Source organism: Eleutherodactylus coqui, chromosome 1 (genome assembly GCF_035609145.1).
Source record: "Eleutherodactylus coqui strain aEleCoq1 chromosome 1, aEleCoq1.hap1, whole genome shotgun sequence".
Classification (NCBI taxonomy): Eukaryota; Metazoa; Chordata; class Amphibia; order Anura; family Eleutherodactylidae; genus Eleutherodactylus; species Eleutherodactylus coqui.
Genome location: NC_089837.1, coordinates 392,203,707 through 392,275,795, shown reverse-complemented (window position 1 = coordinate 392,275,795; position 72,089 = coordinate 392,203,707). Strand labels below are relative to the sequence as shown.

Genomic DNA, 72,089 nt, shown 5'->3' with positions numbered 1-72,089 from the left:
GTTTGTCATTAATGAACTATTTTTTATAATAAAAAGTGACAAACAGTAAAATAACATAGACATATATTGTATTAACAATATGTACAATAAAATGATCACATCAATCAAGATTAAACTGTAAACAGTTAAAATTAAATGAAAAAGCTATGGAATAAATGGTAAAATGTTTCATCGGGTGCTGTTTTATGGAGATTATCTCTCCTAGAAGCATTCTTTCATAACATGTTGCCGTACGGAGGCACAATGTAGCAGGACATAGCATGTGGTACCAAACCGCAGGTACACTGTACCCAATGTCATTATACTGGCTCTCCTACACACATGAGCCCTTAGATTTATTTGTACTTGATCCTTGTAAATGTTCTACAAGTGAAGCATGGCCCTGAAATCCGTGAATACCTTTTATGTCTGAATTGTAAATTCTTTAACCCAAAAACAAATGTCAATCAATAATCTGAAGCAATGCTTGCAGCAGTTGCCAAGTTACATATCAGCAGTACAGATCTTTAAAAGGTTGCAAAGCTCTTAGACTTGCCATGAGGAATGGTTGTGCTTTGCTTGTTGTTTGATTTACATTGATCATTTTACACCCAGTTATACTTGAGCAGTACTGTACATCTATCAACTAAAGCCAGAAAAGACCAGCTGTAAATATAGCCTGAAAACCCAGCTATAAAAATAGCCGTCTCCGATATGAATGAGGATTAGTTTTTGTAAACTTTATACTTCTTATGTTCAATGTAATTTAAAGTACACCCAAAGTATACTGTTTTTTAAAGGGATTATCATTTATGGTACAGATGGATTTGTACCTGATGACTTCGGCAGAACTTAGACTGACAGGTTGAATTATCTTACTGTAGGTTAAGTATCAATAGCAATTTTAAAAGCAGAGATGTAGGAAACGTTAAAATAGCCCATAACATTTTAAGTGCACAGTGCCAGCAAACTTTAACTTGACTTTTCCAATGGCTTTTATTGTACTAAATATCAATTTAAAGTTTGCTGCTACTGTGTTTAACACATTAAGGGTCATGTCAACATTTGCTATATCTTTACATGTTGTTCTCTGACCGGGCAACTAGGCTAGAAGACAGGAGGTGTTGACAAAATAGTAGACAGTTGCTTGCCTTTAAATCTATGTAGTATGCTAATAACTACATTTAAAGTTTTACCTTCACATTAAAGGGGTATTCCATCTTTGGGAACTTCATTCCAAAGTGCTGCAAATATGAAAGTAATGGGAAATGCGGTTACTAAGATGGAAATACTCCTTTACGATAATTGCCCGCAGATTCCAGTAATCACACAAAGAATCAACAATCTAAAGCGTATGAGCAATCCGTCATGGCAATCCATTGTAAGAAGTAAGGGTCAGATGTATTAGATCTTAACATGCCATATCCTTTACTCCTTTGGAGATGGTTATTGGTGGAGTGTCTGGCAGGTGTTTAGTTCCTTTATAGGGGCAGGGGGATAGTAGTTCAGCCAACAGCTAAGCAAAGTATATCGCCAATTTAAAGGGAATTAAATTAAACCAGATAGTGACACATATTCCATTTTCTAATGTATTAACTTTAGATTTTTCTGTTGCACTTTTTCATTCTATTGCCTGTACATGACTATGGGGGCTGCTATCATACCTTTGCTGCAAAGATATGAATTACAGGAGGTTCATTGACCGAATTAACATAAGCTGACCCATTGACTTTCATGGGAGAGTGTTCTAGGTATGCTCTGTGACATATGCAGAAATCATTGTACACTTATGGGAAGTAGAATAGCTGTGGTTATCACCTATTGTAAATGCTGGTTCCTGTGTTATCTATGTTTAGGTGTTACCGTTTATCGTAATCCTGCCTGTGATAGTCATGAAATGACTGCTGAAAAGTTTTTTGTACAGAGCAGGAAGTATCAGACTGTAATTAGGCTTAGTGATCAGTGTGACAACTGCAGAATTTCAAGATTTTTTATAATATAAATTGTGACTTTGAAATTAAAAAAAAATCCCCAAAAACTCTTAAAAACCATGTATAACACAAAAATTGGATTTATACAATACTTCATTTTCTGATCACACATTCCCTTCAAGACCAACATGGTGGTACAGTTTATGCAGTGTAAGCAGCACATATCTGCAAGCTATCATTTCCCTCCCTTTGTCTATGTAAGGCAGCAATAGGATAGAAGGTTTTAGACCCTTGGTGATAATCCAAAGCCATTAGAAATCACTAGAATTGGTAGTAAAGAACCAACTCTGTCAAAGACATCCAGAACAAACAGACATTATATAATATTTTGTATCCCATTTTAGTAGTATTAGATGCATGTTAAAAAGATACGTGTACATTTATGCATGTCTACTTAACGTACTTCATCACTTGATTACGAACTGTAGTAGTAGCAGCAGATTTATACCTCTAAACCTTTGAACAATGAAAACAGGGATAATTCTGGAATGCCATGCAACTGTGGCATTTTTTTACCTTAGACCACGCCCCTTTTATACTAGGTCACATGGTTTTTGTCCTTTTACAATAATAGTGCCCATTAATGTTCGCCTCGCAGTACTAGTTTTTTCACATTTTTCTCACTTTAGGGGAAACATTCCTTCCCAATTCCAAAACTGGGAATCAGAATGCCTCTGATAACCTTTCTGAAGTCAGATAGTGACAATAATTTGTCAGAGTTCAATAGTCTCACTGCTCGCACAGTGAAGAATCCCCTTCTATGTCGGTGTAGAAAACTTTTTTCTTTTAGGCGTAAAGGATGCCCCCTTGTTACAGTCACAGTCCTGGGTATAAATAGATCAAGGTAGATCTCTGTTGGCCCACGATATAGTTATACATAGAATTATTAGGTTGCCCTTCAGCCTTTTTATAACACCAATTTTGATAACATCTCTGAATATTGTAGTTCACCTATTTAATTTATAACTTTAGTTGCTCATCTATGAACCTGCTTAAGTTCTAATATGTCCTTCTTGAGTACTGGTGACCAAAACCGTACACAATAAATCCCTGTATGGTCTAACCAGTGATTTGTAAAGAGGAAGAACAATGTTCTCGTCATGTGACCATATAGATCTCTTGATGCACTCCATGATGCCTTGGCAGCAGCTGCCTGACACAAGCTGCACTAGTTAAGTTTACAGTTAACTAAAATCCACAAGTCCTTTTCCATGTCAGTGTTACCCAGTGTTTTCCCATTTAGTATGTAGTGGTGACATGTATTTTCTCTGTCTACGTGCATAAACTTAGTGTGGAAGTAAGAAGATGGTTACAGCTATTAATGGACTGAGTGCAGTAATGGAGGACCGGTGAGGCGCGGGACATGTGGCATGCTCCCTAGGATGGCAGAACAGTCCCCAAAATCCAGGACTGTCCCGCCAAATTTGGGAGGCATTGCATTATTGAAAGCCAACATTTTTACTAACTCTATTAGTGCAAAAACTGCAACTGAGTTAATAATTAACAACCGACCAATCTTTCAAATAATCTGAAAAAAATATAGTATAGCAATTTCATAAAAGATAATGCCATTCTAATACAGTCACCAATGCAGATATAATTCCTCACTATAAAGCAAATGATGTTCCCAGAGCCTTGCTCCAAGTAAGAGTAAAGCTATTGACTGATAACATTGAATTCCTCTGGGAAATGTTTGTGGAAATACATCATGTTGCAGGAAAGAAATTAGTCCTGAATCATTCCACAAGGTGAAATGAATAAATAATGGAAGATTAAGAACATGAGAGACTTGGGGATGTGGGAGTAAGGCACATGCTGTCAAGAAGAAATGCAGTAGACAGACATAGACCAACGAAATAGGTAAAAGGTCAGCCATGTAGAAAATAACAGATAAAAACAACAATAATAGACAGTGTCAGTCCAACTTTGTATGTATCATAGTACATTGCAAGGACTCCTGCAACCAGAAGGTGAAGAGTCAACCATAATCCACTTAAATGTTCTTCATTAGTTTAGCACTTATATAATGCCTGCTTTAATCCATCATATTTTTCCCATTACATGTAAAAAAATTCACTGACCAGCTGCCATTTTAAAAATGTAGTCTTCATTAAGTATTTCTTTAAAAAGCCAAATAAACAGTACTAAATAAGCAAAAATGTACGGTGTGGCATAGAGGTGAGAAGGGAAAAATAGTCAACCAGCTCTATTGTCAACCTAGTAAATAGCCCTGCCTTCAAAGCAGTGCTTCCGTCCTGAAAAGGACGATTATGCGCCAGAACCATCTCATATCCCATAATAAAGCCCTACTTTGGGTATAAAGACACTGTATTCAATGTTCATGGGTTACCAGCAATTATTTAACATCCATGACCAAAGTTATCCAAGTTTGTTATAAATCATATCACACCATACAAATATTATTGCACACAAGATTTATCAAAATGAATGTACACAAACACAACCAGACCAAGGATCTAAGTCATATATGCACTTATGCATGATTTACCAATATTCAATGTCAATCCTGGTTACATGCCACATATAACTGCCAGCCTTCTTCCAATGCAAAAAAAGACCCAGGTCAATCTTCCTTTCTTCCAATGCATTTCCCTGTTGCCATGCCATGGGTCACAGTTCATCAGTGAGGTTAGAGATGAGCGAACATACTCGGTAAGGGCGATTTTGCAATCGAGCACCGCGATTTTCGAGTACTTCACTACTCGGGTGAAAAGTACTCGGGTGTGCTGTGGGTGAGCGGGGAGGGGGGTTGCAGCGGGGAGTGGGGGGGGGGAGGGAGAGAGAGAGGGCTCCCCCCTGTTCCCCGCTGCTACCCCCTACTCCCCTCTGCAACCCCCCGCCCCACAGCGCACCCGAGTACTTTTCACCCAAGTAGTGAAGTACTCGAAAATCGCGGTGCTCGATTGCGAAATCGCCCTTACCGAGTACGTTCACTCATCTCTAGTTATAAATAAAAAAAACAATTGTGGTGCCCACCCACGGAGGAGTTGGTGACCGGGTCGGCGGTGGCAGTGATTCCACTGCTCCATTGCAGCCCACAAAGTAATTAAAATGGAGTCTATGTTAAATTTGTGACTCCAGCCTGAATACATGTCGAAATCTGGTCCATGCAAAATGATAAGCAAAATGGTTAAATTAAAGGGGTTGTCCCACGGCAGCAAGTGGGTCTATACACTTCTGTATGGCCATATTAATGCACTTTGTAATATACATTGTGCATTAATTATGAGCCATACAGAAGTTATCAAAAGTTTTTCACTTACCTGCTCCGTTGCTGGCGTCCTCGTCTCCATGGTTGCCGTCTAATTTTCGCCGTCTAATGGCCAAATTAGACGCGCTTGTGCAGTCCGGGTCTTCTGCTCTTCTCAATGGGGCTCGGTGTAGCTCCGTGTAGCTCCGCCCCGTCACGTGCCGATTCCAGCCAATCAGGAGGCTGGAATCGGCAATGGACCGCACAGAAGAGCTGCGGTCCACGGAGGTAGAAGATCCCGGCGGCCATCTTCACCGGGTAAGTAAGAAGTCACCGGAGCGCGGGGATTAAGGTAAGCGCTGTCCGGTGTTCTTTTTTAACCCCTGCATCGGGGTTGTCTCACGCCGAACGGGGGGGGGGGTTGAAAAAAGAAAAAAACCCTTTCGGCGCGGGACAACCCCTTTAAGTGCAGATGGTGACATGGTGAGAAGGTTTTCCAGTAGTCATGATAGACCGTGAAAAAAATTTACGTTTTATTTACAGAGATGAATCTTCAGTAACTAACACATTATACAATGGGCATCGCTCTATTTCCTGAGATAGACAAATCTATGCCAGTACAGTAATTACATCTGCACATTCAGAGAACTAAGTCCAGAAGCCACATCTGCACTGTTAGGCTTTTCCCACAATTTCAAGCACAGGAAACTCTACTGTACCCTCGGCTTTTACTCCTGTTCCTCTCTCTTTCTTTGCTCTATATTTCTTCTTCTATCTGTTTCTTCTTGCTATTAATTCCTCTCTTCAGTGTATTTCTTTACACATACAAACTCTTTTTTTCCTTTGCTACTGTTACTGTTAGAGATGGGGTCTCCACTAGGGCACTGGTGCCCAGGTAAGGCGGAACACTCCTCTTGGAGCTGTGGGGGCCTGGTGGCTATGTCTGGGGTTCCCCCGCTCTGGTGGTCGATCGGGGCAGCTGGAAGCACGCCCAGCATCATGCGTGGGTGCGCCTGACCGCTAATCAGCCGTATGGCGCTCTGGTAAGTGCGCGCCTCCGGGGGGAGGTGACCATGTGATTCTCTCTGGTGTCATGTGTTTTCTCCCCGCCCCTCTGGGCGGGGAGTTCTGCTTATATACATGGCTTGGCCAGGGGGCAAGTAGGTAGGGACACAGGAGAGGGCTGATCTAGGAACCTCCTGTCCACCTGTCCCGACCAGCAGTAACAGTTACGCAAACTGTTTCTTTCCTATCTCTCATGCTTTCTCTCTGTCATTTTAATGCAAACTTTCTTTTGTACTCACACTTCCGCTTTCTCACCACATTGTAACTGGCTTTAGCTCTGGTCTTTGCTTCTGCTTTCTTCAATTGCTTTTTTCATCTCCTCCTCTCAACTTCTACTTCCTCTGTTCTCCCTAAATTCTCTCAACCAATCCGTGAGGAGGGGTTATTCTCCAATCACAGAACAGCTATCTGCCTGTTACCTAACTAGCCAACGGGATACAGTGTGAGTTACCAGACAGAATATGCATGAAGAACAAACATTTAACATTTTTGAAGTAGTACGCACACATTTCAGTAAAACAACTACATTGCCTTCTTTAATGGGACACTACACATACATGCATCCTATTCACAGCTCAGATATCATTGCAGTTAATATGTACAGGTATAAATTCATTGTAAACATATAGTATTCAAAGTCACAAAAGCAAAGATAAACTTGTGAGTCTTGTTCTAGTAATCATGATGCCATCAGTATATGCAAGGGGAAGACAGTCCGAATCTGATTTCCTGTACTCCCCATTGACCATCAGGCCCCGTTAGGATGGTGCAGGGTGTGATGTCATAGCAAGAGAAAATCCTTTTCCTATAATCACATGGGTGTGAGCCTGGTAAAACAATTCCTAACTTTATCATTATAGAGTCCTGAGTCCTACCCATATCTCTGATGTGACCTCTGTATAATGTAAAAGAAAGACATTGAAGGAAGATAATCCCACCCCAGTACTCTGCTATGGCAATGCAGTCCAAATCAAAGACTGCATTGTAAGACTCATAGTCTCACAGGATAGGTCATCAACAGTGATTAGCTAGTCATTCGCCCCCTGTCAGTGAGTGGGGTAAGACATGGTCATCAGTGTCAGAAGTTGAGGTGTCATTTAAAGCAATGGGAGTGCTGCCACCTATTATACTTCAGAGTCCAATCCCAGTGTTAGAGGGGGAAGTGCCGGAAGTGTAATAGGAGATGTCAGCTCCAATTCATTTAAACAGAAATGAAGCCCCCTATGACGCCTCCAACATCAATGACAATGTCTGGCCCTGCTGCACTGACAGTGGGCATAAAGATTACCTGAATACTGTGGATCTCGAATGGGGGTCCCGGCAATTTACTATTGATGTCCTATCCTGAATTTGCCAGAAAACTATTTTAATAGCTATTTATATAAAACAAGTAAAGGTTGTTTTCAAACTAAAAATCCATTTTGATTCCTTGTTGAGTGAAATACAATCAATATCATCTCCTCTAATAGTGTTTCTAACTACTTCAAGGACAAAGAATTGGATGATCCTTGGATCACCCTGATGTGTTATCAATACATCTCTTGAGAAGTTTGTTACGGCAATTATCAATGTCTTCCACATGTTCTAAATTACGAGTTTTGAATTTGTGTGTAGTTTTATCTATGTACTATAGTCTGCAAGCACACAGGCAGAAATAATTGATATTGTGTGGAAAAAGGAGTTGAGCTACCTGAGTACAGGTTAGGTTCAGTGGTGGTGAATAGGTCCCTGTCCTAATTAGGTATCCTAATGATGGAGTAGCACAAAAGACATATGCATGGATGTCGGGTGAAGCCAACCCAGTAAACGCACAACCCGTTGGCGTATGAAGAACTAAGTGGATTAAACCAAAAAGCTGGGAATAAGGCCCTACCCTTAAATGAACATGCACATACACAGGTGTTTGCCATTAACATTTCTCATCTTTTTATTCAGTAATGATATAGGAGGACCTTGATTTTCCTGGATAGTAAAATGTCTCTTAAGGGTTGGTTTTCTAATAGTTGATGTCGATGAATAGATTAAATTCATTGAATTTTTTGTCAGGGTAGAAGAAGAAACTGTTATTCAAGTAGTTAAGTTCTGTTTCTGAAAGAACATGCATAAAAAGGATGAAAATTCTTATTGTGTTAATCTGTTCTTTTTTGTGGTTGAATGTTTCCTCTTTCCCTTTTGCTCCTCCTTTTATTTGTAGTTTTCTTTTTTGGCTTAAGGCCTATTTAGATACAACGATTATCGCTCAAAAGCCATCTTTCACGTTTCTGTAGACCGATGAATTTCAGTTCTACATGAAATTCATCATTCGGCAGAACAGCTGATAAGAAGGACCGAATGCTGTGTTCTGCCCGGGAAGTGCTGATTACAGCTGATTACTTTGTCTCAGCTGTCAGCCCCATGGCAGAACAAAAGGAATGTATTCAGGGAACTGCGGGTGGTCCATTTCCTGAATACAGCTCCAGGTGGCTCACACATTAATAATTGGTAGTAATAGGCCACCTTTTGAACGATCATCTTTGTGGTGTAAATGCATCTTTATTGAGGTGAAGAATTTGGTGATTTCCATGGTCTTTTTGCTTATTTTGGATAGTTGCGATGATGTTGCGGTTAACGATGGTGGAAGATCTAAAAAAGATACCGAGTGGTTGAGTAAAGCTGATACAGATAGTTCTGGTGGAGGCCGTGATGGGATGTTTCTTTGTGTATCAATGCTTCTTGGAGTGTAGTTTGGTGTGTTGTAGATCGTAACCAGGGAGTTGTCTAGGGCTAATGAAGGTTAATAGATGGAAAAATCTGCTGATTGGTCCTCCTGTTCAGGCATGTCTGACTCTTGTTTGGTATTGGTATTTCTTCCAGAAGGGTAGATATATATAATTTTTTTTTCTGTTTTTGATATATTTTTATAACATTTCATCTATACTCACTAGATATTTTTCTGCTCATGCACAAAAGTTTTTATGACCAATGACATCAATTTTAATCCATAGATTTCATAGGCTCTGTTATTTTATTCACTACTACTTAAAATTAATCATTTGCATCTTAATATATTTCAAAATATTATGCATCACCTTTTCTGTATGCCAACATCATCACTATTGTGTACTAATATTGTCATTAGTGTTATTATTATTACTATTATCATCTGTATATTTATACTATGCCATTTTATTGTATTTTTCACTAGTATTATATACCTTATTATTTAGATTATTGCCATTTATTATTACCTGTATCATCCCATTTTTTACATATGTTACTCGCCCACAGATGTTAATACTATAATTAAATTGCCAATTCTCCCTCTGTGTACTTTACTGATGTAAAGAAAAAAATGTTTTCCTTTTTTATCTGGTACCTTATTTTCTGTTCCCTCTATATCTCCCTTCCACTATGTGTACTCTTAATCATATCCCCCATGTTTTATATATATAATGTACAGCATGTCCACAGCATTGCATTGTTTAAGTTTGCTTTACCGAATAAAAACTGAGAAATTTTAATGCCCAACACCTGTGTATATGCATGCCAATTTAAGGGTCGCACCTTTCTTCCCGCCTTTTTGGGTTATACCATTCCATTCACATGCAGAAATAGAACGTTCCAGCTTTATTACAGTTAGCAAAATCTCTTGAATAGAAAACTCAATCAACACATCTATCTGCGTAGGTTGTACCTATTCTTATATATTGATAGGCTCTACAGTGTCTACACCTATATATACACTTCTTTCTGTAACTATGCACTTTTTTCTACCAAGGCTTCAAAATGACTATGAATGACCTAGTCCCTTATACTCCTGCCCTTTCTACATGTAAAAAGGTTTGTCCAAAAGAATCTCGGAAAGATTTGGACTTGTGGATAATAAAAGCCAATATTTAGTTACATTCTCCCTAAAATGATGGATGTCCCATCAATAATGCTAGAAATGCAAATTATGTGAGCATTAGCCTTTCTCTTTTGGCCATACTACACCAATAAATGATCCGTCTGGCATTTTCTAGCAGTCTTATATGCCCTATTCAGACAGCTTAAAGGATTGCCCGTGTTATAACACTTGCCTACATGTATAAAACTATCTGTCTTTTTCAGAACTTGCTAACAGGTTTAATATCCCTCAATCAGACTTGCTCAAGTACCATCAAATTAGTCACCTTCTAAAACCATTTCTCCTCCCACAAGAGTTAACGTTAAATTGGACGCCTGGCTCTCGTCGCTTCAAGGCTCCAATAAGGGCCTATCCACCTGTTATATTAAACACACCCCTAGTGGACCCCTTGGAAAATTTACACAGAAAATAGGAAACCGACTTAAAAACCCAGATCTCAGAGGACGAGTGGAGTGAGGCGTATTCCTCAATTAACTCATCTATCTCTGAATGTACCAACCACATGTAATTTTTGTAAAATATTATACAGATGGAACTTAACTCCCTATGCCCGCAATAAGATGGCACCTTGATTTTCCCAAAGGTGTTGGAGATGTGGTTCACCAGATGGGACATTTTTACATTTATAGTGGGAGTGTCATTATGTGTCTAACTTTTGGACCCAAGTCTTGCAACTAATTGCCAATTTTAGTAACAATGTTTGTTAAACATTCATGCAGATCAAATACCCCCTACACTACGCTCTCGTCTTCTCCATATTTCGCCTGTGTGTAGAACTAACATCGCAGAACACTGGAACAGTAGTTCCATTCCTTCTATTACTGACATAATCAAATCAGTTAATAGCAATTGTTGGTTCAAAAGTATGCACACAAGTGCCTTAAAAATAAAAGAAAAATGTAGAAAAGATTGGATAGCCGGGATTCAAAGCTCCTTTTGCTATTTGCCCAACTTAATATTTTAATTGTCTATCTACTTTTTTATGCCCTACCTTAATTTTGCCATAATAATTTATGTTCATATCTACCTCTTTGAATACATTGTTATATATAAGTAACGGTTTAAGTCATAATGCCTATGCGGTTATTAACTCGTATGTCAATGTTTACATTTTCTCTTGCATTTGTTAAAAATTTTCTAAATTACAATAAAAATCTATTGTTCAAAAATAAAAAAAATCGCAGATATTCATGATGCTTTGGAGTTCAGGTCAGAAGACCCAAGGTCAGGCTGGGACATGCGATACGGGCACAAAATCATGTCTGAAATACAGTGATGCGTCACCGATAAAAGTGAACTTCTTATTCTAGAAGGAACATGGTGGGGAAGGTTATCTTGAAGTGGCAATTGCTGGTTGCTTCATAAAGGATTTAAGAGGAAAATTGAGGTTTGCATTACTACTGCTGGAAATCCATAGGTCGCTTGAGTATGTTGTAGGAACAGTTCATCATAATAACTATCAAAGAGATAAAAATACAGTAAATAATGTATGTAATACCGTGCAGGATCTTAAGACTGACTAATCTGTCAAATATTTGCTGCAGGAAAAATGAATCATTTACTTGCATGTCCTGGTAAGTTACTGTGGCAACATGGTGATGCTAAGAGTCTGCAGTCAGCACGACCATTTGAAATCTTCATACAGCTTGCTACTCTACCTGCTGTGGAAATGTAGGCAACAGCATGACTACACAGTGACTGACATGCTGGTATTTCTAGCACCACAGTAGCAGATGCTAATGCCCACCCTAGTTCAAAAAGTTTGATGTAAACTGCTTTGTAGAGCAATTATTACTCCCACATAATGTTACTTTCTGTAAGATTGGCAGTTCTGAAAGGTGTTTTGTACTGATCTTAACAAATAAGCTAATGAGAGTCTTCTCACGGGTCACCATCCCGCAGCTCTCCAAAAAAAGTTTTCTGGCATTCATTTCAGAAAGTTATATGCAAATTCAAAAAGTTTTATATGCTTTTCTATTATTGTTTCAAAAATTCTGAATATTTGGCTTTCCAACATTTAGGATGTCCTAGTTTAAAGAGGCTATATCATCAAAGACAAATCTTTTCAAAATGTGGCCACCAGGGCCATCAGCTGATTGCTGCAGGTCTTGCTGCGAACAACACTGAGGGACAGCAGATTTTGCTAGGGAAAGTCACTGCCAGCAAGACATTGCATTTCAGAAGAATGGCCATCCATGAAATACAAGAACGTACACTAGGGCCGCCCATAGAGATATGGCTAAAAGTAAAGTGGCAGCTATACAGCAAGACAGCTTCCCGATTGGTTACATCTGCTAGTAGTAATATTAGGGTAAAGTTTTAGCTTTACATTCCAACTGCAAGATGGTGCTCAAAACTGATGTATATTACGAGAAATGGCGCTTATGTGTAAGATTTCCAGTTACACAAACTACAGCATTAATATTAACAATTTGTTTTTGCAAAAGAACCACTATACTTTAAAATATTAGATATTGAGAATGATATTTGTCCTGACAATCTACACATTTGTGCAAAAATACCTCTAAATATATGAAAATAGTCAAAATTACAACACAAATACTTGTTAGTCAGTGCTTAAGGACTGGACAGCAGACTCCTTGGTAATCTGTGTGGGAACAGTCTTGCGATTTGCTTCCACGACTTGAAGCAATAGTTGTATTTCTTCTTCGTCATTAGTAAAAAGTCTAAACATTCATGGTCTTTGAGCACAACCTTGTCGTAGACATAAGAACCCGAAACTCTGCCCCAAATAAAGGTTTGTTAAAAGGGAAAAAATAGACAGTGTCTTGCTTTGTAGTTAAGAGTTGAGTTTTTTTGGGCTACCCTAACGTATACAGTCAAGAGTTGCTCATATGTAGCGACTCTCTATCTTATAGAGGGCAATTCTGAACAGTGGACACCTCTATAAAAGGGCATATCGAGATGGATTGTTCTTAGATGTTTAAGGAAAATATACGTAAATAGTCAAGGTCACTAAGTGAAATGTTGGTGATAGGCAAGGAGCTTAAATGAAAACATGATCTTGTTTAGTTTGATCTCGTCTGGGGAAAATAATAGATTCTTATGTTTGTCCTTACTAAAAGCTTTGCCAACAGCTATCCCGTCCGACTTTCCCGAAGGGTCTGTGATGGAAGAGGGAAAAGAGGCACCACTAGATACTTCTGACATTGATTCATTTTCCTATAGAACCAAGGATTGGGTATGCTGAAACCAAACATGCCCGACCCTTGTCACTGAAAGCTGCAGTCATAGGCCTTCATGCACTTTCACAAATAAACTGCTGATATAATATAATGTATATGGGCAGTTTGTAACACATTTGTGTTAGTCAGATGTAGTAGAGCTGCATTTTCTGGTATGACTCACCATTATAGCATTATGTGTTAACAGAAGTAAGCCTACTGCATAATCTTAAGGATGCATTCACACGAGACGGACAAAACTCACACAAAAATACAACTCATTATTTGCAATGGGTGGATTTACATAGACAATTTTTGTTCCCCAGCGATGCTGTGAAATGGGAATATTACAGCATATTCTATTTTTATATGCATCTCATACGAGAATAGAAAATGCAGATATACAGTCTCCTACATATTGCACAGCACACGGACAGGTCGCGTCCAGAATGCCGGACATGACTCACTGTCGTCTGTGTGAATGCACCCTTAGGGCTTATTCATATGAGTGTATAGCGGCCGTCGTTTTCCCGGCGGCTGATATATGCTACCATGAGATGCACGGGCTCAGCGTAAATGCCGTCAGGCAGGGGAAGACAGCTTAGCTCTGCTAAGCTGTCTCCCCCCTCCCTTCCCCTCACCGGCTCACCTCCTCTCTCTTCCCCTCCAAATGTTTGCAATGGGAGGGGGCGGGATGAGGGTGGAGATAAGCTCCCGCCCCTCCCTACCCCTTATCTGCAGCTAAGCTCTGCCCCATCCCACTCCCTCCCATTGCAGACAGCGGCAAGGGGCAGAGAGGAGAAGAGAAAGGGGAGGGAGCTTAGCAGTCCCTCCCGCCTCCCTTCTCCAGCCGTTGTCATTGGCTCCCATAGGAGTCTATGGCAGCGGCTGTAGTCCGACAGGGAAAATAGTTCCAGGACTATCATTCCTGCTTGGTGTAAAAGCGCTCAGCTGGGCGCTTTTACACCATGGGAATACACCTGTGTGATCTAATGTATTGGAATTCAATGCATCAGACCGTAGCGTATATCGGCCGGCCATGAAAACGTCGGCCGATATACGCTGGTGTGAATAAGCCCTTACTCAGATGAGTACAACAATCCACAAAACATGCAGCCCAAAAGAGTTCAATCCTTAATTTAGCTGTGCTACATTTGTATATACTATTTATCTAGGTCGCTATTTTGTAAAGCAGTACAACAGGCTGAGGCAACCAAAGCGGTTCCATGTCATTTTGCATTACAGCAGTATACATTAGAACTGGTAAAATATACAGCTGAGAAGTACATATAGCCTGGATTGGTATGTTCTTATAATACTCATCCAATTTTAATAGTGAAACTGCTATGTTATTCAGCCTCAGCGATAAAAAGAGCCTCGGGATTGTGTATTTTTCTAGTTGCCTCTCTCTTGAACTATCTGTACAGCGACTGTTCTTCAGCAATACTCTGAGGATCTGTTTCCCAGATCTTACTACTTTGTTGTGATGATACATACACACAAAACCAAGTGGGAGACAAATAGCTGCTTTGTTTGTCAATAGGAGACTGCATCCTGCAACTAATGATGAAATACATTGTAACTCACCGTAGATGTATCTAAATGTGCTTGCCTCAAATAGGAGACCGCTAAGAATATGCACAAAATCTCCCTGTGCAGCTCATTTAAGAGTTGTCTCCCACTTTGGAACATATATTGGTGAATAGGAAATGCTTATTGCTCCTTGGAGAGTAAGGAAAATAGCCTGCGCAATCTCTTCCATCATATTACATAAACCTCCTACTAATTGCTAATTGTCATTGCAAGAAGGCCGATGCCTTCAGTATTGCTGTAATGAGCAGCTGAAACCTTATGAGGGGATTTAGGTAAAATTCGTTCTTTAATTAATTCTCCCAAACCAATAATTCATAATCTCCTAATAAAACGTAGCCATATGTTTATGCCGCGGCTCTATGGCATTGGAGACCTACTCTCTTATTTTATGATCTGGCATCTACAGACTATTCTTATTTATTGTTCATTGATGCTACGTGTGAACTACAGAGACCTGGTATTACCCGTTTCAATGTCTAATAAAATAATATATATATATATATATATATATATATATATATATATATATATATATATATATATATATATATATATATGTGTGTGACCTTTAATTAAGGACACACCACACAGTGTTTTCTGATTTTCTCTTAGAAATGACTATTGATTTTCTGGACTCAAGCAGTTAGCCATGGCTTATAGTACTAGGTTCCGGCTCTGGCACCTGCTCTGTAAGTGTGTCTAAATTGATAAAACAGATGCAATAGGAATATATTAACACATATACTAATGGCATATAAAAGACAAATTCAGCCTATGTGAATAATAGCTGCATAAATAACCATATATACCATTTACTGTAATATTGATAATAATGCAGCCACTGTCATTGCTGAATATTTTATATTCAATATATCTGCAGCAGAGAACCAATAGAACCAATTAATATTTTTTGTTGCATTGATTACACAGTAAACAGGGTCTGAAACAGGGATCAGTATATTGCTACACAATATAACTGTGGATCTGGGGGGAAATGTACGATGGAGCATGAGAAAAGAAGCTTGTTCCTGCTACATTTTTTCATACACGGAAACTGTATTGTACATTATGGTTATATAGTTTCCACTGAGCCAGTGATATATATATATATATATATATATATATATATATATATATATATAGATTAGTGATCCTATGGTTTCTTTTAGCCCCTCTCTGACACTTTGGTGTTGATAGACAGAAATAGACTAAATAAGCTAATTGCACAGCCAGTTATAATTGGAAAGTATGAACCAATGTAATCTATAGCACTGAAATTTGCCTCTGTATTTGCGTTTATTGGTTTTATTTTCTACTAGGCAACTACAGATCTAACTTTTGCCCAATAGAAAATAATACCAATGAAAGCAAATATGGAGGCAAATACAGACACATATTTTATTCACTCTCCATAAAGAATAAGGGGTGTATTTTTTATCAAAACAGGCAAAATTAGGGAATGCTGTGTTTTTAAAACATGGCCATAAAATATGCAAGTAGATTCATACATTTTTAGTAGCTCAATATTACAGTCCACAAAATATGGGACAAATATGGATTAACCTCTACCCGATGTAAGGCAGATGTCAGGTGTCATTGTATGGAGCGGTCACGGTCTCTACACACAACAGGTTCAGCTGTCATTGACAGCCAACACCCGGCTACAACTGCTGGGATCGGATATAACTATGATTGTGGTAGTTAACCCTTTGAATGCAGTTTTCCATTGTGACAGCATCATTTACCAGGCACAACAGATAATAATACTAACGTTTTGGAGTATATTGTATAATCTATCAAACGATTACTAGTTAAGGTCCCTTATGGGGACTAAAAAAAATCAAAATACAATTAAAAACATTTTTTATTAAGTATTAGTAAATTTTAAAAAATTGAGGTTTATCCCCCCTTTTCCTAGTCATCACATAAGAAACAAGAATAAAAAATACAGAAAAATGGTATTGCTATGCCCAATTTATTAAAATATAATATTATTTATCTAGTACGGCTATTTCTTACTATTAAGAGCCAGTACAGCTATTTATTACTACAGGTGAACAGTATGGCTTTTCAGCATTCCAGGGAAAAGTACGACTATTCATTACTACTGGGGAACAATATAGCTATTTATTACTACAGGGGGCATTATGACTATTTATTACTACAGGTGGCAGCATGGCTATTTATTACTACTGGGAGATAATATAGCCACTTATTACTATAGGGGGACCGTATGGATATTTATTACTGCAGCGTGATAGTACAGCTAATTGGTGCTGTAGATATGTACTGAGGCTGGTTCTGGTGCTGTATTTATGTACTGAGCTTGGTTGTGTTTCTGTATTCATGTAATGAACTGTTCTAGTACCAATATTTACAATAATATAGGTTTGCAGCATTAGAATTATTTTATTGGACTATAGATTTGTCATGGCCAGGGGTGGGGCTTAGAAAAAGTGATGCAACGTGCTTGGCGTGCTGCCTTATCTTTTCCTCTTCTGTTGCCTATAAAGTTGGATGGCACGGTAATCTACTAAATCTACACTAGTAGTAACCTCTACAAAGAGGAAGGAACCAAACCAATAAGGCCAAGTACCCAGATATGAATCATTATTACAATGTACTAGTTGCTAGGGACAATTAAGAATAGTTTTGTTTCGTCATGCTTCTTCGCCAATGAGTCACATCTATTATGTAATTTATGTCATGAAGACACTCCCCAAGGGCAAGCTGACACATCTAGTCAATAGTCAAAATCCATATATGGAATTTCTGAGACATTTCCACGCAGATCTACAGAAAGAAGTGGCATGTCACTTCTTGGTGGCAATCTGGGTGGAAATGCGTTGGAATCCTACACTCGGATTTTTACCAATAACAAGGTTAACCCTTTCCAATCCACTGTCTGACATCTGAAGACATTATGATTTAAGGCTGTACAGCTCAGATGCTGGAAGACGTCCGTCGGGGTTCTCTTACTGTATATTGCCAGCCTCTCTGCTGTCAGAGCCTATCCAACGTGTCACCTCATGCAGTACTGGCTTTAGCCAGCAGATAGTGCTGTTGTATAACGGCAGAAAAAGAGTAAGCCCCCTAGGAAAACCAAGATTCAAACTGGATTGGAAAGGGTTAAACCCGTGTGATGATATTTAGTAAAAATGCGGCAGAATAACCACGGATCTACAGGTGGATTCCACCTGGAAAATATACCCTATTCGTTCATATGTACTTAAATGTTTTCACAAGAACGTTCTTCTCTTTAGTAATAAGGTCTGAAAAGCTGTAATAAAAGTGAAATCTGCAATGAAACAGCTGACTTTAATGATTCCTTTTATAGATTGAATTACATTCCCATACAATGGGCACACGTTTATATAATGTTATTGTCTTGTTAAACGTTATTAGATAATGAGGAGAAAGATATAGGATTTTCAGTACAATAAAATATTTTATAACCTAAGTAAAATTGATGATACAACAAATGATTCCATAAAGCGCTGGAAGTGGATGGGATGCGCCATTCTGTGCAACGTGATTTTTTACAAGCAATTATTTTTATTGCTATTTTTTCAAAAACACATGTGTTGTGACGGGCAGACAGAGCCATTGTTTGCTAAACACTGGAAACAAGCTGTGTCATCTGGACTGAGGGCAATGGGTTTTGCAATGTGTGGTGATTTGTAGGACCTTACTGCACAAATTCCACTTAGTGCCAAAAGAGAAAAAAGTACAACAACAACGTTACTATTAATGAGAGACAAGTAAACAAATAGACAGAGGAAGGTGAAATGAGGTTACATACATCTAGGGTCAGCTGGGAATAATTAGCTCAGCTGGCAGAGTAGCTGGCTCCATGCTAGATCTGAACGTGCCTCACTAGAAAACATAATTTACCAAGCAAGCTACCTGCATTATACAGATGTACAGCAATGCTGACTACCAGGTCATGGCACACAAAGCAATAATACACAACTTGTATGCATGCAGATTAATTTATATTAGATTCCACAAATCTTTCATAAGGTTTTTACATGGCAGGAAAATTGAATAGATTTCAATAGATGTAATGTAGCGATAAATCCAGACAGAAAAAGTTTTTGTCACATTCTTATTTATTAAAGGGGTTGTCCCGTGAAACAAAGTTGGGGTATACACTTCTGTATGGCCATATTAAAGCACTTTGTAATGTACATTGTGCATTAATTATGAGCCATACAGAAGTTATTCACTTACCTGTTCCGTTGCTAGCGTCCCCGTCTCCATGGTGCCATCTAATTTTCAGCGTCTAATCGCCCGATTAGACGCGCTTGCGCAGTCCGGTCTTCTCCCTTCTGAATGGGGCCGCTCGTGCTGGAGGGCTGTAGCTCCGCCCCGTCACGTGTGCCGATTCCAGCCAATCAGGAGGCTGGAATCGGCAATGGACCGCACAGAAGACCTGCGGTCCACCGAGGGTGAAGATCCCGGCGGCCATCTTCGCAAGGTAAGTAAGAAGTCACCGGAGCGCAGGGATTCGGGTAAGTACTATCCCTTTTTTTTTTTAAACCCCTGCATCGGGTTTGTCTCGCGCCGAACGGGGGGGGCTATTGAAAATAAAAAAAAAACGTTTCGGCGCGGGACAACCCCTTTAACAAATGTTATTGTGTAATACAAAAATACTGAATGCTTATATACAGTTGTGACTTGTAATACAACAATCATTTTATAATAAACTCTCAAAGTTGATGCACATGGCCGTATTATGGCTCTGTTTTGTAATTATTTCTACTAGGACTGTCATAGAGGTGCATGATGCCTGAGATTTTATTTAAATCTGGAAGAAAAAAAATTACGGCATGCTCCATCATAGGCTGTGTATGTGGAAGTATTTGATAGTTTCCCCTAGAAAGAAGCTGTCTCTTTATATATGGCAGCCAGCAGAAGATGTACGGCAGCACATACAGCCCATGCAGCTCTGTACTCTAGAGCCCTATGGCCTCTATGCTCTGCTGTAGAGACTCTGTCTACTCAACTACTTTTTAAGACAGTTGAGAAAAAGGCATACCGACATATTCCAATCAAATATATGTCTTTAATAAAAGTCATTTTTCACATATAGGGGGAAGGGACTTGTTATTTGTATTGTGCCAACTTATTCCACAGCGCTTTCAGGTAATTTGTTTTCATTACCCCCCCCCCCCCCCCAGCAAGATGGGTACTCATTTCACTGACCTCAGAAGAATGGAAGGCTGGGGCAACGTTGAGCCGGCTACCTGAACCATGCAGGTATTGCACCTGCAACCTTCGGGTCATGAGTGAGAGCTTAGTACCTCATTCTGCTTCCTTAACACTCTTTATGATTTACAACTAGAAAGTAGAAAATACGCCTAAAAAATATAACATTTCAATATTCTGACGTATTCTATAAACCTCCCACTTTTTTCATAAATGGGTTTCAGAAAAAAAACAAACACATAGATTTTGCAAGTTGTTACTGGTGAAGGTAATATTTTTAGATTTCAATGAAGCTAAATCTGGCAATAAAATACTATTTAAACTAGATGCAACATTGATACCTAAAGATAATATAGTAACATGGTGATTTAACACTAACACTACAGTGTCTGTAATAGTCAATGAATAAATACTCATGAGATTATGTCTACTATCTTATATCATTGCTAAATATGGCATCTGCTCAAAGTACCATGGAAAACCAAAAACAATTGAAAAATTGACTGGTTTTCCATGTAATAGCCAGTCTTTGTCTTAACTGTTGACCTCATGTAATAGACATCTGGCTTCTACTATCAAAAACCCTTTGAACAGCAGGACACTGTAAACCTTTTTTATTAACATTCTTGGAAATATGAAAATTATATCTCAGGGCTTGAAACTTTTATATTAAATATGAAGTTAAAATCTTGCATGTCCTCTTACCTAACATTAAAGGGGTTGTCCGGGTTATAAAAGGCCATCTCTCACTGGTCCCCCCATGGTGTAAAATAATAAAGCTCCCCGCTCCCCACTAGCCCCCGCCCCCCACCGGCTCCAGTCTCTGTGCTGATCTCACCTTTAGTGGTTGCGGTTAGCCTTAGCCATCTACCATAAAAACTACTGCAGCCAATGACAGCGTTCAGCGATCATCACTAAGTGGTGTGATTGGCTGTGGCAGCAGCTTTATGGGACATCACGGCCAGCCTGTAAACAAATACAGAGGAAACCGGAGCCAGTGGTTGAGGTTGAGTGGGGAGCGGAGAGAGGTATCAGCTGCTTTCTCATTTTACACCACGGGGGACCCGATGAGATGGCCTTTCATAACTTGGAAAACCCCTTTAAGATTTATAGAGAGCTGTATGTATACAGAAATAAATATTAGAACACAATGGAAGGAATTTATCAAGACTAGCGTTTCACATGCCACTCTTAATCTCAATTGTTCTGGAGTAAGATGCATCTAATTTATTAATAGGCGCACAACACTTAACAAATTAGCTGTACCTCTGGCCTTTCTGCCCCGGTCAGATATTCACTACCTATATCCTAGTGTAGATTTACGTTACAACTTACACCAGTATCTGGTGTAAATTAGTGTTAATTTGCCAGGCCATATTCCCTCTCTAAGTTCCTCTCCCTTTTCAGAAAAGTGGCGAATGCAGTGTAAAGTGAAAAAAGGCACAAATGTTTGCCCAAAACAGGCGTACACTAAAATTCGGAAGTGTTTTCCACCACAATTCTGGCGCATAGTTGGCGATAAATTTCCCTATTCTGCAAATCTGAAGAAGAATAACAAATGGTATTAAATAGCCTCTGCCAGCTCTCCTGACATGTCTCTTTTAATAAATAATAGAATTCCCATTATATAAATATTTTGTAACTTCTGCTATTCTTCCTAGAAATGTATGATTATACTGGTAACTGGGAGCTCCTGGCTGGGGGTGTACCCATATGTAGTTGAACACTGACCAATCAGTGCTGACAGACTATGTGGGGCACACCCCTTAAACCCTTTCCAATCCAGTGTCTGACGTCTGAAAACATTGTGATTTAAGGCTGTACAGCACCGATGTTGGAAGACGTCTATCGGGGTTCTCTTACTGTATATTGCCAGCCTCTCTGCTGTCGGAGCCTATCCAACGTGTCACCTCATGCAGTACTGGCTTTAGCCAGCATATAGCGCTATTGTATAACGACAGAAAAAGAGTAAGCCCCCTAGGAAAACCAGGATACAAATTGGATTGGAAAGGGTTAAAAAAGGGGAGTGGTAACACGCAGGTCTTAATTTATTCATACATTTAGGCTGTCTGCACACGGGCAAAAATCCCGCGGCGGGATTTCCCGCGGGATTTCCGCCACTGAAAGCCTGCATAGGAGTGCATTACAATACGCACTCCTATGCAGACGGCCGTGGTTTGGCCGTGCGAAATTTCGCGCGGCAAACAAGCCGCGGCATGTCCTATTTCTGTGCGGGGCTTGTAGAGCCTCGCACAGAAATGTCACTCACCCGGCCGCCGGCTCCGGTCTGCGCATGCGCCGGCTGCCCGGCAGCCGACACATGAAAGAGTCGGGGCCGCCGGGCGCGGGTGAGTACGTGCTCGTCTCTGCAGGCACTCGGGTCGGGTCCCGCGGTCCCGACCCGCTCGTCTGCAGGCGGCCTTACACTTAGTAGATTTTTGTTAAAGGGGTATTCCCATCTGGGACTTTTGTAAAATGTCCATAGAATATGCCTAACTGCAGTAGAAGTGAATGAGCGTTTTGCAAACAGAAACAACGTAGCTTAGCCATGTTTAGCTATTTACATTCTTCCAGCTATCTCCTTTCTAGCAGTGTTTACAATGCTGTCATGTTTGAGCCAGATGGGAAAAGCCCTTTAAGCATAACACACAAAAAACTAAATCAGAGGCAGAATTGTTATTTCATGTGGGATAAAAGTTCACTATGTTGACAAAAGTATTGTGACCCCCACCTATTACTGTGTTGTCAGGCAAAGGGCATATGCACATCAGATGTGTGAGCATTAGGTATAAAGGTGAGTATCACAAGCATATCTCAGTACAGAAAGCATCAGAATGTCATGCAGTGTAGAGTTGAGATTTCCAAGTGGGTACAGTGGTAGGATGTCACCTGAGCAACTAATCATTCTGGGTTAAAGCATTGCTTTTTGACCTTCCAACGTCCACTTTTGGCAATGTTATTTGGAAAAGGAAAATATATGTTGTGTGTGCAATGCAGCCACGTTTAGGGAGACATAGTAAATTGCCAGAATATGGACAATGAAGCCTTGTGCAAGCTGTGAAGGCATCTAACGTACCTTGTGTGCCAAAATATGGAATCAGCAGGTCCAGCAGGTCAATGGAACATCCATTAGCACCCTAACAATTCGTAGGGAACTGCATGAGAAGGATTACTATGTAAGAGTGGCTGCACACAAGCCAAGCAACACAGCAGTAAATGAATGGAGGCACCTGTGATGGTACTTGGAGTGTCATTCTTGGACTGTAAATTAGTGGAAGCAAGTGTTTTGTACAGCTGAATCACTGTGTGCCATCTTCCTATCAGATGACCGAACGTAGGTGTGGTAGTTACATGGAGAGCAGTTTCTACGTGACTGCATTGTCCCAACAGTGAACTTTGGAAGAGGTTCTGCTATGATGTGCGGGGATTTCTGCTGGGAACTACTAGGGCCATTGGTTTTAGTGACATCCACCATCAATGTCAATGGGCACAGTAACACTCTGGACATTCCCGACCCTGTGACAATATTTTGATACAGCATCATGTCTCTACCAACATGACCAAGCACCACGTCATACAGCACGCAGTTGTGAAGCTTGGTTTGGGGAACAGAATGCTCCCAAACCTTATTGGCCAGCCCAAAGTTCGGATCTCCATCCCATCAAGCATCTTTGGGACAAACTGGAGCGCTGTGTCCATGCATGACCAACATGCCCATCATCTCTCGCAACAATATCTGAAGCTTTCCTTAAGAAATGGAGGAAAACCTCTTCTCCCATTTATCTGAATTTGGTGGAAAGCATGTCCAGGAGAGATACTTTATTGACTGAGGCCAAATGCAGCACAACACCATATCAAAGAATGGGAATAAAATGGAATTTCATTGTTTGATTTTTATGATTTTATAAATAAATCATTGCTTGTCGTTCAGTCGCTGATGGTATTTCTACTGAACGATATCATTCAGATTCCCAAAATCCATCAAGAATCAAAAGGATTATTATTCAACATAAAAGAGCCCTAATTTAGCACAAAAACTGGGACATCTAAGAGCGAATGATTATTTTGGCACCTGATGACATTGTCTAGAAAGAGCCATCTGTGTTTTACATTTTTGTCCTTTGGTCAGTAGTACTTCAATGTATACAGTGCAGTCGGTCATTCAGCCGCTACATGAACAAATATTACATGAAAGAACAATGAAAAATCATTCATCCAGTGAAAGCTTTTATGCTTCACAGGTATATGGATTATCAGGCTTTGTCAGACCCCCAGCTGTGATGGCAACCAATCATCAACCTGCAATCTTGCCATGAGAGTGTCGATGGACTTGTAGAGAATGTCATGTGTTCTGGTCACTATTGATGCATCTAAGGCCGGGCTCTCACAAACAGGTCGGATTCCGCGTGTGGATATCCACAGCAGAAGACCTGTGAATGATGAAAATGAATTGTGTATGGTCGCGTATGTATGCTGTTTTCTGCTTGGATGTGCACATATGGACAGTGTGTCATCCATGCAGAAGAAATCTGGTAAGCAGGGAATGACATCAGAAAGTAGCTGAACATCGCATTCATCCACCCAGGTGATATATATCCTCTCTCTCCTTTTCCCAGAATTTCGGCTTTTTTGCATGTGCCCTACTAGCAAGTTGTGAGCATGTCCACGCCAATACTCAATGTTAATTGCGTATGCACTGTGGATCGGTCACATTCATAGAGATCAATGGAGCATAAATGCATGGAATCCACTGTAAAATAGAGCACGCTGCAATTTTGCTTCCACTCGCCGGATCTACAATTCCTACTTGTACGTCTGAGCGAACAGTGACATTCCATGCCTTTCAATGGCCGTGTATTACCACGCATCGCTCACCAACAGCCAACATCAGAGGTCTGATGTGAAGCATCTGCTGCAGCCAATATAGGACACCTGTGCAGCACTTATTTTAGAGTGCTGTGAAAACATGGCACTCTCAGCCATCGTAAAAAGGCAAATGTGCTATTTGTCAGGGCTTAACGGTTAAGGGAGATTTAATTTCATTTAACCCATAGGCTATTGCGTGCCATGTCTTATGGCTTAGATCAAAAACTAAAGCTTTTTCTAGTGTAAGGTTTCTAGTATAAGTCTAGTGCCTTCTTCATTTTTGCTGGAAACTTACTATTTATGGTGTTCTTTCAGACGGGTGCAGATTGCAATTTCTTAATGACTTAATTATCTGTCTATAGACATTATACAGTAGCTGGTATATAAAGATAATCTAATGGACTAGTGGAATGTGCAAAACCTTCCTCTCCAGTTTTATAAATTTCTCCTGAGATGAGCAGCATTATAGGTATGAGGTAGTTGCTTATCCCTAAACTAACATACTCCATTAATCCTTGCCGAGCATGTATCATAATGCAGATACCAACTATTTTAATTGTTAGTCAAAAGCTGTTGTAAAGGGACTCTTGTCAGCTGCTTTGAGCCCTAAGCTAAGCTTATGGGATCAAAGTAGTTGACCTGCTGAGTCCGGGGAAGTAATAAGTCTTATACTTATCTTCCCCGTCAGTCCCCGTTGTCAGCACCAAAACCCACTGCTGAAGGCATTGAGTCGACTACACAGCACTTGCTATGTAGTCTTCCCATTCTACACATAGAATGGCAGACTATTTAGTGCGTGTCTCAATACATTCAGTGGCAGGTTTAAGAGCTGACAACAGGGGAACAGCGGGGAAGGTAAGTAGAAAACTTAGATTCGCAGACTCAGCGAGTCAGATACTTTGATCCCGTAAACATAGCTTCTAGGACTCAAAGTAGCTGACAGATTCCTTTTAAGAATTTACTATATGCATTTGGTAAAACCTCATATTAGCCCATTTTGATGGGTCATCAGAAGAATTAAATAGACCAAATATAAAATACAGGATTGGAGTATGCTTGCACATAATTTACATATTGCAGTTGAAAATGTGACACTTTTTTCAAACTTTTCCAAATTTTTGAGCTTTTAATAAATATACATAAATTATATCGGTCTATTTTTATTAACTAAATGAAGTACAATATGTGGCGAAAAAACAATGTCTGTATTACTTGTATATGCAAAACCTATACCCTCTTCATTCATATGTGTGCTGTACGAAAAAAACTGTTTTTAAATTGACACAATTGCCAAAAAAATGAAAATTGTAATTTTTTCCTTCTGCTTTTCGCAGGACACCCCTAGATGAATACGTTAAGAGGTCTAGTTTTCAAAATATGGTCATTTGTGGGGGTTCTCCATCGTTTAGGCCACTCAAGGGCTCTACACGAGTGCTATTGGGCCTCAAACACCATTAAGCAAAATGTCTAGTCTGAAAACCACCAGCTGCTCCTTTCGATTTGGGCCCGTTGTGCATACGGACATAATATTAGGGCCTCAACGGGTATGTTTCTGAACACGGGACAAACAGGAGGATCCATTTTGGAGTGTAAGTCTTCATTCATATGTGTGCTGTACAAAAAAAACTGTTTTTAAAATGACATAATTGCCAAAAAAAATGAAAATCGTAATTTTTTCCTTCTGCTTTGCTTAGATTCATTCAAAATACGCCATACACCCCTAGATGAATTCGTTAAGGGGTCTAGTTTTCAAAATGCGGTCATATCTGGTGGTTCTCTAGCGTTTTCGCCACACAAGGGCTCTACAAGTGTGCTATGCGGTCTAAAGCACCTTTCAGTTTGGGCCCTGTTGTGCATAGAAACACAAGATTAGGGCCACAATGGGTATGTTTCTGAACATAGGAAAAACAGGGGTATCCATTTTGGGTGCAAATCGTCATTATCATGTGCACTACAGAAAAAAATCCTGTCTTTTAAATGACATATTTGCAAAAATATGACATTTTATTTTTTTCTCCTCTAAATTGCATAAACTCCTGAAAAAAACTGTGGGGTCAAAATACTCATGACCCCCCACAGTGAATATATATGAAGGGGTGTATTTTTTTTTTAAATGCGGTCATTTGTGGAGGTATCTATCATTCTAACACCTATGAGCCTTTGCGATCTTGGCTTGGTGCAGGAAAACAAAATGTTCCTCAAAATGTTAATAATCAATGTTAAATTTGTATGTCTTCTAAATTGTTAGAATAAAGTAAACAGATGGAAATATATATCTCATCAAAAATGTGTACAGTACGTTTCCATATATTTGATATATTGCAGTTGAAAACGTGAAAAAATAAAAAAAAATTCAAAATGTTCCCAAATTTGGCGCTTTTAATAAATATACACAAATTCTATCAGTCTATTCTTATCACCTATATGAAGTACAATATGTGGCAAAGAAAACAATGTCAGAATCACTCGGATATGTAAAACCTTTAGGCCTTAGTCACACGGGCGTTTTTTCGCGCGATTTGCGGATCGCATGACGGATGCGCATCCGCAAATCGCGTGACCGGGGCCCAAAAATCGCCAGGAAAATCTGCTCCTAGCCGCGTTTCATTAGAAACGGGCTGGAGCTGTCCAGCGCATTGAATTCAATGGAGCCGGCAATACAGCCGGCTCCATTGAAAGCAATGCGCTGCGGGCGAGCGCGGGATGAATTGTCGGGAAGGGCTTAAATATATAAGCCCTTCCCTGCAATTCATCCAGAAATGTGTAAAAATAAAAAATATATATATACTCACCTTGTCCCGGCAGACGGAGTTCAGCGCGGCCGGCCTGCAGTGGGTGTGAAGGGGATGTGAGTCAGACCTGCCCCTGATTGGCTCAACGCTGAGCCAATCAGAGGCAGGTCTCACTCACACCCAACATCGTTCTTCTCTGCCACAGCTGTTACAGCTGTGGCAGAGAAGAATGATTTGTCTTCTATATGTTCTCAATGGGGTCGGCGCTGCTGCCGCCGGCCCCATTGTGCGCATATAGAGAAGAGAACAGGAATCGCAGATCGCAGATAGGTGCGATCTGCGATTTCTGTTCTATAATTTATCGGACGAGTGCATAAAAAGCTCTCATGTGTCCGATACCATTGCAAAGCAATGGTATTAAAAAATCGCCGGACGCATGCGCAAATTGCGCAAAAAACGCCCGTCTGACTAAGGCCTTACAGAGTTATTCTATGTTAAAGTGACACGTCAGATTTCCAAAATTTGGCCTGGTCATTAAGGCGCAAACAGGCTTGGTCACTAAGGGGTTAAGAGCTTCTGCGCTCCTATTAATTTTGCAGCTTTGGCAATAGCTGTCTCTGTTTTTATTTCGAGCTTTTCCACTCTCTTACACTCTCACTTTTGACCCGCTCCCCACCATTTATAATGAATTGCTGTCTTTTGTAGTATGCACAGCATGCAGTACAAGTGATTAAATATAAGCTGTTTTAACTTTACACATTTTTCAGCCAGCTTTTTTATTCTATCTCGTCTTTTATTGTAAAGCTGAGAATGCTGTGCTAATTGAAACAATGAGTGGATTAAAAACGCCAAAGAGCTTTATGCTACAGAAACTGCAGGAGGAAATCCACGGCGCTCCATGTCAACACAGAAGGCACTGGCTTATTTAACTCAAAGTGCTTTGTTGTTTGCTAGCGGCTGTTGCTGTTTTCTTACACCCAGGGATAGATTAGGTTAGCTAGGAATGAAGATACATTCACCTTTCTTGTCTTTTTGTCTATAAACGAAATTGTTTTTATCATGAATGATAAAATATGTACATTGTGAAATTCAATGATGTGTAGAATATGGAGTGCCAAGAGCTGTTGTTTGCATTACTTGACGCTTTTTAGAGACTAAAGTAAAAAATAATAATTGTACTTCATGGTAAATATAATTGTCTAATGGCCCAGCATTCTCAGAATCAGAACTTGAAATTAAAAAGAGCAGAGATGTGACTAGCAAGGGCAACTGGCGTCATACTTTGAGGCACCATTTAGGAGTGGGCTTGTCATCTGTGAATACTGACCTTGATGATCTGGCCTAGAGAAATATGCTACAATAATTACCAAGAATCATGCTTTAGACCAATGGCATGACTACTTATTGAAGTTTCATCACCTACGTACATTCCTCTGTACAGCACTGCTGCAACGCTTTGTTCTGTTAGTTAGGCCCACGCACAGTAGCATATTTGGCGCCATGTGCTGTCCATGTTAATTCTTAAGCAGTACACAGGCTCATTATAGCCTATGAGGCTATGCAGATTGACGTTTTTTCATATGGACCAATAATCTGCATGAAAAAATTCATTGCATGTCCTGTTCCTGTATTATAGATGATAAATAGGCCCTCTACCCTTGTAAATCGGACAGCACACGGACAGGTGTTTAGATGCTCTCCGATGCAAGTTGCGCCCAAGCCTCTCGGGTGCAGTCCACACACAAGGTAAGTGTGCACCCAGCCTTAGAGATAAGGAAAGATATCTGGATAATCCCCAGCTGCCAACCATCTGTACACTCACTAGCAGGTGTCCCTTACAAATAGACAATGATTTTTTTAAGAAACTGACTGATTTAAATTTTTTTTATTGCCAAAAGTGATCTTGCTACTGAAGATATGCAGATTACATTATTGTTGCCCCAAATCCCATTGCTATGTCCTCTGCTCAGCCCACACATGGCTTCCTGTCCCCTCATCTAATAGATGTGTCACTGTATTGTCTGAATATATTCATATTAGTCTAAACTAAAGATATATCATAACTTGAGTTTTAGAAATAAACAAAAAAGAAGGCTGGTGACCCTGGCTGTCCCAAGATGTCCAGTTAAGTTAAAGGGCCACTCCAATGATTTTTTCCCATTCACTATGCAGTTATCACCCAGTATATATAAGTGAGCTAACTCCTGGCCTCTCTTTCCTCAAATAGTCATGTGATCTCAATTCTGACCAGCTCAGATCTACTTAGTTTGATGTATTTAATTCTTAGAAAGTTTGTCAGCCGTATGATCCTATTGCATGAACCTTATCACAGAATCTGCCAAGAAGCAGGATACTCTTGTCACAGTTACTAATGATGATCACACAGTTATAATAGAGGAGATCACAGTCCATCCTCCTAACTGTACATTTATGGTCTGTAGTCTATTTAGAAGAACATATAAGGTAATGATAATTAAATTGTCCACCCAGCAGGATGAAACAGTAGAGCATCTAGCTATTGTTGGGCTAATATATCATGAGATTGATGGGAAAATGAAACAAAAACAATCACCATCAAGGTGGTGCCTGATAAGCATCAGACAGGGGTCTACACTACACGGAAGTGACTGCAATATACAGAGAAGACCTCCAGAGTGTGACAGGCAATCAGATGAGGGGTCAGAGGTGGAAAAATGTCTTTTTGCTGGAGGGGCTCTTTAATGGAGTAGAAGGCATAGATCAGTTATGTGCATTGAAGGTATAATAATGGGCACTAGCAGTGCTTATCACCTCTGGAAAGGTATCAGACATGAGTTATGATGATCTGGATTAGATCAATACGCTAATTACCAATAATCTCACTTAGGACCAATGAGGAAGTAGCATTCCATTTATAAAAGTAAGGATTTAAAATTAAAAACACGTAAAAATGTTAAACTGTCCATATTTTCAGCAATAATAAAATTCAGATTTTTTGCAATATAACTTAAAGAAATAAAACAACTAAAATGTTACTAAAAATATAAAAATGATAGATTTTAAATTTGCACACTGCATTGGCAATATTAAAGGGTTGTTCACAATTTGCTGCTATGCAGACAGACATTAGAAGGGGATGTAGCACTGAGGTTCCTTCATTCTCACGATTACTGGGGGTTCCAGAGGTTGGGCCTCCAATGATCATACAGTGAAATCCTATTCTAGCAATATGCTATTGCTTTATAAGATGGGAAAAGCGCTTTATGGTGGAACTATATTTTTTTTTTGCTTTTGATTAAACTTTGTTAGTGTATTTCAAGACAAAATGTTCTCTAAGTTCTTAATAGATAAGCAAATTTTAAATTCTAACCTCTAACTAAATAATGCCAAAAAAATAATAATAAGAATAATTTAAAAGAATTAATCAGTACAGTAAACAATTGCATTTCACCAGAGTAGAATGTTTGGCGCTGCATTGTAAAATGTATAATCCCTTAGACATTCCTTCTACACTTTATTCCTCATCTTCCTATTCTTCCGCAGCTTGTGATACCAGAATGATTTATCACATATACAAGGCTGGTAGGGTGAGGAAACTGAATGCTCACCAGATGGTCGGATGTATTTTCTTTCAATAAGGAGGAGTTTATCCATACACCCATTTAAGTAAACATATGGTTAATTGCCTATTGTTAGTGCACATCAGCCTATATGTAATTGACATAAAACAGTTCTCTAACATACTGTATCTAAATATGATGGTGCCATCATTGGGAACCTCAAAGCTCTATATTGCAGACTGACTGTCCTAATTCAGCTTGTGAGCTGCAATGACATGGCCATCACTGACATCTCAACCCTTATGTAAGCTGCTCAGTTTCTATCAATTCACGAAATATAAAAAGTATAATTGCTTGCATATTCTACTATGTTCCTTTGGCACACTTTCAGTATGGGGGTTGGCATCCACAAATCAAATAAAAACAAATCCGAAGGTGTTAAATGAGGTGCGGGCGCCCAATGCTTCCCTATGGGTGCCACGTGCGGATTCTGCAAATCAAATCCGCCCGTGGACATTGAGCCTTATACTCACATATCCAACTTAAATGAACACTGTGGGCTAGCCGTAAACACTTTGTTTACCCCCACCAGCACCAGGGCAGAGCCTGAGGGTATATGAGACATGGATTCTGGTATTGGTCTTCTTTGAATCCTTGTTTCATGTAGCACCCTTCAGTGGATCATCTTTACTAAGCAATATGTGCTGGAATGCACGAATGTTTTTAATGTATTCCTTGAAACATTTAGTTCTTGTTCACATGAGTGTTCCCCAGATATTCAGCCACAAATGCTTCCCAGATACCAGCCTACATTTTACTCATGTAAGGATGAGTATGCAGCAGGTGTAAGGAAATGAATTCTTCCTTGCACTAAGTAGCGTGGTTGGTGTGATGGAATGCTAAAAATGACCTGCCTCTGCAGTTTCGATGAGCAGTGGCAATAAACAGAAGTGCTAATTTGTTAAAACAAGATGACAATCGGCAGAGCTCCACTAATTCTAAATTGCCACGGCGTTAGGTAAAGTATAGCATTTCGCCATTTTTCTGACACAGCCCCATTCCCAACTGAGCATAATGTGGGGACATTAAACAAAGCCACATTCAAGTGAATTTAGTTGTGCTGCAGTTCTACACAACATTGGGCCCACAGTAATGCTGCTTCAATTAAATACTTCTAGCATACCTGGAGATCGTCAATTCTAATTTCATATCTTATTTATGACCTATTAACTATGACCTTTTTATTGTGTCAGTATTGCAGAGGTTATCAAATTGTGATTATTTAGTTTAGAAAAAAGTTGACTGAGGGGTGACCTAATAACTATGTATAAATATATCAGGTGACAATCATCTATTTATACCAGGACCATGACAGTAACGAGGGGGCATCCTCTATGTCTAGATGAAGCAAGGTTTTTACACCAATATAGAAGGGACTCTCTGGCTGAGGACGTGGTGATGGCGAACTCACTAAAAGAGCTCAAGAGGGGCAAGGATAACTTTTTTGAGCGATACAGTATTATATGTTATAATCACGAATCGAAGTACTAACAACCACTTGCAGTGAGTGACTGAGTGAGTGAGTTACATGTTCTGCCCCTAATCACATGATGGTGACATCATCAAAGGTCCTTCATTGAGAGAGTGAGTGACATGCTCCGCCCCTGATTACATGACACTGATGTCATCACAGGTCCTTCACCTCTGCCACGATTTCGCCTCAGGGAGTAGCTGAATCACTGGAGCTCTGAGCTCCGCCCCTGATCACATGACGGTTACATAATCACAGGTCCTTTAATATTTTGAACAACTCCAACCGACATCACAGCTCCTTCAGTGAGTTACATGTGATGATGTCATTCACTATATCATAAGTGGCCACCAGAAACACTGGTACTATAAATAATACTAATAACTCGCAGTATCTTTAGAAGAGTCTGTCATCCAGGGATTATTCTGATTGCCAGATTGGAGCCAGGAAGGATTTTTTTCCCCTCAAATGCGGAAAATTAGTTTCTGCCTCATATTTTGCCTTCCTCTGGATCAACATTGTGGGGTATTAGGCTGAACTGGATTGACATATGTCTTTTCTAGCCTTATGCACTATGTTACTGTCTCATCTCAAAAAATTTGCACTGGTCTAGGCATCACTCTATTAATCACATTGCTGAGATTGTCTGTCATTTTTTGACTGTTTGAAAGAACAATTTACTAGAATTTCATAGTGCCAGCAATTTCATTGAGTATCATCCATTTCTTTTTGGTAGGTCAATTTCTAAGGCAATTACCATTATAATAAGTATTTATAGAAAACAGAACAGGAATAAAAGTCTAGTTATACATAAAGAATACAAAGTCTTGGCATAAAACACGTGTTGCAACACTGAAAGATTTCACAATGTTACTTCTAACGTGATCTGGAAATAACCTTCAACTATAATTGCATATAAAGGACCATTTGTGAACCATGGTACACAGAAAGCATGCTGATACTCATAGGAGCCAATTAAATACCAACTGATTCTAGCATACAGTAGTTAAAAAAAACTGCAGCATTAGTGAATTACACCAGGTGCACAGGTTTTCATACACGCCTCTGTATAATTTTCTGAAATGTACATGTTCACACTTTTAAGAGAAATCTAATAGCATTCCATTGTCCTATGTGCCATACTTACAGTATGAGACTCCGTTTTCATTGTACTGTATGTTAAGAAATTGCTTTTGGAAAAACGTCCCTAACTACATGCATAAGTAGATGTGCGTACTCTATACATTGCCTTAGAAGCTGCACAATTCAAATTCCCTGGTTGCTTATTACCAATCTACTTCAGAGAAGTAGCTGCACTATCCAGCACTGTGTAGTTGCCAATGGCTTTGACTATCTTAGACCTTATTCACATGGGTGCTGCCTTTGTGTCCAACAGACTTCACATGAACTCATTGTATTTAATGGGTCTGTTTCACATGGTCTGCACAAGAAAAAAAATCACTATTTTGGTCTGTATTCATGGACAAGAATAGCCATGCGATGCTTAGGCATTCGTGAACATCGGACAGCTCACAGATGACATCTACCCCGTTCCCTAAAAATAAGACATACCCTGAAAATAAGACATAGCATGATTTTCCAGAATTTTTGAGGATGCAAAATGATTTTTCAGGCTTTTTGAGGATGCTTGAAATATAAGCCCTACTCCAAAATTAAGCCCTGCTAACAGTTAATTAAAAAAGTCAATTTAAATAGTGTCCAGGCAGCTATACATGTAAAAAAGTTAAACCTTTTTGAACAAAAATTAATATAAGACACTGTCTTATTTTCAGGGAAACACGGTATGTGCTTTTTGATGTTTTTTGGATCTAATTTTAACTGTGCACAGGTTGTCTATGTGAGCTCCAATGCTGTAAAACTGTCAGTGTTTTTAGCTAGCAGGAACGATGGAGTTGCATTAATTTTAAACTCCAGCAAATGACTGGTCCTTACATATAACTTCATTTCTAATCATACTTTCCTACATGCGTGTTTGTTAGAAAGTCATTTTCTAATATTGAGTGAAAATGCAACTCCTAAGGGCCATTTTACATTGATTAATAATTGTTCAGATTGTTGCTGGATCATGGGAATCTGAACGATAATCATAAAGTGTAAATGCCAGCGGTGACTGAATGACGAGAAATAATTCACTAAAAATCAAGACAATCAGCCTATTTACTGTGAATGGAGGCGGGCGGCCAGGCAGTTCTCCATTTATTGAGCTTTTCTTGCTCCTGCAAGCACAGGAGCGATTATCACTGGGACGACTGCCCTATGCTGAAGAGCCCGACAGTTGTCCCATGTAAAAGGGCCCTCAGTATAACTACACTTTAAACACCTTATGCACATCTTTAACACTCTTTAACATGTCATTGTTGTATGCCAGAAGATGAAAGAAGAGGCTGTAGTACTCTACCAAATGCTGTGGTCCATCACAGTAATAGGATTGTCTCATCACAGACTTTGGTGGCATGATATACCCCCAATGTCCACTTGGCAGGAGTCTAATTGCTGTAATGTATCCTGTCAGCACCACTCTGCTTTTTCCAGGCAGTTGCGAGCGGCCATCGCTTTCCTACTGCCGCTGGCAATGTGCTCTAGCAATTGCTGAGAACTGTACTGCTTGAACCCGTTTTCATTTGACATTGGTAGCATGTCCTAGTGTAAGGACAACCTTTTTAACCCTTTACAGCCATACATATTTTTGGCATTCTCTAGTGGATGTCTGGTTGTTACAGCCATAAAGAATATAGTTCCTTTAAAGGCGTTACATGTTAAGACTACCAGGACAGGATAACCGTCTGACAGATATAGGGTGCTCATTAAAGATTTTCCCTGACCCACTTCCTGTGGACTGAGAGCAATGAAACTTGGCACAGTTATTAGTTCTTCTCTACATAGGTTCACACACTGGGGACACACACTTCTCCCATCTCTTTATGCAACTGCAAACACCTCGCTTGTAGAGGTCAAGAGGTTGCTTCAAAAACCATGTTGTGACTTCAGAAATCAGAGTCTCATCATCTGGAAAATGCTTGCCCTTCAAAAATGACTTCATTGTTGGAAAGAGGTGGAAGTCTGATGGTGCGAGGTTGGCTTAATAAGGGGGATGCGGTAGAATTTCATACCTGCAGCAGTGTGCTTCCATCTGGGCAATATGTGAGTTGTGAACTGGGGCATTGTCTTGCAGAAGGCAGACACCTTTGGTGAGTTACACAGTGATTTTCAGTAATGGCAGCCTCCACTTGCTGGATGTGTGTTCACCGATAGCTGAGTGGGATCGCCTTGGAATTGGAGCCGCTTCCACCGAAGTCTGACCACATTTGAATTGACGATGCCAGTTCTTGACTACAACATATGATGGGGAATCCTCCCCATAAACCTCTTTCATCTCATCGAACGTCTCCCTTGGTGTGCGGCCTTTTAAGCAAAGGATGACTTCTCTGTATTCCACTGGGTCCATTATCAGTACTCGGACCACTTCAGCACATGTAAAAGAAAGTCCGTTGTCAGTTCAGAGTTGCAAATTGGCATGTAACCTATAGAGACTTATATCATTACATATGTGCAGTTTCAGCATCCAGCAATAAATAGAAGTGGGTCAGGGGAAATCTTTAAGGAATGTCCCTTCTATAACCATGGGAAAATGCTTTGCTCAAGCTGCTTAACAATTTATCTGGATAGTGATGCATTTTGCAGTCCCTCCCCACTGCTAGACTGAGAAGCGGGGATATAGGAGGGCCCACATTACTCGGGTCAGGCCTAAGACTGTTCTCTGGCTGTTCCCACCATCCATGTAGAATAACTGGGGTTAGTGAGGGATAGAAGGAATGTTGCATAGCCCCTGAACCTATATTGTCCCCTTCCTCTTCTTCTTTCTCCTATATACTTCTCCCATAGGTGGAGAAACATGTTGGAGAAGGCATTCCTCTTTCTTGCCCAAAGCCACCCTCACTGCGGTGTTGAGTAATGGTGGGCTGGACAGAAATTTGGCTGATCAGTATTCCTTTCTTCTCCCCATGTGACAAGAGCATGCCATTGTTCCTGAAGCCAGGCAGACCAGAAGGATAGTCATACTGAAAAGTGCATCATCAAGACTTACCATTTTGGTTGCTTCTTCAAAGCAGGCTAAAACGGCACACACATCTTTGATCTGCAGGCACTCCACACAAGTCAAGTGACTGACCTCCATACATCGTCTGCTAATGACATACACTATCTAGTACTCTATGATCAACATATACAACATTCCACTGTGTAGGCATGTCACAGATAAGGCAGTTGGGTGGTAGCCTGAACTGTCTATGTACCTCCACTGAGTGTGAATGCTTAAAGTGTGATCACAGTCTCCTGGCCTTTTCCAGCACTGGATGTAAACCTGGGGGATTGTTTAGGAAGCAGTGCACTACCAGGTTCATCATATGGGCCAGGCAAGGTATGTGTATGTGGGATTGCTGAGGCGATGGGCTCCCAGCAGGTTGGCCCCATTGTAACACAAGAACTTGCCTGGCTTCAGATTGTGCAGGGTCAGCCACATGTTAACCTAGGCCTACAGATCCATCAACAGCTCTTCGACCATATGGCTGTGCTCCTCTAGACATATGAGTTTTAGGGCAGCAATTTTGGCGTTTGCCATGTGCACCACTGTATGGAGGTAGAAGTAGAGGAGAGACACTCAAGGCTGACAGGTGCAGACTGACTGCTGTGTGCCTACGACTGGGAGAAAGAGGAGGTGGTGGTACTTGAGGCATACTATGTCATCCACTCTTCAACCTGGTCTGCATGCTGCAGATGTAACGCTACGGCAGAACCACTACTAAGAAATGTCAGTGGGCTTGCCTCGCCTCCTGCAGAACATGGAGCTGTTGCTTCAGTGGGAGCCACTTGAACTGCCGACTTGGTCTGTCCTCTACCACCTGCACCACCACCACCAACACGTTCCCTACCTCTTGCTTTTTTAAAGTTTCCTTTTTGCTTTGTTTCACTTTTTTTGTTCACTTTTTAGTGTAGTTTTATGTAACTTATCAGCTAACTTTGTAGTTTGTAAAAAACTACTGCGTAAGATCTGCAAATTATTACTAATAATTCCTAGAACTTTGTCCACAGAGTCATACAGCTTGTATCTTTGTGAGCTGTCTCAGTTTGGTGAAGCGTAAATGAATTCCCCTCACTCCATTGCTGGCTGTGTAAGGTCTGTAAATAATTCATAATGACCAGGCTGCTGACTTTGAACGCTGTCTGAGGCCACAAACAGAGAACTGCAATATTCTCCAAGCTAAGGCATATTTTGTCTCTCTGCTTTGCTGCTATATACGTTGACAGCAGCAGAAATATACCCTCTCCCAATGTACAGACCCCGATTTGTATAGGCATATAAATGCCTGTACTCGATTTTTCCACCATTTGAACTACAGTACAGTGACATAAAAAAAAACATGGCACACAGTTAAAGGATGAATGCAGTAACTGCTTTAACTCTTAGGCCCCTCTGCTTTTATCAGCATTGAGTGCAACACTTTACAGCGTTTTTTTGTCAGTGTTTGCCTGCGCTCTTACTGCATATTTCCTGCAGTAACAACGCACGCAAAGTAAACTGATGACATCACCAGTTTTTTCCCTCCCGGTGACATAGTAAGCAGCGTTTGACAGCGTTTTTTAAGTTCCCTAATAATTTCAATGGGTGACACGCTGAAACACTGAAAAATATAACATATATAATGTTTGTTTTAGCGTGCGAAAGAAACACTTCGCTAAAATGCTTGTTTCAGTAGCCCCATGGAAATGAATGTCAGTTTAGTGCAGCATTTAAGCAGCACGTTGCAAACAATTGTTAAACACTATTAACTCTGAAGACATTATGATTTAGGGCTGTACAGCTCCGATGTTGGAGGGCGTCCGTCTGGGTTCTCTTACTGTATATTGCCAGCCTCTCTGCTGCTGGAGCCTATCCAACGTGTCACCTCATGCAGTACTGGCTTAAGCCAGCAGATAGCGCCTTTGTATAACAGCAGAAAAAGAGTAAGCCCCCTAGGAAAACCAGGATACAAATTGGATTGGAAAGGGTTAAAAAAAACACCTGTGTTGGAGTGACCTTAGGCTAACTTCACACAGGCGAGCGTGATATCAGGCCGTGAATCACGGCATCATATCACACTCACCATCCATGTGAAATCCCGTCAAAACAGCCTTGCATCATTTCAGGGATATAAAAATTCTCCAGGGGATAGTGGAGTTTCTCCCATTGCATTTAGGGTGCGTTCACACAAGCGTAGGCGTATTTACGTTCGCACGAGCGCAGCGTATAATCGCTGGAAAGAACGTTTTTCGCCGATCACGACCAGAGCTAGAAAGCGTATTTTCGTTTGTTCCTACTTTTCAAACGGTCTTTTCGGCCATCGAATATTCGCCGGCACGTATTTCGGTCGCGTATGTCCATTTTTCCGCGGGTTGCCGTTTTTACGCGCCGTAAAATCGCCCATGTGAACGAATACATTCGAAACCATTGCCTCAGATGGTCACGTATATACGTTTGGTCGCAAAAACACGCCGTTTATGCGCTCGTGTGAACGCACCCTCAATGGAAGACCTCGTATAGCATCTGGTGCACCTAGCACGTGGTTCGATGCTGCCACTGGCCCCATTGAAAACAATGGGGCTGCACTGTGAGAGCACGCACAAGATAGGAAATGCTGCGATTTGTTTCCCACATTGCATCGCTTATGTGTAAGATTCTATTCAAAAGAATAGGGTCCATATTTGTGCATCTCGCAACCCAAAAATCTTGCGTGATTTTCTTGCCCATCTCAAGCCAGCCTTGGTATGACCTGCAGTAGCTCATTGGACTTTCTTTATGCCAATGAATTTGCTCCCACCTCATCAAACATTCAGTTCTGATTTTCTGTCATGTCAGAAAATACTTAAAGGGGTTCTGTCACTTTTTTACATTTTGTTATGTTGTGCAAATTTTTAAAAAAAATTAAGTTTTCCCCCATTATTCTACAATCAACACTCGATAAAGTGACATAAATATTCAGACCCTGTACTCAATTAAAGCACATTTGACAGTGATTACAGCCTCCAGTCTTCTTGGATATGATGGCACAAGGTTTGCATACCTGGATTTGGTGATTTTCTTCTATTCTCCTCTGCAGATCCTCTCAAGCTTTGTCAGGTTGGATGGTGACCATCTGTGGACATTTTCAGGTCTTACCAGAGATGTTCGATTGGGATCAAATCAGGACTCTGACTTGACTACTCAAGGACATTCACAGAGCAGTGCATAAGCCATTCCTGTGCTGTCTTGGCTGCGTAAATAGTGTCATTGTCTATTGTTTTATTGGAAGGTAAAATATCTGCCAGTACGAGGCCCTGGCTCGGGTTTTCGTAAAGAATATCTCCATACTTTGCTCCATTCAGCAATTCATCAACCCTGGACAGTCACCCTGTCCGAGCCACTGAAAATCATCCCCACAGCATGAACCACCATGTTTCACAGTAGGTATAGTATTGGGCGGGTATCGAGCACTGTCTGATTTCCTCCAAACAGAATGCTTAGAGAATTGGGGCCAAATAATTCAATCTTGGTTTCATCAGACGAGAGAATCTTGTTTCTCACACTGAGATCCTTTATATGCTTTTTTTGGCAAACTCCAGGCAGGCTTTCATATGTCTATTACTGAGGAGAGGCTTCTTTCTGGCCCCTCTGCCATAAAGCCCAGATTATATTCTAGATTTTCTAGAGATTGATAATCTTTTTATGCATCATAATAAACATTGAATCAAAAATCATATAAAAATAGATTTGCAGAGGGCAAAGTGTGCTAAAAATGCAGCACATACAAGTCATTTCATGGCCAGAAATCGTGCTACTCCTCAGGTGCACAGCTTATTCTGAAGTGCCATCTAAAAATGCAGGTACGCTTTAAGTGTTAACGATAACGTGAGAGACCCAATCTAACTTATTGTTCAAGAAGTCAGAATCCGGGTACCCTGTATCAAGAGTCATATGGAACATTGTTCAGCAGATCACTGTAATGTCTTTATGGAGCTATGTCTATGTGATTGATGTTTGTATAAAATCAATTATTTTTAAGCCATTTCAAATTGCTTTTCCAAAGACCTATTGATTTAAATAGCAACTTATTGTAAATTGTAACAACCAATTCATTTCTTTCTATAATGTTCACTTATGAACATTACACTTAATCTTTGTTAGGACAATAGCTCCTCTCTCAGAGACGCTATAATGGTGTTGCTTCTCTGACAAATGATGAGCAGTGATCTGGAAATGTAGCTGCTTTACTGACTAGACAAAAAGGAAAACCATTTACAGTGAACAATTGCGTATCCCATCTGAACTACAGCATGGAATAGAACATATCAAAGATTAATTAGGGACCTTTCACACGGGACGCAATATTCCACAAGAGCTTTGCTGAATATGCCGGTCCTGAATTCCGTACTTCTAACTGGGGATTTAAATTTGGGATTGGTGGCAGGATTTTGCCATTTTCAATTCCGCCTGTAAGTAGTGCAGGATTTGGAGCTGAATATTACAGAGGAGGGAATATTCTTTCCTGGGAGGAAGGTCCCTTACAAAACAAAAAACAGATGCCCTTCTACCTTGGTGATCACAGTGCAATATGATATTTTCTCACACCTAGGGCTTATTCCGACATGCGTATATTGGCTGGATTTTCACAGCCGGCCGATATACCCTCTCTCTCTCTATGCAGGGGAAGGAGGCGGGCTGGGAGCAGTGCACTGAGCTCCAGCCCCCTCTCCGCCCCTCGCCACTATTTGCAATGGGAGGGGGCGTGGTGGAACTTAGCTCCAACTCCATCCTTCCCCTCCCATTGCAAACAGTGGCGAGAGGCGGAAGCTCAGTACACCGCTCCTCCCCCTGCAGAGAGGGACAGTGTATATCAGCCAGGCGTGAAATCCTGGCCAATATACGCAAGTCGGAATAAGCCCTTACAGTAATGTTCTACCTTCTCTTCAGTTTTCCTCCCTTATTAATTACAGTTGTGTTGCTGCGGTTAGAATATTCTTTAAAAAAATCTTAGTTCGCTTAGAATCTTGTCAGATTTTCAGTACTATAAATCTGTAAGCAGTGTCAAAGGGGGTAAATAGGGTGCGTGAAATTAGAAAACCATAGGTGCCTTCTAGTAGAAGTGTCAGTTTCCTAAAGAAAGCAGCCATGTTTTTCTTAGCCCAAACAACACCATTAAAAAGGGAACCAGTCAGCAGTTTTTCCATTATAAACCCGACATGATTGTCTAGAACTTGCTAACTGGTTTAGACAAGTTTTTGTTAAACTCACTGGTGTGTTTTATCACAAAATACACTTTTATTCTAGTATGCACAATATGTAAATCGTTACTATAGAGTCATCTGGGCAATGCCCAGTCTTGATTGATTACCATTTTACAGGGCTCTATAAAACAGCGATAGCAGCACTGAAATCCTGCAGGACTTGTCTGCCATCATGGCATGGTAAAGAGATGGACGAAGCATAAACAGAATTTTAACGCTGCTAGAACTGACCTGGTCGACAGGTTTTTTTGGGGCTCGGTCTACATCAATTATACAAAAAAAAAAGTGCCCTAAGAATTTTTGCTGTTTCCAAGGTAGGAAAACAGTAGATTATGGAGATGCTTTTGAGGAGCAGGCAACATGAGCATGCAAGTGATTGAACAGAGAATGTGAAGAAGAGACCAGAGTTAAATTAACCCAAGACATAGATGTGCTGCGGGGGAGAAAAAAAAAAAGAAAAGATGACAGACAGCGGACAGACAATCACTGGTGTTTTGAAGTAGTGAAGGGGCAATTTCATGGAATTTATAATATGTATATAAAATTGAGTATATAAGTTGGTGTCATTAGCATAGCGATGGTACTGAAGGCCAAATCCACTGACAGCCTGTCCAATAAGGCCTGTGTAAATAGAAAAGAGGAGCGGACCTAGGACCGAACCCTGAAGAACCCCAACAGCAAGAGGAGAAGCAGAGACAGGAAGTGATACAATGTACAAGCGGTCAGAAAAAAACAAAACAAAACAAAGCAGTGTCCTTTAGGGCAATAGAGTAGCGTATACCATGTAGGAGTCGGTGATCTAGTGTCAACGAGCGGCGCTGCATGGTCACACAAGATATATTCTAAAGACTGAGTGAATCCAGGGATCATGTTTACACCTTAAATGCTCATGAAGAATTGCAAAAATTGATAGCAGATGAGAACCGTTTTATATAAAATGTACCCATATTTTTATTGTTATAAAAGATGGCAAAGGAAAAGGTTTTCAGCATGAACAGCAAATGGCATAAGCCAAACAAAAAAAGTTATATGGACTTCAGAGAACTGACATAGTACCGTCATTTTTTAAAATAATGCTGAATATAATAAGTTATAGCAAACATGAACTGCAGTTGTGCACACCATAATCCCAATTAGGTCATAATGAAAACCGCAAGAATAAATAATATTTTTTTGAAAATTACAAATCCACAAAAATCACACTCAAAATCCTATCATAAATAATGTATTTATTGCATATGGCTATTAAGACAGCATCCAAGATCAAGAAAGACTACATACAATGCACTACCCTAGTTTTGTTTGTTGTCTCCAGCAGCATCACATCATTAATTTATCTCCACTGTACATCGGAAGACACTGCAAGATAAGTTAAGTCTCTTGTCATACCATGATTGAAATATATTTAACATCTTGATATTTCGGAAAAAAAACAGTATGTACCCAGTAGAGAAAGAATAAAATACTGTCTGATAACTTAGAAGTTTACGATAGCAAAATATTTAAATTTAAAGAGACATCGGGCAAGAATGTATAAAGATTTAAATATACATGAGTGTTTCTGCAAAACCTGTACATTTTGGTTGCATTCTGTAAACTGAACTTCAAATTTAAATATTGCATATGCCTTATTGGAAATTTACAGAGCCGAGTCGGATTGAAGCCTGTTTGGTTCAACGACTCTACAGATCAATCCTGGAGACATTTCGACACGTCTTGTCAGACTTCAGCAGGTAAGAGCGATCAGTGCTATTCTGTTTGTACATAGCAAATATTAAATTCTAATTCGTGTGGAGTCTAGGCCAAAATAGTTGTAGAAAGTTTTTAGAACTTTACATTAGATTTCTATAGAAAACTACACTATACATAAACAGGCCAGTAACTTGTCCGTCGTTTCATGAAAGCGCTACCTTCCTCTTCCAACAAGAATCAAACTATAAAAAGGAGCAATAGAAAAAGGATATGAATTTACATTCATTTTTGTCTGGCAATACAATCCTTGTTAGCAAGACTTTTGTTGAGCGAGTAGGAAGACATGAAGCTTTTTTTCAAATTTAATCATTACATATGCAAAAATACATTGTTCCAATCCAAGCCAATGAAATGATTTGTTTGTTTGTCCTTGACCACCACCCTTGATATCACAGGTGGTTTGAGCTCTGGAGAAAAACAAAAAAAAGTTAGACATTCAGCGAGATTTCAACATTATATAGGTTTACCCAAGTAAAGGAAAAGTTCTAGTGTCAAAAACAGGTATGGTCTTTCTTCTGTACTGGATAAAAACAAGCTATGGCCCCTTTAATTAAAGATCTGTCATAAAATTTCCATCGAAAAATAGGCTGTAAAATATTGATATCTGAGAATGCAGTACTTTGCTGTACGTTACAAACACTGCATTTTCCAGTATTGTGAAAAAAAAACACTGAAAAGTGCACGTGCCACTTTCCGAGTATGCAAATAAGTCACATGTCAAACAGGGACTCATCTCATCCGCAAGACGTTGGCTGCAGTCATTTTGTTCAACCGGGAAGAAACCTACCAAGTGGCCAAGCGATTGATTTCAGTGTTGTAACAGCGCATTACTTCGAATAAATACTCCGCAATGTAAAACACATGAAGCTTTTTGGTTAAGATGCAGCTAGATGTGTGTCCGTACGTGTGTGTGTAGTCTTACAATCAATGTTAAAAAAAAAAAATCAAGGTTGCATACACTTAAAAAGTATCTAAAATGTGAGGAAGTTGTTAAGACATGACGACAATTGTAGGTGTTGCAGCACTGGTTGCCAAAAACGCACACCCCAATGATCGCCATCCATAGTAATCAATTTCCACTGGCTGCTGCTATTGTACATACAGTAATCATCTAGATCAGACAAGAGGGAGTGAACTTCTAAGGAACCGTATAGAGATTGCAGGTGTAAGAGTAACTGAGGAGAATGTGTCCATTAGTAACATTTTTGGTCCACTTTTGGAAACGTGAACAGCACGTGAACATAGTTTTTGAAGTTCCCTATCACTTGTTGCCAAGGGGTGTCCTTCTTCCAAGTAAACGGTGCAGCCAATCATTTTGATCTATCAAGCAATATAGTCTAAAAATGTATCATATAATAATGCTGAACATTTCTCGAAATTCTTCATTGCACAACCAAAATAAAAAAAAATAAAAAATAAAAAAAAATCCTCCTATTATTTTCATTTCTTTTCTGAGGTAGGGCAAATGGTACTCTTCATCTTGAATAAGTCCGATGTTACTGCCATGTCCCAGTCTACTGAAGAATAAATAAAAGAAGTCTGATGAAGGCCTCGTCATTCAATGTGGACTTGAAAAAGCACATGGTTACTGTGTTGTCCGTATGAAAGTGACAGAAGAACAATAATGCCATTCAATTACAACGAAGCAGTCCGTGTTATGGTAGTTCTCCAAAGTATGTCCACCACTTGTATACCTGAGCGGAACGATTCAACCCGCACAAGCGGAAGGAGAGAGTTTAGCAGCATTTGGTCACAATGTAGGCCCGCAGAGCTTTTCTGTAGTGTGGTGAGGTTTGTAAGCCAGCTCCTTCACTCTGAAATACAGAAATGGTAGAACAGTTAGATATATGTATGTCGGTACTTCTAAAACTAGCATACATTTTCAGCAGAAAAAAAAAAACAAGTACATTTTAGTAAGTACAGGTCCCACATGTCTACGGAAGCTGGCTTAAAAAAAAAATTTAAAAAAAAGCGGCCTAGAAAGATGCCTTTTTTCCACATTTTTTTTTTCACACTGCAAAAATGGGAACAACTCCCCTTCCCATAATATAGAGTGAAAACAAATCCTCTGCACCAGTATCCCTAGAAATCCCCAACCATAAAACGTGCTCCACAGATCTAACTACTGATTACAAATGGAACAGGGCACTGAACTACAGCAGGTAAAGGCATCCTAAAGGTGCGTTCACATGTCTGGGTTTTGTTCAGTTTTTTGATGCAGTGTTTGAAGCCTAAACAAGGGGAGGATCATAAAAAGGAGTGAAAATTAAAAACTTCTCTTTTTTTGGATCCACTTCAAAAACTGCATGAAAAATCCTGAACACAAACTCCCTGTGTGAAGGCACCCTTAACCCCTTGAGTGGCACGCCCGGAAATTTTCCGGGACGAGCTCCACTGCTCATAGTGACATAGCCCGGAAGATTTCCGGGCTATGTATCACTATGGGAGCTGCAGAGCACAATGCCACAAGCTGTGACAGTGTGCTCTGCCTGCACAGTCCCACAGAGAACAAAGCAAGGGCTTTGAAAAACCAGCAGAGGATATTGCCGATATGCCGGCAACCTCCTGGTTTGTTTACAGGTTGCCATAGAGACCATCGGCTTGTCAGAAGCAAGCCGATGGTCTCTGTGGCAGGGAGAGATGGTTGTTAGCTGTCAGAGGACAGCTAGGTACCAGCTCTTACAGCAGAGATCAGAGAAAACCTCCAATCTCTGCTGTGTTAACCCTTTACATGCTGCAGTCTATGTGACTGCAGCATGTAAAAGGCTGTCACTGCAGCATGTAAAGGGCTGTCACCATCGGACCCCTGGAATGTGATCAGGGGGTCCTGATGGGTCCCTGTGGAAGTCCCCTAAAGGGACAAAAATAAAAATAATAAAAAAAAAAAAGGTAAAAAATTATTAAAAAAAATAATAAAAACACTTGTCTCCCTTTACTTTGTAAAAAAATCAAAAATACAATCACACATGTGGTATCTGTGCGTCGTAATGACCCAGAGAAGGAAGTTAATACATTATTTAACCCCTTAATGACATGGCCCCTTTTTTTCTTTTTTCCCCATTTCTTTTTTTCCTCCCCCCTGTTTAAAAAAAATCACAACTTGTCCCGCAAAAAACAAGCCCTTATATGGCCATGTCAATGGAAAAATGAAAAAGTTATGGCTCTTGAGACACAACTGCAAAATTAGTTGAAATTCAATGATTAGACCATTTTAAAAAACCTGCCCTGGTGGGCACGACAGGGTGGTAGGAAACCCGCCACTCAAGGGGTTAAGAGGCAATTTCTGGAATCTAATAGAGAACCAAAGAGAAGCAAGGAAGCTTTGAGAAGCAGAGTTTCCATTCTAGATCTTCTACTTCAGTAAACATCCAGGAGGAACATGTTACACTGGTTTATTCTGAAGTCAAGTAAGCATGTAAATTACACTTGACTAAAAACGGCTGAAAATGCTTGTTTCCCTGAAGTGCTTTCCAGAAGTGTTTCTGAATTATTCACCTGTGATCAGGTTACAGGCCGCAAAGCAGTGGCAGGTCTCACCTGAACCTCCTGTTCTCTGCCAATTCACTAAGAAAATCACACTCACAGGAATACTGGAAACGCAGAGGAAACCGGATACTGGAGCAAAAGGTCCATTCAAATCCAAAACCACTACCAAATAGGAAGATTATCTCTAATAATGTTATAGGTCATATCTAGGCAGCTTTAAAGGGAAACGTTGCGGTCCCTTATTGTTGCTTGCAGTGGAGTAACTACAAGAGGTGCAGAAAATGCCGTCACAGCAGCTCCTGGAGTCTAAGGCTTCCCTTACACAAATGCTTTTGAATAGCGGTTAGCGCTGTGCTAAACGCTGTACAACGCTCCCATTTATTTCATTGGGGCTGCTCACAAGCATCAAAACGCTGCGCTTTGACAGCGAAGCAGGTTCTCTCTCTGTCCGTTTTCAGCTGTGCTTCGCCCATTAAAATGAATGGTCAGCGGTTTTAGCGCTGCTGAAAACGTGGCACAACTTGGTACCAAGTTTTTGACAGCGCTAAACGCAAGCCTCAGCTACGCTATAAAAAAAATCAATACCTAGCAGGCGCCGTCTGGGTCCCAGATGCTGCTCTCCGGAGCGCCGGGCAATGGTAATCGCCGACAAAGCATCTTTTGCCACTGATGGGGTTTGAACACCCCGCCTCCAGCAAGAGATTGTTCTGATTGGTTCATCAAACGCTGGCTCAGACAGTCAGAGCCAGCGCTCAATGAACTAATCACAACCAAGCTCAGCCAATCAGAGCAATCTCTTGCTGGAGGCGGGGTCTTAAAATCCCATCACTAGCGTCTGGGTTACAAGCACTGCAGTATAGCGGACAGACATGCAGATTTCAGGGGTTTGTTACTTATACTGACCAGCTCTAAAACTTTGGAAAACTTTCAGTTCAAAGTGTGCAATACAGCTCATTAACATCCATATAATTAACTGCTCTCCCCACGGCTGATCAACAAGTCTCTCCATATGCACAGTAATACAGAGAGGTCTGTCAATTAGCAGGGAAGGGGTGGGGGCAAATACATGAAAATTAGGGGCTGTTCACATTAGGAGTTCACTTTCTATCAGCATATATATTTTAATACACGAATGTATTAAAATGTATTCCTTGGCGTACCTATTAACTATTGGTGAAATGTAGTTCAAAAGTGAATACTTTTGACAACGTTTCCCCTCCATTGTATTTGTGTAAATTTTTCTAGTGGGACAGAAAGAGATAACAGCATGTCACGCTATTCCATTCCACAAGAGCATGGTTGTACATTTCCAATACATTTAAACATACAGGTTTTTTTGGTTATCAGATGCCCTAAAAGGGAAAAAAAATAAAAAAACTTTAAAAAAGTATAGAAATGTATGGCCATCAGTTTACTATACACATTTTAGAAACAGGGGTATGCTGAAAAGGGAAGCAGTCAGGGGGTTTTAAGACCGAAATCTGCCTACACCGTTTGAACCCTGGCGAAATGAGCATTTGAACAGTTACCGTAACATACATTATGGCCGCCTGGCGGGGTCAGATCAGTGATCTGTCGCAAGTAATACTGAGCAACCTACAAATGCTGCTTGTTACCTGCTTAAAGGAAACGTCACGTTGACAACGCAGTCCCATTGTGCAGGCAGAGCTGAGCAGAGGCACATAGTATCCAAGGAAAGAGACAGATCCATAAATCACCAGTTGGACTAAGCAGCTGTTGACTTTGAGCTTAGGAGTCTGTTGGGTAGTTCTGCTCAATGACTGACAACCTTCACTGCGTGATGTGAACGTTTCCTATGCACAATCTATGACAAGACCGCCTGAAGGACTCCAAAGCCCAGAATGAGCAGAGATGTAGATCGATAGATTATAAAATACATAATGTTTTCCCAGTACAGATCAATAACATACTGCAGATCTGACAAGTGCCCTTGTTTGTGGTCACCACCAGCAGCAGATGAAAGGGTTAAAGGAGATGTCCCGCGCCGAAACGGGTTTTTTTTTTTTTAAACCCCCCCCCCGTTCGGCGCGAGACAACCCCGATGCAGGGGTTAAAAAAACCACCCGCACAGCGCTTACCTGAATCCCGGCGGTCCGGTGACTTCAATACTTACCGCTGAAGATGGCCGCCGGGATCTTCTACCTTCGTGGACCGCAGCTCTTCTGTGCGGTCCACTGCCGATTCCAGCCTCCTGATTGGCTGGAATCGGCACGTGACGGGGCGGAGCTACACGGAGCCGCTCTCTGGCACGAGCGGCTCCATAGAAGAAAGCTGAAGACCCGGACTGCGCAAGCGCGGCTAATTTGGCCATCGGAGGCCAAAAATTAGTCGGCTCCATGGAGACGAGGACGCCAGCAACGGAGCAGGTAAGTATAAAACTTTTTATAACTTCTGTATGGCTCATAATTAATGCACAATGTACATTACAAAGTGCATTATTATGGCCATGCAGAAGTGTATAGACCCACTTGCTGCCTCGGGACATCTCCTTTAAGGTACTTCTTAGTCTTCTTGTGATCTGCCACATGTCTGAACAGCTGCCTATTGCTTTTACTACTGGCCATCTGTCACAAAAGAGGAAAATAAGGAAATTCCTGCTTCCTGTCTGAATTCTGCAGTGACAGATAAGTTTGCCAAAGGAGTTGCTCAATGTTTGTCTGTTTGCTGAGCTACATACAAGAATGAGATGCTCTGTATCACCTGCTATTCTAATGAATGCGATGTTGATTTATCATGTTCTAGGTCAACAGCGCATCCGTATTTGCATCACTGCTGTCTCCGGTGACGCGGGAGAATCTCGAGCCTCGTCATCAGCTCAACACATGGAACGCTTGACGACTAGCATTTCACTTTGTGTACATAAGGAGATTCCCTCAAACAACGGAAAGCTAAGGTTTAACTTCCCTACGCAGATGGAAAGTTTGGCCACATGCAAACATTGCTTTATGGGAAACCTATCACCATGTTTTTGCAATTCTCTGAGAGCAGCACAGGGCGATACTGGGCAACGTCTGTTGTTTGCATCTGTGCAGTAGTTTGGGAGAAACCTGCATTTTATTAGTAGTAGCAGCCAAACCGGAAACGGTCCTACATATTCATGAGCTGCATTTGCCATGCCCACTCCGCCCTGCAGCCACTGACTGATAGCTGCCTGCCCTGACTGATGTTTGGAATTGTGGAGACTATACAGTGGCATGAGTCAGGAAAACTCCCGATGTATGCCTCCAACATATAGAACACAATGTAATGTAAGATTAGCCTTAGCAAAAAAAAAAAAAAAAGAAGTTTAAAAGTTTTTTTTTGTGTTTCAATACAAAAGGGGGGGAAAAAAACATTCCTAAAATGAAATGCTAAGAGAATTCTAAAAAAAAAGTTCAATCCCAAATATCCCTCAGTAGAGTATGAAAGGAAGGCTGTCCTGGGCTGCGGCAGTATAGCAGCCCATCACCAAGGGTTTAGTAATTAGCCTCTGGTTATATTACTATGCAAACACAATCTGGGTTTGACAGTCTAGCTCTGTGTCAGCCCCAGGGCTCTCCATAAAGACACACATCACCAGAAGCCAGGAAAACATCTATTTTTCATAGGAGCAGGGAAAAAATGCTAATCGCTTTCCATTCAAAGGAAAACATTTAAACTTGTTTGGTTCTTGGATTGGTGTTTATGTACATACCAACCTGGAGCTAAATACATGTCTATTTCATAAACGGAGACTAATGCAAACATTCGCAAAAGGAGACTTGGGAAAGCTTGTTCCAATCTGTTCATCGATGCTCAGAATCCCTCCATTTAATAACGTTACATTCTGGAGCTCCAGAAATCAGCAGATATAAAGAGCCCCTCACAGTTTTATAGGAATTCATTTAAGCCATGAGCAAGCTTTGAATGTGGGAGGACACTGAAGAACCTAAAAGGAAACCCATGCAAATAAGAATGTACAAACTCCATGAAGAGGTTATCCTTGGTCAGAGTCAAGTCTAGGACCCACAAGTGCTGCTACGCAAAAGTGCTGAGCAATGAGCAATCCTGCAGCACAGTCTCAGTGTCAACTATGCAATGCCTCATTTTACCTGTGGAGGCACTGCAGGGAAATTAAACACTTGCTTTTGGTCTTCCCCTGATCACTGCAGCTGCCAGCAGCACGATGCTAATGCTACTTTTACACTGAGCGATCCTGAATGAGAATTGCATTCACGAGTGAATGAGCTAGGGCAACTAACGTTATAAAAGGAATGGGCGGACTACAATGCCGAGAGAGGTTATCACAATTGGGGTTACTGCCCAAGTACTACAGCCCTGGTTTCTGTAACATGCTCAGAATGTGTCATACATGTGACAGACACTATCTTACTTCAGGGATATATACGGATTGCAAGATTTGGAGTCTGGAAGTAAATAGTCTTTCCTAAAATGAGGATAATTGGCTTCTACCTTCCTCTGGATCAATGTTACAGGATGATAGACTGAACGGGATGGACATGTCTTTTTTCAGTCTTACAAACTACAGTAGGTTATGTTTTTCTATATAGACTATATAGCTCTTCATGCTATACTCCTCTTGTAAACACATAGCGGGCTGGCTAGCAACAAATTAGGGTTTTGTTGGGTCACCTCTAATAAACTATGAATGAATGGACTGCTCTTATGGTATAGTGCTCCTTGTCTGCTGTTGGCACAAACATAATATGGCTCATGAGAAGTTCAAACGCTAGCTTGGAGTTTGCTCAGCAAATATGTACAGAATGGGATGTGAAACTTACCCTGTAGTAACCTCAGTGCTATGTGCGGCTCGCTCCGCATGCAGGAAAACAGAAGCCATAAAGAAATAACTTGAGCACTTAGGGCTCATAGCGTTTAGACACCAAGTTGTGCTGACAGCAATATTCAGAGGGGTTTCGGGAATAATCCGTGACTTTGGGAAGTCATACAACAACATGTGCCTTACTTTGCATCTTTAGAGTTACCGTGAACTTTCTCTGTAGCTACTGGTATCAGCCAGTTCAGCATTACACTAATGCCACCATCTCTGACCCTTTCCATTAAACCAAGCTGCTCAACAATGCCTAATCCATGCGTCATATAATCCGACTTAATACTGTATAAACTCTGGGTGATGTTTGGGCATTTTTTTTTCTAATTTAGTAAGAACATCTTGGCTTATTTCAAGGAACCCACGGTGCTACTTTATCCAAACTAGAACCTTAAACAGTTGTGACACAGCGTTTACCTCAAGTCTTCAAGAATACTGATAATATACTATAAAAGTAGGAGAACCACAAATTATACAAAAATGTACCATTTTTTTTACCCAGAGTCTTACTCAAAGCTAATGTATGTAATACCACCTTAAACTCAGACAAGAAAAGAGTGACCCATTCCTCCCATACTCAGCAAAATACTAATTCCTAAGCATTGGAGAGACGCAGACTCCCCTAACATCCATGAATGGCTTAATGAGATTTGCATAATAAAACAGCTTTGAAAAAACTAGATATCTGCAAGCAGGAGAGACAGAGGAATATTTCAAAACTTGGAACAAGTGGATTTCTTACAGGAGCAAACAACTCTGTTCAAACGTGTACCAGCCAATCAATATATAACATCATTAGAACAGATTTCCTGCACAATTCCCAATCTGGATAGCAAAGTTCCCTGAAAACACATCCTATTTCCCTCTTTCTGTTCCAGGCTCTTCTCTTGGCTTTTCCATTAGGTTTACTATTTGCATTACAAATGTCAATTCCAACAGCATGTTATGAGAATTTTGTTGCTTTGTTACTTTTGTATGCCCCCCCCTCCCTTTTCCCTTCTGTACACTTATAAATAAAAGAATGTATACAAAACAACAAACACACACAACGACATGTCCATCCATTCTGCGCCTTTGTGTTATGTAAAGTGAAATCTGAAGTGTTTACTCCACCAGATGGGAGCAGGGTTGACCTGGCGAAATGATGAATTCCAACTTGTTTTTCTCAACCCTTTGAACCTGCTCCACAAGATTACACATTCCACTCTGCACTGTTTACTACAGATAGTCTTCAACTGTACTTTGCCCAGATTTATTCTGCACAACAGTCAGGGCGGACAAGAGGGAGAGGGCTGGATAGTGCTATGCGAATTTTCCAAATGTGGATTTGAAAGGATCACAGTACAGGGGACTAAGGCTTCTTACACATGGCCGAGCGCGAGATCAGACCATATGACTCGGCCCAATATCACGCTGATGAACGAGCGCGATATACCTTTTGTGTGTGTGTGTCAAAAACGCACCCCATCACTTCAGTACAGTTGTGATCCTCCATGGGGAACCTCAAAACGCACGCTGACCATGTCTTTTCTGGCCTCATTGAAAATAACAGGCCATGCACTGGATGATATCTTCCCTGCACTGCAATGCAAGGGGAAAAGCTCATGTATTTGCTCCTTTCAAAAGAGTGGGGTACATATTCTCACGCAATTTTCTCGGCCGCGCGAAAGCAGCTTAAGACAAGCCAATTTATCGCTATAAGAAGCATGTAATGTCATCGCTAGCTCATTCACATGCAGTCCGTTTAGACAGGCGGATACTTTGTTGGCTCGTTCAAACGAGAAATCATACAGTCGTTTACATTCACTATAAGTGAACGAGAAGAACCAAACTGGCGCTTTTAAAGTGAACGGGCCAATGATCATTTTTATGCCGCATAAAATGAATAGTGAAGGATTATTGTTCGCCGTTCGGTTGTCGGCTGCGTTTAGGCTGCACGGTTATCGTTTGAACAATTTTTATTCAACGCTAATCGTTCCATCTAAAAGAAAAAAAAAAATCAATCACCTTTAGGCGCAGCAGAAGGCTCACATATGACATATGTACCTGTGAAGAATATCCCACACGGTCAGAAGAGAATTCCCAGGGGTCATCATTGCTGGATGAAAGCGATAGTACTTGCACTGTCCTCTAATCTCACTCGCATTGTCATTATTGTCTCGGAAAAAGAAGAAATCTCTTCCCGTATTTCCTAGTAGGCCTGAGACGCAGATGGCATGCAATCATTAGCCTATTGTCAACAGCAGCGCTGGGGTAGATTACTAGTGTGCCTTGCTTGTCATGGCAGGTGCATGGCCCTGAGGCTACCATCTGCTGAGGAAGGAAGTCTTCTCCTGCAAGAGGAGGATGGCACTGATGTAAACAACACTGAATCTCCACCGATGGGTAGAACAACAATCCTATTGTGGGGGTCCTCCTAATATCTGCAAGACCCCTAGATAAATAACAGGTCAGGAATCACCAGAGGCAAAGTGAAGCGCTTCCCATTCAGGTCTGCAGGTCTTTGAAAGAAGGAAACTACAGATGATTAAAAAACCTGAATAAAATGATTTCTCATCTAATAAGGGATTTTAAAAATTAGGCTAATTACTGGAGGTCAATGAAACAGCTCAAGGATGCTTTATAGTGGAGCTCGTACAACCGGGTACAGCTTTGTATTCAAAGGTGAACATTGTGATTGCCTTTTGCTCCAACAGGGTCTCTGATCATGCAAACATGTAAGGAGAAAACTCCTTTAAAGTAAAGTATAGTCTTGATAAAATAGGGGAAAAAAGGGTAATAGGGTATATATATATATATATATATATATATATATATACACACACACATACATATACACACACACACACACACACACACCCTAAGCATTTACTCTTTTGTGCAGGATAAGCACTAACAGCCGCCCCCCTCGGTATAAGGAGGGTTCGTGATTGGCTGCCCATCAGTGCCCTCACATGTTACTTGCTCCTCTGCTTAGCTGTCTGCATGTTGAAGGATAAGTGGCGTATATGCCTGCCCTCTTGTATCAGTAAGTATACGGCCGCTATGTGTGTATAGTACAACTATTTTATAGTCCTTTTCCAGGTTACAACTGCACATGCCATCACCTATACGGCTCCTCGTTGTACAGGCAGGAAGCAGTGTGGGCGTGAGAGTATTGTAAAACTACATCCAGCTCATTCACATCCCTTACTTGACAAGAATAATGCCCCACAAGCGTCAGCGCTCACATCTGCTGGTGTATAATCACATGCCCTGAACACAAGTACCTTTGCACTCCCAATAAAACAGATTAGCTCACTTCATTCAGACATGCAGTGACCTTGAATACAATTTTGGCAGTGTGCACATGCTGAGCTTCAGCACAGTCTAATCCCGAACTCACAGGCAATGCCCGGGGTCTTCTAAGGCCACCATCCATCCTCGCCTTTATTAGCCATTCATATTCATCAAGGGCTAAATTATCAGTCAGATAGGAAGGATATGGATACTACAGCGGGTTCAAATAGACTTAAAAACAAAACTAAAAAAAAAAAAAAAAGTAACCCCCCTGCTCGCCATATGGCATGGGGTTGTTTTTTCTGCTTATGTGGCTTCAGCTGTAACCTTCTAAATGTCATTCCCTCTTCTTCACCCCGCAATACAATTGGCATGCCGGATTCATTTGCATCAGGTCTCGTTGGAGCCTTTTGCTTGGGCTGCGTCAGAGAGGTGTTCTACGTGGCGCTGTGTACACATGTGATGCCATGGAATCCTGTGCGGGTAAACATCACGCTGCAGCGTACATCTGTTACAGACGCTGCTGCCATGGCGAACTCAAGGAGTGTAAATACTTTTGTTTTTCTAGCACGGTGAGGCAGACAGTGACATATAAGGTGTATACAAGCACTTTCACGGGCTTGTTCAAGACAACCAGTTTATGCCAGCAGACCGATGTCTGGGCTATGGCTGGGTTGTATTCTTGTTTTCTTGCTGGTCTTTGAAGTCTTTTTATTATACATTACCACTCTTTGAAAATAGTCTTCAAGTTAGTACCCGCCTGCATTCCTTACAAGCAAGTTTGGAGCATCTGTTCGTCAAATGTTAGAAGAAACTTATGAATCATAAACGCCAATTTCGAGTTTTTACGGCTGGGAAAATAGTAGCATGCATGTCTAGGTAACGCTCGGCTTGATCACAAACCTCAATTACCATTTACAAAGGCAGACCACTTAATAAAATTTAAAAAAAGAAGAAAAATCCCTCAAACACGTGATTTCCAGCAATCGTCGTCCCGTGTAAAAGGGGAACCCAACAAGGTACTGAGCGAAAAACCGATCATTAGTCACTTGGTTTCATCTCACTGAATAGAAGCAACCAATGAGCGACTTTTTGCTAAGTGTCAGCAAGAAGTCAGTCGCTCATCTATGAACTGCCTGTTCACGATGAAAGGAAGCGGGTGTCCGGCAGAGATCTCCAGCCCGCTCTGCCTCCAGTCACTGAAAGGCTATAGTCATCAGCATGGCCATCGGGCACTGAAGTGACTGACAGTCGTCCCGTGCAGAAGCACCTTGTATTCTTACAAAAAACATTGTATTCTCAAAAGTCATCTGCAAGTAAGAGGAAGCTATAGAAGAGAAACTTTCAGAGTCTCAGTTTTTTGTAACGCTTCTAGGAGTAACGGGGGCGCCATAGTAGACTCGGACTCAAGGCCACTCCCACTCAGGCGCTTGAAAAAAAAAAAAAACGTTGTTTTTTTCTTTGTTAAACACAGCATTTACTGTGCTTTCAGTGGCGTTGAATTGTGTTTGACCGCCTTGACTGCGTTTTTAGCACAGTTCTAAAGCAAGTCAAGCAAGCAGATAATGCCAGAACTGAAAAAAAGCAGGCCAAAACGCCGCCGAAAATGCAACGTTAAACGCTGAAAAATACGCCCGTGTGAGAGCGGCCAAGAAATGATGTTGCAGAATTATTTCACAAGGAGTACAGGTATTTACTAAAACCGACATGTCAGGAGAGTCAACCACCATATACTAAAACATCCGATTCCCTGTAAAAACAGAAACATCAGCACGGAACTGATAATGCCAACTAGGTAAAGTAAGATTTGATCATACAGCGGTGGCGGCTTCTTGTATAAACGTTTCCTACGCTGCCTACGTGAATGTAAGCTTGTCCTGCTATCTGGAAAGTAATCGGAGGCAATCCTCACGCTAAGCACTTCCTATGCCTTAAGCAACCATTGTTCTAGGCTCACTTTAAAACAAACACTCCATTCACAATATCCTGCCACTACTATAAACTCTTCTAGATGAGCACATTCACCCAGAGAACCACGATATACAAGACGGAAGAGCAGAAGAATACAAAACGATTTCACGCAATCCTTCCTCAAATTCAGTTGTCACGTCGATGATGCCCACAATTTACACCAACCACTTCAAAACACTCGGGGTCCTTTTACACGGGGAGACTGTCAAACGCTTAAGCTGATACCTAGCTGATATAGGCAGGCATGGAGGCATACTGGTGCCGTATGGTATCCTGCAGCATATTGCTGTAACTGAGCCTCTAGATGGTGTAAACTTGTAGGCTGTCGAAGTTGGTGTCCCGGATGGTCCTATAGATCTTGTATTGGCAATTAATCTGGGTGGGCCACAGGCATGTGGCAATGTTGTGGAGCAATTAAAATAAGGAGCAGCAACCAGGGCTATCCCAATTCAAAAAATAAAAAAACAAAACAAACACATGACTTATCGGGTGTGACAGATCTAGCCAAATTATGGACAGACAGTCACACCTAAAGTGCTTATTAGATACTTCGCTGAGATGGCCAAGGGTTTCCCTCATCACAAAGACATTGGATGGGATTCTGAAGTAGGTCTCAGTCACAAAGATTAAGATAGATAATTAAAACCTGGCACTCCAGGGGTTACAGCCATATAAACTAGGAAAACAAAAAAAAAAAAACTTAGGGTGTCTTCACACTTGCAATATCGCTGCATTTTTTTTTCTTTTTTACACAAATGTTAAACGCATCGCACAAAAATTGCAGGTTTGAGCCAAGCTGAACTTTTGCACCCGAGCCTTTAGGTACGCCCCTGTACCCAAGTAAGCAAAGATCAGTGGTAAAGACAGGAGCAGTAGTGCTGGACCGCTGGGGGTACAGCTTAGTTTTTTAATTTGAAGTATTTGCTGCCCTCTCAGATAGGGTGCCTAGTTCTAGAAAACTTGTCTCCCAAAAACAGAATAAAAAGCAATCAAAAAGTTATATGCACTCTCTAACCATGCCAATAATACTACAGCCTGCACTGCAAAGCAATCCATCACACTGCCTAATTTAGGCAAAAACATTAAAAGATATGGGTGTTTGACTATGGAGACAGAAGAGTTTTTTTTAAGTAGTAAATCACAAAAAAAAAAAAAAAAAAAGTATATAAATTTGATATCTCCACAATCGTACTAAACAGCAGAATAAAGTAAATGGGTCCTTCTTACTGCACTTAGAATACCAGAAAACAAAGGTCTCCTCTTTATTATGTTTTTTTTTCCCCATATCAGCTGCTTTAAAAGTTGTTAGGGCTGCAGCTATGAAGAGAAGTTGTGAGGAGGAAGGGGGAGGGGGTGCCCCCACCAGATGAACTTTTGCACCCAGGCCCATTAACCTTCAGCTACACCCCTGCTGCAGCATTGTGTCTAGAAATCAAATCGAGGCTAATACAGCTAGCTACATAAGCAATATTCATACATAGCTCTTCCCATTCGGACCGTGTCCAGGAGCATCATGGGATTGAGGAATCAACAGGAGTGGGAGCCACAATGCCTAATCCATATAAACATGCAATGAGACAAAAGATACAATTTACCTCTGGCATCTTTGTATTTGGGTTTACTCTTGTTACTGTCAATGGGGTCTGTCCGATGCTGTTCAGTTCCGTCCAGAAACAGAGCCAATCGGCTGCGGGGATTCCCCTGCTCCCCGATTGGACTAGAAAAGAGGAATCCCCAAAGTAGGTGTGAAACCACCCTTAACTGGCATATGGAATACCAAAAAATGCTATATATTAGGGATTTTCTATAGTGGTGTATGGCAATCTTTGTAAATAATTAGAAAGTCATTAGGTTTTTGTGGTCAAAGATGTTATGCAGAGCGTTCCTACAAATGTGCAACCAATTTTCCAAGCCAATTACGGAATCAGAAAATTATGTAAAAGGGCCCAGACGAGCTCTAGGAATTACCATATTAAGCCAATTATTTATCAATGGATACAATGTTGCCAGAATTAAAGAAAAAAGCAAAGTGTACATTGTATCACTGGGAGCTGCCATTGTAAAACCATGGCATAATGCTGTGCACCTAGTGGAACTGCTGTCTGGTTCAAAGAGAATATTTTAGTCAAATAGCAGCTGAACGCCCGGCACCAGACTCACCCTGCTGAGACGGGGCCAGAATGGTTAGCATTACTGATGCACTTCATCTGGGCAGGAGGGCGAGCGTCAGAGGTGCTCAGCACCCACAAGACTGAGGCCGCTGCCTGGGAATGCTTCAATCCAGTGACCGGTCAGGCTGACCAATCCTCCTCCCAGACACAGACCAGTATACAGAACGCTGCAACACAAGGATATTGCTATGTGGCTAACAAATAAAATCCTCACTTCTAAGTATCTATGAACTTGTGTCGGTGACTGTTAGTACATTATATATCATTTATAAAGAGCGTGGACCAGACTGCAGGGTAACCTGCAGCAGAAGGATACTGCGCTCTCCATCAATGTCACAACTCATTTATTGTCATTATGGATGGTAATTGTGCGCAGTATGTTCTTGTCTCATTATCTTACACAGGGGTTTTTATAATCCAACAAAGTGTTATTTCATAACTTCATTACATTTTGTTCAGCATCTGTGAAGCCGTGTGAGGCGGTGCCTGTAGTAAGGGTTTTCATGTCCTTGCTCCAGGCTCTAGCGTTATTGTGATGTAGCCCGGTCAAAGGGCCCTCTTACACGGGACGCCCAACAGGTCGTACCAGCCATAATCATTCCTATGCTTTTACACAGGAACAATCATTGCTATTGCATGGAGGTGGACCGGGGATTGCTCTAGGCACCTCCATTCACAATAAACAGGCAGTCTTTCCTAAGTGAGCAACTGCCTGTTTACATGGGCTGATCCAGCCTTCAGATTTTGGCATGCAGAAAGTTAATGACAAGCGAGAAGCAAACAGATAGCCATTAGTCATTCAGTCGGGGCATGCGTTTACATCGAATGAATTGTTCAAATACCTACTGGATTCAGGAATCAAAACTATTTATCAGGCCGCGGAAAATGGCCTGAAAGAATGCAATGCTCAGATTTTGGCTCAATAGAAGGGTTCTATATATGGACATGTTTAATCTTCTGTCAAGATAGCATCTCACCAGTGTCTACGATGAGAGGCTGTGTGGCCAACCAATATTAAAAAGGGAAAGAACACAGTGGAATCTCATAAGCAGCTAACCTGCAACCAGCCAAGGTAACCAAGCGGACAGTTCTTGGACAATTTAATGGGGTTTCAGGGTGCTAAGTGCCACATTATGTACAGCTTTGAACAGCTCAACAATACACAAAATAACTCAGAGAAAAAGGAGATGGCAAATGTTAACATTTAGGCTTCATGCCCACGGCCGGGTCGAATTCCGCCTGCGAAATATCGCAGCTGAATCAGTCCAGGCGCCCCCCAGACTCTATACTCACCTCTCCGGATCTGCGGTGAGTGTCTTGGTAGGCGAGCCGATGCAGTGCAGCGCATGACATATCAGCGCTGGGCTGTGATGCGATTTCCTGCAGTGCTCGCTGTGGAAGTACCACGGGACGGACGGCTTCCATTGACTGCAATGGAAGCCGTCCGTGAGATTTTCTGCACAGATTAGAACATGCTGCGATTCTGCCCCGCGAGCGGAAAATCACAGCTGGTTTCCGCTCGCGGGCAGGGATCACAGCAGGTCTATCGACGGACATTGCTGCGGAATTTACGGTGGGCTTCTGGTCACAAATTCCACAGCGATAATCCGTCTGTGGGCATTGGGCCTTAATGAGCAGAAATCTCAGTTTGTTTTGTACATTGGGATTCCGATCTACTAGATAGACGTAGGTTAATGGTTCAAGAAACAATCAGCTAACGAGAGATCGTTCAGCAGAACCAGCCACACACATTTCAGTTCATATCGGCCATAAATTGGTCAAATTAGCCAAACACGTTCAATGACGCCGGACAACTGAGCTTTCTGGGAACATTCTTCCAAAAAAAAAAAAAAAAAAAGGATCAGTCGTTAATGAAAGGATTTCTTGTGAGAAGGAAAGATCTTTAGTCTGACAGAAGAAGGTAACATATCAAACACGGCATATTTCTTTCCAGATCTGTCAGTAATGGGTTGGAGAAAAAGATTGTTCTAGTTCACCTGATAAATCATCATTTAGGTCGAAATGGTCCATCTTTAAATCACCTTCAGTCTAATGTACAGCTTTTACCACCGTGCCAACATTCAGTCACAGCACGCGATCCAAGCGTAGCAGTGCAAGACATTGTAACAAGCCGAATATCTAATGTTCACACTAGCACCATGGATTCTGGATCCCAATGGGTCCTGATCGATCCCAATACTCTTGATCCTTCAGGTTTCCATTTTTTTAAAAGACAAAAATATTGCGCAGTCTTCGCTATTTTTTTTTTCCATCAAAATACAAGGGGAAAGGTGATTGGACAAAAAGTAGCGAAAACAGTAGTCGGAACAGAGGCCGAGACCTGCATAAATAGCAACGCCATAATAAAGGATGATGATGGGATTACTCTTGGGGCTGCACTGACTTTCAGCCTACCATGTTGTCAATAGACACAAACAAACCCTGAGGTCAGACTACTGGGAAGAAAAACTCCACACAGGCCTGCAGACTTACACATGTTAGTTGACACAAGGGGTGGATTCATGAAGACGGCGGTTCATACACCAGAGTGCACACCACGCTATGACTATGTCCCGGGGGTTTCATCTCGCCAAATACAGAATTCAGACAGAATCATAAGTTTCCACTCCTCAGATGGAGGCCAATAAGGTTGCCCATTCTATTCCTTCTGGCACAGAAGCCAGAAACCTGCTGAAAAGGAGAGCCTATTGGTCTACGTTTCAGCAATGGAAGATTATGGTTCCATCCGAATGTCACCCCCAGGATTCAGATGTAACCCCAAGATGTAGCCATATGGTCACTGTGAATCCAGCCTTAATGTGAAGTGCACTGGACAACCCATCTAATTGTCACTTTTTTAAGTTTTTTTGGTTATTCACATTTGGGCAGAAAAAAAAAAAAATCTATGATAACTAGTGTACAATTTACGCCAATCTCTGGTATAGAGTGAATACAGATGGCCAGGTCGGATTTCGAGGCTCACCTCCTCTGGCGTCTTCTCTCTGCTCTGTGATGTGCCGGCTGGCACACAGCCGCACTTGCGCGGTGCAGAGACGGCGCATCAGCGGTGACGTTTCTGTGTGAGCCTAATAGGACATGCCTCGATTTTATTACCACGCGAGTTTTGACGCGGTCAAATCGCGGCTGTCTGCATAGGATTTCATAAACTAATGCAATCCTATGGCAGCATGCAGCGGCAGAAATTCTGCACAAAATCTCGCCGTGGAATTTCCACCCGTGTGCACTCACCCTTAAACTGCAGTAAATCTGCCGGGTCATGGAAGGCCACAACCTCTTCTGTTAAAATGTTGTGGTTTTTTTTGAAAAGTACAAAACGGGATGAAGCGGATGTGTGAATATCTTCATTTGCCACTTTAGCACATGGCACCATCTGCAGTTTGTAACAGTGATTGTGACATTTCCAAGGAACATATATTGCACCAAAGTAGTGGAACCCCTGACAAAAAAAATGTTCACGTAGGGGAACCTTACAACAAACATGTCTGATTTAAAGGGGTATTTCCATCTTGTAAAGTGGTGGCATATGGTTAGGAAATACCATCATTCCATGATCGGTGGGGAAAGTCAAACCTCTGGAACCCCCAATCCTGAAAATGAAGGGGCCATAGTGCTGCTTGAGCGCCGAGTCCCCTTCCTAGCTATCCGTGCATAGCTGGCTAGATCCATTTACCTACACAGCAGGAGGGGTCGGTGCAGCACTGTGCAGGGACAGACAGAGGAGGGGATGCAGCATGCTACTGCAACTCCTTCATTTCCAGAATCATTGGGGTCCCCGAGGTCAGACCGCCACCAATTATAAAATGATGGCATGTCCTAGCTATACGCTGTCACTTTATGAGATGGGAGGACACCTTAGAAAGTGACAGGTGCTGCTGCAGTCTTCTAGGGAAACCCTACTCAGCTGACAAGAAATAGGAGACATTGCTGTACAGCAGGATACAGTTAGATACTAGATCTACTCTAAAATATGCTTGGGATTAGGTGATCCAGCCCGAACCAATATTGGAATTTGTTCCATAAAACCACTGTACATTGTAAACAGAAGGGATGGGGCGTCCGTGCGGACCCCTTGTATCTGCAGCAGACAGCACATGCCACAGCTCTTGGCACCGGTGGGCTCAATCCAACCGCAGCTTTGGGCTCTGGTGGGGAATGAATGAGGAGATAAAGCACAGTCTGGTGCCTGCATTCAGGGGAGGGGGAGGTTTAAGGTAAACAAGTGGGGGAGGGGAAATTACTGTACCGAGAGGTAAAGCAGAGGCTGTCAGTTACAAAATACTCAATTCCTATAAGGCATGGCATGTTCATTTTATAACAACTGGAACTGCAGCCCTATAATAATCATATTTTCTGTATATGTGGCAGATTTCAGCTTTCCTCCGAGGTTCGTTTATGTGGAATTTCTTCATATCTCCCTTATTGTCTCTGCAAGCTTGAGATAGCGGTCCTATATTAACCATTTGCAGGTCCCTTAGGGCATTTAAAAAAAACAAAAAAACACTAGTATGCAATTCACAAAGCAAAACAATAATGAACCCTGTCCAATGCTAATCTCTGACAAGCTGCTCGTCAATGTAGAACAGGGGAGACAGAATGAGAAGCAACGCTTGGCAAGCAGATCAAAAACACAGATTTCTGGATGACAGGAAGAAGACCTTCCTAAATATTAACAACATCCGAATGAGAATGTAGAAGGGTCTACAGCGGACCGAGGGGCCAGTCACACTTCCCCTCCAGGACTGAAGGGTGGAAATATTTCGCTTATTTAACCTTTCCCTTACAAAAGAGGATTACATGGCACTTCCGGAGCTTAGACTGTTTATGAAACCGGTTTCAGACACATGAATTTCATCTTGTGTAACCTACAGACATTGCGAGAAGGAACTGCAGTAGTAATGCCCTACCGGCGAGTCACCGTAGTGTTACACCATCATGAAGCAATGTACACACAGGCCAACCAGCACTACAACACTCTGCCCATGTGATTGGGCTTATTTCAGCAAGGAATCCTTTTTTCTACTAGATAAGATTACTACTGTGAGACAGAGGTAGTATTCATGCCATTCCTTAAAATGAGAAGTGGAGGAATAATGACACAATGTATCACTTTGGTAGGAAAGAACGACCAAGTATCCCACAGATGCACAAAACCACCTTGACATGCGCCATAGAATACAATCATTAAAAGGCTTTGTTTTGGAGTAAAAAGGATCCAATAAAATGCATAGTGCTGATAGAGATGGCTGACCTCTTGCTCCCATGTCACTGGCAGGCAGAATAGGATGAATGGTCTATGTACCATCTGGTTAAAGGCTTTGATGCCTCCATGGACAGATACAGATGAAATGAATGGCTGTTATTTCTGTCTAATTTTCGGACCGTTACACAACCAGTGTGGACGTTCCCCAACTATGAAGACAAATGTAACCCCTTCTTAGGACCACTGACAGATACTTCATATCAGATGCCAACTAACAGACTATCCAATATGGTTGACAAATGTTATTTAAGGTCAAAACACCACATGAAGTTGACTTCATTAATTCTTACCCCACGTGACACAGTATCACTTCTAGCAGTATTGTTCTATGATATGGAGTAATCCATTAACACACTACTTCCATCCGTCACACTATGTGAGGCACCACGAGCACTCCATTAGTAAAACAAAGTCATCTGTCACACTTGGGTGAGAGAAGGAACTTTGTAGGTATATAACAAGTACTACAGCTGGGGTTCAAATGGGATTTTACACATAGCATATCTTTTGGCTTCATTGAATGAGTAATGTAACCCCTCACCTCTGACAGTGGTGGCGCCCTTCATCCTATGTCCCAGGAAATCTATGCTCGGATAAGATCCAATGTCCATACTGGCAAGTCCAAGAGCAGGTAAGTGCCCCCTGGAAGAAGCTTGTGTTAGCAGCAATATGTTTCGCTCATCAGGCGACAACTCGATGGCAATATAGTTCAGTCCATTCTGAAATCCAGTTGAGGTTTCCCTGCACATGGGACTGCCACATTCACCAGCCTCTAAGGTCTCTCCGGGTCTTAGGGACACATTCTCCACTGAGGCAGAGCTGTGTCTCTTCGGACTATGTGCGAAGGAAGGGGATACAGGAGTCACTTGAGTAGTAGATGAGAAGGTCTCAGAACTGTGGCGACGGCGCCCACCTTGTGAGTCCGCCCGAATAACCTTTGCACCCCTGTTAGGATCTATGGGAGGACCAGGTAGCCTGAAGTCCCCATTTATCTGGTCTATGAGCAAAGTAAGGCGTTGCACACCAGAAACTGTACTGTCTATGGGTAATGTTTGATTATCTGCTGAAGACACAGGAGATGATTGTGGTTGAGACTTCCTTGGACTCATTTCTGTGTAGTCTGTATTTGAACATAAGTTTGGTGAGACTTTTGACTTTGGAGAGACAGGGCCAAAATCCAAATTCATGTAGTCTGAAATTGGAGATTGCTGAGGCTCGGACCCAGATGATGAATAGGATGGACTTCCAGCAGCAGATAGAGGTGTTGAATCTGAAAGAGCAGGTGGAGGAGGCAAAGTCAGAGTATCTTGGGTCCTCGTCTCTCCAAAGTATATATGAATATATTCCCCTCCAGGGGGACTAGGTGGTTCTGGAGGATGTTCACTCATACTGGGAAGCGTGCGCAATGCAAGTCGGGATGGTCGAATTGCTCGACCGTGTGGAGAAGAGGAAACAGGAGACCTCATCATCACATATGGTTCCGCATCTACAGGGCTAATAGTCTGAGGTGGCATTGTGTTATTTTGACAGCAACAATTATTTTTAGGTTGTATTAGGAAATAATCAGGAGGAGTGAAGGATAATGACTCTGCAGGTGAAAGTCGATTGTGCACAGGTACCGGCCGTGCTTTTGGACCACACCACATAGGCATATAACCGTCTGGCGAATCGTCCTGAGAACCTGCAGAGGACTCAGTGCAGAAACGTGGGTGCAGGATTTGCTGGGGTGCAGACACACTAGCTGGGCTCATGGGAACATAGTCTGCGGAAGAAGAAAGAGTAGCAGCCCTGTGACTCATTGGCATGTACCCATCATCCTCATGATGCCCAATCTCCACATCCGCATAATCCTCCGGATAAGGGTGGCTTGTTTTGGGAGATGAGGACAGAAGACCAGGACTTCCCTTAAATGTGGCACGAATCAGAGCAGACTCATCAAGGGATGCAGAAGAAAGTTGAGGAATTGCAACTTTCTGTCTTCCTGGGGTTGTGAGGGAATATGTTCTCTTCCGATGACACTTTTCCAGTGCCGAACAGTCTAATCGCCGAGCGAGGCATACACAGCCACTTGAAAACGTTTTTTCCATGGACATGTATCCATTCATGTCCCCTGTGTGAGGTGGAGTACCTGCAGCAGAATCTGGAGTTCCACTTCTACAGCTCAAATATGCACGTGCCAGTTCTCCGGGACTAGAGCTATATTCATCCAAGGACATAAAACCTGTGTCAGTAGGTGATCCAGACGCTGAAACATTGCAACTAGACGATCGTGGGGGAATAAGAGGATCGGATGCAGACCCATGACCACTGCTTCCAGCAGATACGCTAATTGGACTTGCAACCGATGATGGAGACCGGGGAACTGGCATGGACATGGACCTGCTGTGCTGAAGGGGTCCTGGTGCTGGAAATAATTTTCCATTACGACCGCCCAAGCTTAATGTATGAGAACGGCTTAGTGGTGCTCGGAGAATACTAGGACTTAAGGGACTACATATGACCGTCTTGTTGCTTAAGTTATCTCCTTCACTGGCGGTGCGGATTCGGGAAGATTGGTTTATAGGAACACTAGAGGAAGCAGGAGGAAAATCTGTACGGGTCCTTCTGGTAAGTCCTGTCTGGCTTGGAGGCAATTGAGTATGATGCCGTCTGCCCGGAACTGTAATAGGGTTAGAACTAGAAGACTGGCTTTTGCTACGAGGCCGAAATTCAGCCAACTCCTTCATGGCCTTCATAGCTTCTAAAATAGTCTCATGAATGCTCTGGGCTACCACATTGTCATCAACCTGCATCCAGATCTCTCCTGGTCCAGTGGAAGCAGATCGACCGACTTCTACGAAAAAGTAGTTGTCCGAGTGCCCACATCGTCGGATATTCATCAGCTGAAGGGTAACCGAGGGCGTTTCGCTATTTAGACGCACAAAACTGATGCTTCTTGAAGATAAGCAGAGTCGATGCACACCAATGAGACTTTTAATCTGGCCCAAACCTCTTGGCTTCAAGTTGACTTGCCAAACCTCTCTGTAGGCAGCATTAGCTGGTGTGATTAGTCCGTAGTTTGGGTCTTCACTCCATGCCAGGTGGCTGCTACAGTTTGCGCTGCAGCTAGCGGTTCCCGAACAACAGCATCCCCCACTACCTGCACAGCCATTCCTTTCTCTGTCTCCTCTGCCGGTGCCGATCAGCTCGGTGAGAGCCTGGTACCAGCTCTCCTGCTCTTGCTCGTTCTCTGCCGCCACCGCAAAGTACTCATCCCGAGTGTAAAGGGCAATCAGGTACTTGTTTTTAGCATCCGCCCTCTTATTAATATTAAGACAGCTGTCCAGAGAAATGACCCTTTTGGCTGCTGCTGACTTGCTTCTCCACTTCTTCTCGTTCTCGTAGTACTCCAGTCTGGCAGCAGGGCACCCCTCTCCGGGCTCTTTGAGCACAAAAAAGCGCTTGTGGCCATGCTTCTGCTTGCGGAGATAGCCACACTTCTTTACACTGCTGCTGTTGTTGTTGTTGTTGTGGTTGAGATTGGAGCCAGCAGCAGGGAGAACGGGCTGTCCTGGAGTGGGAGGAGGGCTGGCCATCCTCAGCTCACCTCTCAGCCGCTGCTTCAGTACGGGGATGATGACAGATAATGTACTTGTAGTTTTCCACCTGCTCTAGTTGACCTTCAACGAGAAAAAAAAAGGATTTTAGTAAGGTGCAGTCAACACAGGGTTAATGCTTACAGCAGGTGAAGTAGCCTGCATGCATGTCGCTATGTTGTTATGTGCAGCGCTCTGTTTACATACATCCTACACTACACTACAGAATCCGTCCTCCTCCAGACAGGACGGCAGCGCGGCTGCAATACCAGGACTGCAGTAAGTAGTTCTCTGAATGAGCTGTGGAGTACGGGGCTGTTTACCTTCCACAGTCAGATCACACGGACAAGACGCAGATATCATGCAGTATTACAGCTAGAGGTAAACACGTCCCCCTCCTCCCAGGCAGGACGTCTCCGCCGCAGCACACTCTGAATGAAGCAGTAGTAACACTGTAGCAGACAGTGACAGACCTTCAAGGAGAGTCCTCAGCTCCGAGAGAACATGCTGGACCAGTCCCGCCGCCTCACTGATGCCGTGTTACTCCAGCCATGCCCGTGCCGCGCCGGTATCCGTCCCCGTGTAAATAGCGCATCTCACCCCGAGACTGAAGTAGAGGAGCAAAACAACATGTGACGTACAAGTACCGACGGAGAACACTCACACATCCAGAGGGCGGGGGGCGGAGCCTCGGCTCAAGGACCTGCGCTGATGTCGGGACCACGTGACCACTCCATGTGCGGGAGGAGCCCGGCTGCTGCGGGAGTGCTATCAGCATGGTCTTCAGAGGACCCCGTGTGACACACACTGCACCTCGTCAACCCGCAGCTCCCTGTAACCCTATCACTGCCGGAGAGCTGCTGGCCGGCCCCTCACACAGCTGGCAGGACACATAGCAGGAGTTAGGAAGAGGAGGGGGGCAGCACACACTGCAAGCACTTAGGGATTCCCAGCACATGGCAGCAGTGACAGGAGGAGGGCAGCAGCTCGTCTGTCATGGGCTGCAGTGTGGGGGAAGCATGCATGGCATTTCTTTATTACATTCACTGCAAGTCATAAGCAGTGGTGGATTTAGGGGACCGTAGCCCAAGGGTGTGCACACAACGTGGGTCCCCCCACACATACACACTGCTCCCCATAGGAGATTATCTGGTAAAACATTCAAGTGTTGTACCAGAATGTCAAGTTATACCCCACCCACATGTGGGGGTCTAACCGCTGAGACCCCTGCCAATCTCAAGAACAGGGGGTCACGTGTCCCCAATCCTCACTGCTGAGACCCCCAACAACCCCAAGAATGGGGGTCACGTGTCCCCAATCCTCACTGCTGAGACCCCCAACAATCTCTGGAATGGAGTCAACTGTCCCCCATCCTCACAGCTGAGACCCCAGCCAATCATAAGAACAGGGGTCACGCATCCCACATCCTCACCAATCTCAAGAACAGGGGGTCACGTGTCCCCAATCCTCACTGCTGAGACTCCCAACAATCTCAAGATCAGGGGGTCACATGTCCCCCATCCTCACCACTGAGAGCCCAGCCAATTACAATAATGGGGGGGGTCACGTGTCCCCCATCCTCACCGCTGAGAGCCCAGCCAATCACAAGAACAGGGCTCACGCATCCCACATCCTCACCAATCACAAGAATGGGGGTGACGTGTCCCCCTTCCTCACTGCTGAGACCCCCCCCCCCCCAATCTCAAGAACAGGGGGTCACATATTTCCCACATCCTCATTGCTGAAATCCCAACCAATCACAAGAATGGGGGTCACATGTCCCCCATCCTCACTGCTGAGACCCCCGCTAATCTCAAGAATGGAGGTCACATGTCCCCCATCCTCACAGCGGTGGGCAGAACGGGCTGTCCTGGAGTGGGAGGAGGGCTGGCCATCCTCAGCTCACCTCTCAGCCGCTGCTTCAGTACGGGGATGATGACAGATAATGTACTTGTAGTTTTCCACCTGCTCTAGTTGACCTTCAACAAGAAAAAAAAAAAAGGATTTTAGTAAGGTGCAGTCAACACAGGGTTAATGCTTACAGCAGGTGAAGTAACAATGTAGCGACATGCATGCAGGCTCTGTGCAGCGCTCGGCTGTTTACAGACATCCTACATACACTCTACAGAATCCGTCCTCCTCCCAGACAGGACGGCAGCGCGGCTGCAATACCAGGACTGCAGTAAGTACGGAGTTCTCTGAATGAGCTGTGGAGTACGGGGCTGTTTACCTTCCACAGAGTCAGATCACACGGACAAGACGCAGATATCATGCAGTATTACAGCTAGAGGTAAACACGTCCCCCTCCTCCCAGGCAGGACGTCTCCGCCGCAGCACACTCTGAATGAAGCAGTAGTAACACTGTAGCAGACAGTGACAGACCTTCAAGGAGAGTCCTCAGCTCCGAGAGAACATGCTGGACCAGTCCCGCCGCCTCACTGATGCCGTGTTACTCCAGCCATGCCCGTGCCGCGCCGGTATCCGTCCCCGTGTAAATAGCGCATCTCACCCCGAGACTGAAGTAGAGGAGCAAAACAACATGTGACGTACAAGTACCGACGGAGAACACTCACACATCCAGAGGGCGGGGGGCGGAGCCTCGGCTCAAGGACCTGCGCTGATGTCGGGACCACGTGACCACTCCATGTGCGGGAGGAGCCCGGCTGCTGCGGGAGCGCTATCAGCGTGGTCTTCAGAGGACCCCGTGTGACACACACTGCACCTCGTCAACCAGCAGCTCCCTGTAACCCTATCACTGCCGGAGAGCTGCTGGCCGGCCCCTCACACAGCTGGCAGGACACATAGCAGGAGTTAGGAAGAGGAGGGGGGCAGCACACACTGCAAGCACTTAGGGATTCCCAGCACATGGCAGCAGTGACAGGAGGAGGGCAGCAGCTCGTCTGTCATGGGCTGCAGTGTGGGGGAAGCATGCATGGCATTTCTTTATTACATTCACTGCAAGTCATAAGGAGTGGTGGATTGAGGGGACCGTAGCCCAAGGGTGTGCACACAACGTGGGTCCCCCCACACAAACACACTGCTTCGCATAGGAGATTCTCTAGTAAAACAATAAAGTGTTGTACCAGAATGTCAAGTTATACCCCACCCACATGTGGGGGTCTAACCACTGAGACCCCTGCCAATCTCAAGAACAGGGGGTCACGTGTCCCCAATCCTCACTGCTGAGACCCCTAACAACCCCAAGAATGGGGGTCACGTGTCCCCAATCCTCACTGCTGAGACCCCCACCAATTCCAAGAATGGGGGTTACATGTCCCACATCCTCACTGCTGAGATCCCTGACAATCTTAAGAACAGGTGTCACGCGTCTCAGATCCTCACTGTTGAGATCCCCACCAATCAGAAGAATGGGGGTGACATGTCCCCCATCCTCACTGCTGAGACCCTACCAATCTCAAGAACAGGGATTACATGTCCCACATCCTCACTGCTAAGATCCCCACCAATCATAAGAATGGGGGTCACATGTCCCCCATCCTCACTGTTTAGACCCCACCAATCTCAAGAATGGGGGGCATGTGTCCCTCATCCTTACTGCTGAGACCCCGCCAATCTTAAGAACAAGGGGCATGTGTCCCCCCATCCTCACTGCTGATACCCTGTCAATCTCAAGAA

At 42.1% G+C, this 72,089-nt stretch overlaps 1 protein-coding gene across 2 annotated transcripts; it reads right to left on the bottom strand.

Moving 5' to 3' along the window:
- Nucleotides 1–43,321: 43,321 nt before the first annotated feature.
- IRS2 (insulin receptor substrate 2) lies at nt 43,322–71,426 on the bottom strand. 2 transcript variants are annotated; one of them, XM_066579878.1, is made up of 5 exons: nt 70,836–71,425; nt 70,360–70,432; nt 68,927–69,060; nt 65,420–68,537; nt 43,322–45,673 (listed from the first exon to the last, which is right to left on the bottom strand). In XM_066579878.1, the coding sequence occupies exons 4-5, from the start codon at nt 68,451–68,453 to the stop codon at nt 45,669–45,671; spliced, it is 3,039 nt and encodes a 1,012-aa protein (XP_066435975.1). In that variant the 5' UTR covers nt 68,454–68,537; nt 68,927–69,060; nt 70,360–70,432; nt 70,836–71,425; the 3' UTR covers nt 43,322–45,668. The 2 variants fall into 2 exon arrangements, with proteins under 2 accessions (XP_066435975.1, XP_066435980.1); XM_066579883.1 differs by lacking the exon at nt 68,927–69,060 and having other exon boundaries at nt 70,836–71,426.
- Between the last annotated feature and the right edge of the window lie 663 nt (nt 71,427–72,089).

What these genes read in the sequence shown, in the direction of transcription:
- IRS2 (XM_066579883.1), bottom strand. Translation starts at nt 68,453, where the DNA reads ATGGCCAGCCCTCCTCCCACTCCAGGACAGCCCGTTCTCCCTGCTGCT.